Genomic DNA, 72,089 nt, shown 5'->3' with positions numbered 1-72,089 from the left:
ATGAAAAATATAAACTCACAGATCCAAGAGTTCAACAAACCCCAGTAAAAGAAATTTAGATAAAACCACACCAAGGCAGATCATAATCAAACTTGATAAACAGTGATAAACAGAGATTCTTAAAAGTAGCCAGAGGAAAAAAGGACACATGGGTACAGAGATACTTAGACATGAAATACTTATATTAAAAATATAGGAAACTTCACATCAGTAACTATGCAAGCCAGAAGAAAATGGAATGAATGGCACCTTTAAAATGTTGAACGAGGTCAGGTGTGGTGGCTCACGCCTGTAATCCCAGCACTTTGGGAGGCCGAGGCAGGTGGATCACGAGGTTAGGAGCTTGAGACCAGCCTGGCTAAATACAGTGAAACTCTGTCTCTACTAAAAATACAAAAATTAGCTGGGTGTGGTGGTGTGTGTCTGTAATTCCAGCTACTTGGGAGGCTGAGGCAGAAGAATCGCTTGAACCCAGGAGGTGGATGTTGCAGTGAGCCAAGATCGTGCCACTGTGCTCCAGCCTGGGCAACAGAGTGAGACTCCATTTAAAAAAAAAAAAAATGTTGAATGAGAAAAACTCTCAACTTAGAATTTATGCTCAGTGAAAATAACTTACAAAAATGAAGGTAAAATAAAAAAAACTTTCAGACACACAAAGCTGGAAGAATTCATCACCAACAGACCCATACACAAGAAATGTTAAAGTACTTTTAAAAAATATACTATAAAAAATGCAACTCCGTCAGGCAGAAGGAAAATGAAGCCAGATGGAACTATGCATTTACACAAAGGAATTATAAGACCAACATATGTGATTAAATATGAGATATTTTCTTATTTTTAAAATTACTTTAATAGATAGTTAACTGCTTAATGCAAAAATCCTGATACATTAGATTGTGTGGTATATATCAAATGTAAAATAAAATGTATGATAATAGCACTAGCAGAGAAGAAACATGTACTAACAGTCCTAGCAGAAGAAGGAAGAGCAGAGTCCTAGCAGAAGAAGAAACAGTATACTATTAGGAGGTCCTTATGACAGTAAGGTGGTATGACATTACTTGAAGGCAGCCTATGATAAGTTGAAGATATGTATTCTAATCTGTAAAGCAGTCAGTAAAAAAAAAAAAAAAAAAAAAAGAGGTATGCCTCATAAATCTACAAAAAACATAAAATGGAATCATTAAAAGTACACAATCCAAAATGAGGCAGAAAAGAGGGAAAAAAGGAAACTAAGAAGAGATGGAACTAACAGAAAGCCAATAGCAATATGGTAGATTTAAACTGAACTGTATCAATAGTCACATTAAATGTAAATTGTCTAAACACTTCAACTAAAAGGCAGAGATTGTCAGATTAGATTTAAAAATGCAAGACTCAATTAAAATGCAAGATTTAAAAATGCAAGACCCTGTGAAATTCATTGTAATTATAAAGATACACATAAGAGTAACAGGATGGAATAAATTATACCAGACCAACACCAATCAAAAGAGAGCTGGGACCCGGCACAGTGGCTAATGCCTGTAATCCCAGCACTTTGGGAAGCCAAGGTGGGCAGATCATTCGAGGCCAGGCATTCGAGACCAACCTGGCCAACATGGAGAAACCCTGTCTCTACTAAAAGTATAAAAATTACCCAGGCATGGTGGTGGGTATCTGTAATCCCAGCTACTCAGCAGGCTGAGGCAGGAAAATCACTTGAATCCGGGACGTGGAGACCGCTGTGAGCCAAGATCACACCACTGCACTCGAGCCTAGGCGGCAGAGCAAGATTCCATCCCTCCCCCACCCCCCAAAAAAAAGGGAGCTTAATTCTTCAAGAGGTCATAATAAACCCAAGTATTTATCATCTATTTAAAAACAGAGCTTCAAAATACATGAAGCAAAGACAGACAGAACTGAAAGGAGAAAAAGATAAACCCACACAACGCTCCTTCACAATAATCAATAGAATAGAAAAATCAGTAAGTATAGAGAAGATGTGAACAACAAGATGTGATCAAACAGCGTGACCTTTTTGACAATTATAGTACCTTCCACACAAAAATATCAAAACACATATTCTTTTAAAGGGCCCTTAGAATATTTACTAATAAAGACCATCTGCTTGGCCATAAAACAAGTCTCATAAAGTCAACATAATTTTAAGTCTTACCAAACATGTTATTTAACCACAATGGAATTTAATTAAAAACTTATAGCATGGAAATTTAGAAGATATAACTACAATAGCATGAAGGACAGGAGGGAGGAAAGTGACATGCATTGTTGTTAGATTCTTACACTATTCATAGATTGGTATGACTTTATTTCAAGGTAGACTGCAGTAATTTAAAGATGTATATTGTAAATCATAGAGCAACCACTAAAACACACATACGCACACACAAAGATATAGCTAATAAGCCAACAGTGAAGATAAAAAGGAATAATCGTAAATACTGAATTAATCCAAACCAAGGAAATAAATAAGGAAGAAGGAGACAAAAAGCAAATAAGATGTTAGTTTTAGTTCTTATGTTAATCTAGAAATAATTTTACAGATAAGGAAATTGAGACTGACAATGCTTTAAAATAACTTTCCCAAGATGACACACCCAGGAGGTACTGGGGCTGGAAGTTGAATTCAGGTTCCATATTCCATATGTCTTCCAAGTCTATGAACTTTATTTAAGGCCAAGGTAATGTACTCTGTGTGTGTGTGTGTGTGTGTGTGGGAGTGCGTGCACGCGTGCAAGCTAAACATGTCTTTATCAACTGTGCATATGATTCACACTTAAATTTCTATGTGCAGGTGTAATTAGAATATATTCTCACTTTTCAAATTACATTGAAGCTACGTTTTTTAAATGTTTTCCCATCTCTTTTCACTCTCCTTCACAGGCCAGGATATGCCTAATTCTCTACAAATGAGGGAGAAGAATGAGATGGTGTTAGCAACCAGAAAGTCTGCTGCACAGCAATGTCTTCCCACCACTGGGGCAGCCTGTCAATTTCCACAAATCTCTTCAAACCTTAACTTCTTGCTTGTGCTTATAATCTTTGTACACACACATATATAGGCAAAGTACACTTTGAAAATGTAAAAAAATATTTTGGAGCCCCATGCAAATATGCCAAGTATTGTGCCAGGCAAAAGATATGCGAAAGTAAAGAATTCATTATGTCCCTTAATACTGTACCACTTAAAATCTCATGGGGGATACAGACTTGATATAAAGAATCATACAAATATATAATTACATTGTCATATAAGTGCTATGAATAAAACAATACCATGACATAATAGGATAACCTATTGGAACAATTTGAAGATAAATACAAACTTCCCCTGCCCCCATACACACACGTAAGAAAATTGGTATCATGATTATGTTGCTTATTTTCCTTTTAAATTTCCAGAGTGTTCTTGCGGCTATTCATTGTTATCCACATATTCAATGAGAATAGCTGTTTTCTTATTTCATCAAGCATATTGAAGACTTTAAAACTATCACAGAGCCGCCAAGCCAGAAGCTGACAGTAAGTAATATAGTTTAGTAATTAAAAATCCCTAAAAGTTTAGCATCCTTGGACTCAAGTTATTATTTATTGCATGTATTTTTAAAAGCAGTTTTAGGTTCACAACAAAATTGAGAAGAAGATACAGAGATTACCCAGATACCCCCTCCCCCCGACCACAGGCATAGCCTCCTCCATCATCAACATCCCCCACCAGAGTGGCACATTTGTTACAACGGAAGAACCTATATTGTCATATCATTATGACCCAGACCACAGATTACATTAAGGTCCACTCTTGGTGTTGTACATTTTATAGGTTTAGCCAAATGTATAATGACATGTATCCATCGTTATAGTTTCATACAGAGTAGTTTCAGTGCCCTAAAAATCCTCTGTGCTCTGTCTTTTGATACCTCCTTACCCCTTAACCCCTGGCAACCACTGATCCTTTTCCTATCTCCGTAGTTTTCTTTTCCAAAATGTCAGAGTTGGAATCATACAGCCATTTCCAACTGGCTTCTTTCACATGTAATATGTATTTAAGTTTCCTCCATGTCTTTTCATGGCTTGATAGCTCATTTTAGTGATGAATAATATTCCATTTTCCGGATGTACCAGTTTATTTATCCGTTCACCTACTGAAGGACATCTTGGTTGCTTCCAAGTTTGGGCAATTATGAATAAAGCTACTATAAACGTTTGTGTGTAGGTTTTTGTGTGAATGTAAGTTTTCAATTCATTTGCATCAATACCAAGGAGCATGATCACTGGATCATATGGTAAGAGTATGTTTAATTTTGTAAGTACCTGCCAAACTGTCTTCCAAAATGCCTGTACCATTTTGCATTCTCACCAGCAATAAATGAGAGTTCTTATTAATGCACATGTTCACCAGCACTTGGTGTTTGTCATTCTGAATTACGGCCATTCTAATAGGTATGTAGTGATATATAATTGTTGTTTCAATTTGCAGTTTCCTAATGACATATGATGCAGAGCATCTTTCCATGTGCCTGTTTACATCTGTATATCTTCTTTGGTGAAGAGTCCGTTGAAGTCTTTGGCTTATTTTTTAATTGAGTGGTTTGTTTTCTTATAATTGTTTTAAGAGTTCTTTATATATTTTGGATAACACTCTTGCAATTATTTATCAGATGTCTTGCAAATATTTTCTCCCAGTCTGTGACTTATTTTTTTCACAGTTCCTTTCACAGAGCATAAAATTTTGATTTCAATGAAATCCAGCTTATCAGTTCTTTCTTTCAGGGATCGTGTCTTCAGTGTTATTGCCAAACTCAAGGGCATCTAGATTATCTTTTCTTGAGACAGAGTCTTGCTCTGTCACCCAGGCTGGAGTGCAGTGGTGCAATCTCGGCTCACTGCAAGCTCCGCCTCACGGGTTCACGCCATTCTCCTGCCTCAGCCTCCTGAGTAGCTGGGACTACAGGCACCCGCCACCACGCCCAGCTAATTTTTTGTATTTTTAGTAGAGATGGGGTTTCACTGTGTTAGCCAGGATGGTCTTGATCTCCTGACTTTGTGATCTACCCACTTCAGCCTCCCAACATGCTGGGATTACAGGCGTGAGCCACCGCGCCCAGCCAAGGTCATCTAGATTATCTTACATATTATCTTCTAGGGGTCTTACAGTTTTGTGTTTTGCATTTGGGTCTGTGATCTACTTTGAGCTAATTTTCATGAAGGATATAAGGTGTGTCTAGATTCATTTTTTTGTATGTGCATGTTCAGTTGTTCCAGCGCCATTTGTTGAAGAGATTTTTATTTTTTTACATTGTATTGCCTTTGTCCCTTTGTCAAGGATCAGTTGACTATATTTATGTGGGTCTATTTCTGGGCTCTCTATCCTGTTCTACTGATTTGCCTCTTTTCACTAATACTACACTATTTTGATTACTGTAGCTTTATAATAAGTACTGAAGTCAGAGAGTGTCATCCTGCAACTTTGTTCTTCTTCAATATTGTGTTGGCTATTTTGGGTATTTTGCCTCTCCATATAAACTTTAGACTCAGTTTGTCAATATCTAGGAAATAACTCGCTGGAATTTTAATTGGAATCTTGTTGAATCTATAGATCAAGTTTGGAAGAATTGACATCTTGACAATACTGAGTCTTCCTGTCCATGAACAAGAATTTAGTTCTTTGATGTCTTTCTTCAGAGTTTTAGTTTTTCTTATATTGATCTTGTACATATTTTGTTAGACTTATACCCAAGTATTCCATTTTGGGGGTGCTCATATAAATGGTATTGTGTTATTAATTGCAAATTCCATTTGTTAATTTCTAGTACAAGTGATTTTTTTTTACAAGCTATTTTAGTGTAGTCTCTTGAGTAGGAAGGGCTGCCACCTGCAATTATTTTGAAAGTTATTTATCCTTTCCTTTCCACACTGTTAAAAGAATAATGATTTTTAAGAATGAAGATTTACTGTGAACTTTTTGTTATAACACAGACTTTAGCCATAGAACTTCAGAAAACAAACAAACAAACAAACCAAAAACCTCTTCACTTTAGGTACTCTGTTTTAAAATGGGTATGTATACATTTTTTTTTTTTTTTACCAAGATAAGCTAAAAGCAATGTAACCTACAGTCTGTAAAGGGCACACTCAGATCCTCTTACATTCATCATGAGCTGTTCCTGGGAGAAGCTGAGCCAGGCCTGCTATCAGGTGGAGGAGGATCACTTCCCTGTCTCACCAAGACCTGGTCTTACAGGGGCTGTTCCCAATTCTTCCCAACCTGAGACTGCTGGTCTGAAGCTCAACTGCATCTGATGTAAAAGGTGACCCAGTGTTGTTCTGAAACAATCACACTACATTTCCTTTATGTCCTATATTTTCCCAGTGATGGGAACTGGGAACATGGAACCTGGGCCCAGGGCGGACCACTTACATAGTAAATAGGTTAAAAAAAAAAAGAAAAAAGAAAAGAAAGAAAAGAAAAAATATATAATAAAATAAGTGTCTGGCTTCAGATAGCTTTCTATGTAGTCAGTAAGTGCTATAAGAATAAATGAAAAATTGTAAGATAAAGGGAGATGGAACTGGTTTGTTTTTATTCATTGTTGGATAAGAACCTGAGCAGAAAGAGACAAGAAACAACGATTTAAAAGCTACTTTACAAATCATTGGATTGTTATATGGTTACTGGTTTGTAAAAATAGTTTTCTTTTAGGAACAAATTTAAGTGGACAGATTTTAAATATTCTCACCAAGTCTTTTCCTGGTTAGGCACCTATTGCCTAAGCAAGAGAGACATCTGCTCATTGAACAGATACCATTGCACAAGGTAAAGACACTCCAACAATTCCATTTGCTTTTCTGATAAGAACAAAAGGGAGGGAGTGGAGGGCAGGAACATGCAGGGAATGATGTCAGTAGCTGAGCCTGCAGTGTGTGCCTGTTTGCAATATAAATGGGCAAGCCTGTCTGGGTAACAAAATGGAAAGGATTGCTTCCGGTATGGAAAATCTGTCCTCAAAAACTATTTCCTTATGAATATATTAGCATACTGTTTTTAATATTAAAGAATTCACCAGACTAAGACTTGGCATAATTTTGAGAAGGTATGTGCATTAGTTTTTAGGGCATTTTGGTGGGGGGAATAAAACTGCTTTATTTCAGTAAGGATGGTAGCATAATGCTTTTTTTCTTCCATAGGTTATTGGGGTACAGGTGGTGTTTGGTTACACGAGTTCTTTAGTGGTGATTTGTGAGATTTTGGTGCATCCATCACCCAAGCAGTATACACTGCACCCAATTTGTAGTCTTTTATCCCTCACCCCCTTCCCATCTTTTCTCCAAGTCCCCAAAGTCCATTGTGTCATTCTTATGCCTTTACATCCTCCTATCTTAGCTCCCACTTATAAGTGAGAACATACAATGTTTGGTTTTCCATTCCTGAGTTACTTCATTTAGAATAAGTCTCCAATCTCATCCAGGTTGCTGCAAATGCCATTAATTCATTCCTTTTTATGACTTAGTAGTATTTCATTGTGTGTATATATATATATATATACTATGGTTTCTTTATCCACTCCATTGATGGACATTTATGTTGGTTCCACATTTTTGCAGTTGCAAATTGTACTGCTATAAACATGTATGTGCAAGTTTCGTAAAATGACTACTTTTTCTCTGGGTAGATACCCTGCAGTGGGGCTGCTGGATCAAATGGTAGTTCTACTTTTAGTTCTTTAAGGAATCTCCACACTGTTAAATTGTAGTTGTACTAGTTACATTCCACCAGCAGTGTAGAAGTGTTCCCTGTTGCACAATACTTTTTTGTTTTTTTGAGACAGAGTTTTGCTCTTGTTGCCCAGGCTGGAGTGCAGTGGCGTGATCTCGGCTCACCACAACCTCTGCCTCCCTGGTTCAAGCCATTCTCCTAACTCAGTCTCCCAAGTAGCTGGGGTTACAGGCATGCGTCACCATGCCCAGCTAATTTTGTATTTTTAGTAGAGACGGGGTTTCTCCATGTTGGTCAGGCTGGTCTCGAACTCCCGGCCTCAAGTGATCCGCCCGGCTCAACCTCTCAAAGTGCTGGGATTACAGGTGTGAGTCACCATGCCCGACCGCACAATGCTTTGCTAATACTAGAATTTTCATTTGTTTGAACAGGTTCTTCCATTTGTCTTTCTGATACCCTCTTTCTAGAATAATAATTTTGGCATTTCATTTTAACAGTTTAGAACAGTGTATCCTGCTACAATGCCTTTCTATGTAGTCAGTAAGTGCTATAAGAAGAAATGAAAAATTGTTAAGATAAACTGTCAAGGAAAAAGTGACTCTAAGCAGAGAAGAACTCTAGATTAGGAGTTCTTAACATGAGACCATGGATAAGTATCAGGACATTCAAGAATCCCTTGGAATTTCCTGTATGTTCTTCCGTGGAAAGGTTCCCTAGTTTTTGTCTTGACCCAAAAGGTTAGAATCATTCTTGTAACAAATTAACCCTGAAACCTCAGTAGCTTAAAACCAGTGATTTCTCACTCCCTACATTACTTCCCCTGCCAGCTCCTGTGAGTTAACAGACATTTGTTCAGACCCTGCTCTGCTCAAAGGCTCCCAGTTAGGACCCCAAGGAGGGAAGGATCAGGTGTCCTGGACTTCATATGTCCTCACCTCTCGCAAGTTCCCAGCTTTTGCTTATCCACAGGACTCTTTATCTTCATTACAACGAAGGGCCAGAACCCAGGTGGGAAAAAGATAGCATGGTTGAGAAGATAGATTCCAGATAGGTAAGTGGAAACAAATAATTTGAAATTCTTGTTAGTGTGTGTGTAACAGGAGTAGGTGGCAGGGAAAGGTGGGGGAGATGTCTTATTTCTGAAGTTAGCTTAGGAATTTGACTCCTACAATTTATGTTCCAGAAAGCATGATAATATGCTATTTTCTACACTTCACTGACTTCCAACGGGAAAACAGGCAGCTTATAATAAGAAAGCACTGCTATAGCAAACTTTTAACAATAAATGCAGAGACAAAAAAAGAAAAAGGTGGCCGACAGTGGTAGAGAATAAGTGTATCAGAAAAACTGAGCTAAGGGATGCAGCAGTTGACAATCAACTTGTATAACTTAACATTGGGCTTCCTAGCAGCCAAGGAAAAAAGGAAGACACCAATAAATTTGGGCAAAGGCTGTAAAAACCTTATGGTTCTGGGGGACTATATTATTTTGATATTCATTCAGGCACTGCTAGTTAATAGCTGCATAAACGTGAACAGGTTACTTAAATTTTCCATGCCTTACTTTCTTAAGTAATAGTAATTACTTGCTGAACTAGAAGATCTCTGAATTCCTTCTATCCGTAACTTCTCAATTACTGATAACTTCAAAGAAATGGCATCCTTTATACTTTTCACCAGTATTATAAATTCTTCATTAAACAAATGTTTGTAGTTCCCCACAGATTCATGAAGATTTTCCTCATTACGTATCCTTAAAGAAAAATGTGAAAGGATTAGGAAAAGCCCCAATCTTTACCTATTTTAAAGCTATCATAGACATTCTTCTGTAAAAAAAAGTCTATCCACTGGGTGCAGTGGCTGATACCTGTAATCCCAGTACTTCAGGAGGCCAAGGCAGGAAGACCACTTGAGGACAGGAGATTGAAACCAGCCTGGGTAACATAGTGAGACCTTGTCTCTATTAAAAGCAAAAAAACTAATCAGGCATAGTAGCACACACCTATAGTCTCAGCTCTTTCGGGCTGAGGTGAGAAGACCACTTAAGCCCAGGAGTTCGAGGCTGCAGTGAGCTATGATCATATCACTGCACTCTAGCCTGGGCAACAGAGCAAGACCCTGTCTCAAAACACATACACACACAAAGTCTATCCAAATATATACCAGAAAGTGAATGGGTAATTATTTAGCACAAAATGTTAATAGAAAACACAACTTAAACCACAATCAAATAGAATTATTATATTTTTATATTGAATTGAAAATGCTTCTGTGTTGCTAGGAAGGAGAAAGAATCAATGTCACTGGTACAAAAAAAAAAGACTAGAATACATGTTTATATCCCTTTCCTCATCTCTTGGCAGGGCCTGCGTTTCTCGCCAGCATCTGGTGGAGAGTGAAAAGTCACTATTTAAACCCTTATTTTGTCTGGAAGCAAACCGTGGGTTTAAAAAAAGCCTGTATCTCCAGTTACATTTGCTGGTCCCCCTGCTTCTATTCAATCACACAGCCTACTGTTTAGCAGTCGTGCGTTGCTCAATGATGAGGACAGGTTCTGAGAAATGTGTCATTAGGTGATTCTGCAGTTGTACAAATATCACAGGGAGCGCTGACACAAACCTGGATGGTATCGTCTACTGCATACTCAGACTCTATGTACAGCGTATTGCTCCTAGGCTGAAAACCTGTACAGCAAGCTTCGCTCCCGTGGCCCATGGGCCACATGTGGCCCAAGATGGCTTTGAATGTGGCCCAATACAAATTTGTAAACTTTCTTAAAACACTACGAGATTTTTTCTCTTCCTCTTTTTTTTTTTTTTTTTTTTTTAGCTCATCGGCTATCATTAGTGTATTTTATGTGTGGCCCAATACAATTATTCTTCTTCCAATGTGGCTCAAATAAGCCAAAGGATTGGACATCCCTGTCGTACCACATGTGACTGTCCTGAACAGTGTAGGGAACTGTAACACAGTGGTATTTATGTATCTCAACAAAGAACAAGTACAGTAAAAATACAGTATCAGAATCTTGTGAGACCACTGTCATATATACAGTCACTGAATAAAATGTCACCATGTGGTACATGACTATATTTCTTCTTTTTCTTTCTTCCTCTTCCTTTTTTTTTTTTTTTTTTTCTGAGGCAGAGTCTCTCTCTATTGCCCGGGCTGAAGTGCAGTGCCGTGATCATGCGCTACTGCAACCTCAAACTCCTGGGCTCAGGTGATCCTCCCACTTCAGCCTCCAGAGTAAACGGGCCTACAAGTGTGGGCCACCATGTCTGGATAATTTTCTTTCTCTTTCTGTTTTTTTTTTTATTTGGTAGAGACAGGGACCTCGCTATGTTGACCAGGCTGGTTTTGAACTCCAAGCCTCAATTGATCTATCCACCTCAGCTTCACAAAGTGCTGGGATTACAGGCATAAGCCACCATGCCCAGCCTGTATTTCATTTTTATTATGTTAAACATTCTTAAACAAGAATGTTCTTAAGTATTCTGATGCCTCGAGGCATTTTTAATACTAAAAAAGGTAAAAAAAAAAAATTGGGATCAATTTGGTCTATAAAATGTTTGTGAAATGACAATGAATGTTTATTGTAAAGCTGTATTTCAAAGCTATGGTTTGACCCAATTTGTGAAAAATATACAACTGACAAGTACAAGCACTAAGATATTCTACTTTAGATGTATTTTATTCTACCGCAGCTTTTTATTTAAAGCTGGAAGTGTATTTCTTTTCTTTCACATCAATTTTATATCTTTTTAAATTTACAGGTAAAACGCAGGCATGTTTCTTAAACATTAGGACCAATGATTACAGACACTGAAACCGTATCTCCAGAGACACTGAAACCGTATCTACAGAGCATTAGGACTGAATCAGAACCAAGAGATGGCCACATCTAACGCCACATCTAATAGCTGGCTTCAGTTAATAGACACACTGATTCACTGGTACGTATTTTTCTCTTGTTTTATGTCTGATTCTGCTTAAAAAAAAATTTTTTTTTTTTTTAGAGATTGAGTCTCACTGTGTTATCCAGGGCAATCTCAAACTCCTGGCTTCAAGCAGTCCTACCAGCTCAACCTCACTGGGATTATAGGCATGAGTCACCACAGCCGACCCGATTCACCTTCCTGAATACAGCTTTATATGGGGGAACAAGTCGCCCAGTGAAGCTTGGGATTTTCTCGTAATTAACAGCTCTTTTGTCATTTTTCTTCAAACAGTTGCCAAGCCATTGGCTGTATTACTTTGGTTCTTAGGCCATGGTGCCTGATAACAATGCCAGGCACATCAGGCTCCTGATATATTGTATGAATGTATAATAAATTTAGAAGTGATTATATACTATATTTGGTTCCTTCATTATGTAAACCATGCACTGAGCAGCACTCTCTAAAACTGCCTACATAGTAATTTGACTATTCTGGACTTTTCATATGAATGGAATCATACAATGCATGACTTTTTGTCTGGCTTCTTTTACTTACCATACATTTTCAAGGTTCATTCATGTTTTAGTGTGTATTAATACTTCATTGCTTTTTAATGGCAGAATAATATTCCATTGTTTGGATATGCATTTTGTTTATTCATTCCATTGATGGACACTTGGGTTATTTCCACTTTTTGACTATTATAAATAATGTTCCTATAAGCATTTGAGTACAACTTTTTGTGTAGACATTATTTTTAATTCTTTTGAGTATGAACCCATGAGAAGAACTGCTGGGTCCTATAATAACTCTATGACTAACTTGTTAAGGAACTGCCAATGTGTTTTCCAAAGTGACTGTGCCACTTTACATTCCTACCAGCAATGTCTGAGGGTTTCAACTTTCTCCACATCCTCAACATTGGTTACCGTCTTTTTCATTTTAGCCATCCTAGTGAAGTGGCATCTTACATATCCCTAGTGATTAGTAATGTTGAGTATTTTTTCTTGTGTGTATTGGCCATTTGCATATCTTCCTTGGAGCATACATACTCAGATCCTTTGCCTATTTCTAATGGGGCTTTTTGTTCTTATTGTTGAGTCGTAAGTTCTATATACTCTGGCATCAGTCTCTTATCAGGTATATAATCTGTAAGTATTTCCCTCCATTCTGTGGGTTGTCTTTTTCATTTTTCATGGTGTTCTTTGAAGCACAAAAGTTTTTCATTTTGTTGAAATCCAATTTATCTATGTTTTTCTTTTGTCACTAAAGCGTCTGGTGTCATACTGAAGAAACCTTGTCTGATCCAAGATGAAGACTTACTCCTGTGTCTTAAGAATTTTATAATTTTAGCTTAGAACAATGATCCATGCTGAGTTATTTTTTGAGGTTGAGGTAGGAATCTAACTTCTTTAGGATATCTTGTTGTCCCAGCACCATTTGTTGAAAAGACTATTCTTTCTCCATTGAACTGTCCTGGCACCCTTGATAAATATCAATTGATCGTAAATGTAAGGATTTATTTTTGTTGGCTATTGGAGTTCCTTACACTTCCATATAAATTTTAGGATCATCTTGTCAATTTCTGCAAAGAAGCCAGCTGAGATTTTGATAAAAATTGCATTGAATCTGTAAATCAATTTGGGGAATATTGCCATCTTAACAATATTAAGTCTTCCATTCCATTATCATGGGATGTCTTTCCATTATTTGGGTTAAAATTTTTTCCAATATTTTGTAGTTTTTCAGTATACAAGTTTGGCACTTATTTTGTTAAATTTATTCCTATTTTATTCTTTCTGATGTGGCTATAAATAGAATTATGTTCTTAATACCATTCAGATTGTGTATTACTAGCGTATAAAGGTACAAGCGATTTTCGCATATTGATTTTGTATTCTGCAGCTTAACTCATTTCCAAAACTTTTTTTTTTTTTTTTTGAAAGAGGGTCTCACTCTGTCCCCAGGCTGGAGTGCAGTGGTACCATCGCAGCTCACTGCAACCTCCACTGGCCCAGGCACAAGTGATCCTCCCACCTCAGCCTCCCAAGTAGCTGGGACTACAGGTGTGCACCACCATGCCTGGCTAACTTTTGTATTAATATTTTTAGTGGAGACGCAGTTTCACCATGTTGCCCACCCTGGCCTCAAACTCCTGGCCTCAAGGGATCCACCCGCCTCGGCCTCCCAAAGTGCTGGAATTACAGGTGTGAGCCACCGTGCCACGCCCATTTCTAATACTTTTTAGTTGGTAGCTTTAGCCTATGTGTGCTTTGCTACAAAATATCCAACAGCTCATATTACTTAACAATCCTCTTTTAATGCTTCAGAATAACTTTAATTTCTTTTTGATATTCTGATTCTAACAAAAATTATTTGGACTAACGTATTGCATTTCCATCCAAAACTACTGTCTAGGCTGGGCATGGTGGCTCATGCCTGTAATCCCAACACTTTGGGATGCTGAGGCGGGAGCCAGCAGTTCAAGACCAGCTCAGGCAACACAGTGAAACCCCGTAGCTACAAAAATGACAAAAACTAGCTGGGTGTGATGGTGTGCACCGGTGGTCCCAGCTACTTAGGAAGCTGAGGTGGGAGGATCACTTGAGCCCGGCAAGGTTGAGGATGAAGTGAGCCATGACTGAGCCACTGTGCTCCCACCTGGGCAACAGAGTGAAACCCTGTCTCAAAACAAAAAACCAAAACAAAGACTCCTGTCTTAAAGTTTGCATCTTCTAGGTTAAAAATAAAACACCTTCATGTTTTCCCTAAAATGAACCAGTGTGTTGTCTTAGCTTGTACTTAGTCTGACTTAACAGTTATTCAATTATGCTGTTTGATAATGATTATGTCAGATTTATATTTTATGTAATAACTAGAAGTGGGAAGTCACATCCATGTCCCCTTATTTAGCCATAGCTATTCTGCCTTTGTACGCAGAACACTGCTCAAAAACCATAAATAATCAGTATCTGTTTATTTTTTAAAGTCATGGGCAGCAGCTATAGGTTTTTTTCTTCCTGATTAAATGGTACCATGAACAGCAAGCATGTGTGCTTTATGTGTGAATGTATAAAATACTGTATAGAAATCCTCCTGGACTACATGTCACTCTGAGATCATCACTGGTTATGCCTTTCATTTACTAGATCAAATGAATTTCTGGATGATCTCTGGTCACTTTCCTGACAAAACTGAGCATCTTTTATTTGGATATTAAGCATATAACATTTTCCTGATGTTCAAAGACAAGCAGAGAACTCTTAGCTTCAGGGAGAGAAAAGTTATCTATTCAAAGAAACAGAAAAGTATTTACAATGAATTGGAAAGATGCAAAAAACAAGTTAAAACACTTAACAGAGACTTGACATTTATTGTGCAATTTTATCCCCAACAGAACACGTGGCATTCTAGAGGTATATGAGGTAATAAAATCAACACTCCAATTAGAACACCTGAAATAATTGGCTCTAGTAACAAATGTCTCTTATAATTAAAAATATTGAATGTTTAAAAAACTTTTATAACATTTTAAGTTCCCAAAAGAAATGAGCCTAACACTTAAAAAACAACTTACTCTTCTATATAAATTGTTCACAAAAAAATCTTGCTATTCTATATTACACTATGCATTTGTAGTTTTATTAACATACCCCTAGTGGGTATTAACTCTACACAGTACAATCAAATAGAAATTATTCATAGAGAATCAACAAGACTCCAACAATAAAAATATCAGGATCAATGGATTTGTCACAGTTTCTCCACAAGTATTCATCATAGAAAATAGAGTAAAGGCAAGTCGGCCCTGGTGTTAGGCTGCTACATGAAGTTCCAGAGAGGAGAGACATAAAGGCAATGCTTAAATTGGGCAGGGTCGGGCTGGACCAGTGACCTTGAAAGCTTCATGACCCAACGCTAGCATGCCCTGTTCCCAAGAAGCACAAGCCAGGACCCTCATGGCCTTGGCATGCTCTTGAACTTAAACACAGCCAAAGGGATGTGAAAGCCAAAACTACAGGGAAGAATCAACAGATTACTGTATTTTCTTACAAAATTTTCACAACAGTTCTCACAGTGACATCATAAATCAAAACTCTCTCTTCCAAACCAACCAGACTCATCAGCTCTAAAGCTACAAAGACGCAAACGTGAAAAGTGAATTGAACATTGGCTACCTGATGCCCTGGTGCTATTTCTAACATCTAGGAGTTCCCAAAGACTCTCACTTCACTGACTTCAAATGTTTGCTTTTATCTCTCCCTGCATTTTTGCACTAGGAACCTATGAGATAAATGTGAACAAACTCCTGATTTTAATTTGAATTCACCTACTTTTTAAAAAAGGTTTCTGCTCTTCGTCATAGGATCTTACATAGGTCAAGCCTTAAACAGAAACCTGGGCAGTTCCCAGAGGACATACAGTTTGTATGTTCCTACTTAAGTATCGACATACTTTAGAAGTAGTTTTTAGTAATACACAAATACCAACTCTCCCTTGATGGCATAAATAAAACAATAATCCATTCCAAAGTATTGATGTGCTTTGAGAACTATGTTGCAACTACTGAGGAAGACTGAACTCATCATTCTGCTTCCTATGCCCAGAGATCCTCTTCTTAGCTGAGTACCTTGGGCAGTTTCCTTATCAATACAATGGGAATAAGAACAGAAACAGCCTCAAAGGGTAGCTGTGAGGATTAAAATGAGGATGCATTAAAGTACTTATCAAAGTAACTGGCACACAAGCACTCAATAGATAGATATTAACTATAGTTACTACTGTTGTTGCAATTAAGTGGTTCTGAGTGGGCCCAGATAGTTTTCCAATGTGGCCAGGATACATCTGGCCACTTGTACTAGCCCGATTATTGCAAGAATAAACAGGTTTTCAAATGAGTCTTACTAGCAGATGTGCTCTCATTCTAATCGAGGATCTGTGATTCAATAAAAACACAGCCCTTATATCAGACAGCTATAGAGTTATGAGGAAAATTAATCTGGTCACCATTACTGCAAAGACTTGGTGATTCAGTGCCTTCAGAAGTCAAATTAACCAAGCTGGTCATTAGATGAGGGAAGTCTCGACCTCTCAGTGCTACCTGTAACTGAACATACTGTGGAGTGTGAAAGTGGCCTCTAATGTGTACACAAATCAGTTAAACTTTTACATTTTACATTTAGAAGACAAATATTGATGGGTTATTATTTTTGCACTCCATGTTGTCTGATGTTAATTCTTCACTCTCCAAAAAAAGAAAAAAAGAAAAAAACAACAACATAAATAAAAGAACCAGTGCCACTGGCTGACAATGTAACTTTGCAGAGGACTATCCATCCGCTGGGTGACATTTTCCTACATTATTCCAAGCGAAGTGGTTATTTTTATCCAGTACTTACATGACTGAAAGAAGCCATCACTATGTTTACAAAAATACATCATAATGATACACACTGCTGTTTAGACACATTTACATTAGAGTTCTGACTCAAGCACTCCATTTGACATGTTTTGCCAAACAGTTTTGGCACGTGTTGCCACACTAAACATACACCAGCAAGACTTGCACCATATGTGCAAAATCATTTTCTATTACATTTTTAAATATCTGTATATATGAGCTGTCAAAAATTAAGGCAGATATGTACTGTGAAATGACATAGCACTGAATGAGGAAAGTTATACGTTTAAATCTTTTCTAAAATTGAAGCTATTATCCATGGATGAGATTTTTTAAAATCATTGAAATCTAAGAAACTCAGGAGGTAGTCAATGGGTATTAGGTTTAGGTTCTAGAGCATGTAGTGAAGGATGGCATCTAAATGAGGGCAGTGGATGTCTGCTTTTCTGAACATAGTGCATGTTTCATCTTTACCTGATGCTCCATCCATTTTCTGAGAGCAACAGAAGGGAGGCAACAAGCCATTGAGAGTGGCAGGGGGATGTAGGAATCATAAACCCATAGATCCAAAGTCTGGATTATTGCCTAATTTGGGGTAAACATCTGATAGTGCAAGAATAGTTACTGGACTTAAAAAAATCCTATCAACATCAGTTACCACTAGTTGATGGGACATGGAGTAGTTGGATCAAATAAGAAATGTTAATAATTTATCTCTCCTTATAATGCTGAAGGAATCTCTTATGTCAATGTGTCTGTCACTGATGAAGGGATAAGGAACAATGCAGAATACACAATCACCCACTAACTCTATGCTGTGAAGTAGCTACATATATATCTTGATTCCCCCACCAAAGGAGATGATAGCAACTTTCTGCAAATGCTCTAATATCCTTACATTCCTAGTGAAGCTTAATGAAACATAAATGGTAACAGTCACCTAAATGCTGCGGTGGAATGAGGAAAACCAAAAAAGTGATGCCCGGGTTCAAGGGCTAGAGGAAATATTTTCAAGTAAATAGGGAAGGTACTTGTAAAATGTTCAAGTAAAATGAGAAAGCACTTGTAAAATTGAAATGGTTACAGTTTTTCTTGAAAGCATTTAACACTAAGGTTAAGCCATGTCATTTTGAACAGTGTACCATCAATAGTCAGTGAGAAAAGTGACTTCAGTAACGGCTTGCAAAATACTGGTACCCTCCACAGGCTCCCGGCCTACACTATCCAATACCGATCATTCGAGGGCCGTCCTGAGCCTGGCTGGAACTGAGCTTGGGGCTTCGGCTCACTGTGAAAAGCCGGCATGATCTTTGTAACAAGATTTTAATGTGGAAAACACAGGACACCGCCACTTTTGGTAGGTATGGCTCTTCTGATAGCTGGGCTTATGGACCACACGTAGTCACTGACAAAAAAGCCACATTTAGTCTTTGTTGTCACGCCAGCCCCGTGACCTCCTCCTCTCACCAGTGAAGCGGGGGCACGGCTGCATCCTGAGCTGTTCTAACTCCATCTATTTTACACCACCAATGCCAACATGACTCAAGAAGGACTCTAAAAGCTGACATGACTAAGTTTCTTCTCAGAGCAATCTGTCCATTTGCCAGATAAAGATGTAGAAAATCAAATCAAAATGATAAGCAACACTTTCAAGTCTCCAAGGATTTCAGTTGAAAGGCTCACAGAGCAATGGCAGCATCCTGTCTTAGTGGGCGAGCTTTTAACTTGGCTACACAGAGGCTCAATGGACCTTACCAAAAACAAATGAACATCCTTTGTAGGTCCTGATTTAAAGATCATGAGACCCTGCAGACAACCATCGTGAACTTAGGTACATACTAGCCTTAAAGGTGAAGCTGAAGTGGCAGTGTGGATACGTCCCAAGGAGAGGAGCCAGCAGTGTCCACATTGATGCTGCATCATAGCCTCAGTGGCTGCCAATGCCTGCATCAAACACCAGGCTTGGCTAAAGGAACCTAGCAGCTACACAAACGGTAGTAGTACAGCGGAACATCTCACTCAGGCAAAAGTCGTAGGAACATCTCACTCAGGCAGAAGTCCTAAGTCCTAGACCCAGGAATTAGAACTGGCTGTGTGATGCTGAGTATGGAGTGTGTCAGCCTTGTGCAAAAGAGATGTCCAACAATTGGTCTCAACATTTAGAATCTGTTGATGGAGAAACATCTGATAGAGAAATGATTAACCTGGTATGGGCACGAGGGAGGAAGAGACCAGGTGTAACTTTGGAACAAACGTGGTGGGCAAGCCTCGGACAGCAGCGTTCTCAGGAGTAACAGTGACAGCCAAACCACAGGCTGCTGTCCCCTGCTCTTGCAGCACTGGTGCAGGTGCGTCATCACGTACGGCCATGGAGCGGGAGTGCAGAAAGTGCTCTCAGCCTCAGCAAAGACCAGCACAACAGGGCTCCAAGATGGTATCTGGATATCAAGAAACGTTCAGGACCTCAAACTTCCAGGAAAACAAGAAGGGCTAGTCTGTTTTTCTTAAAAGCAGTGATCAAATATTGTTGCTACAGAAAAACAGAACAATGTACTCAGCAGCAGTAAGGACAACTTAAGGCCAGTGAAAAATTAAGGTAAGATGGAAAAACAGACGAGGCTATGGTGGTGTTTTTCTTCTAGCAAAGATGTCATGTTGTCAAAAAATCTTATAAGACAGACACTGACTTCTCGGACCTCTAAAAATGCTTTAAGAGATCTTTCTTCCTTGGAGAGCCAAAGATACTGGTCTCGTGGTTGCCATAAGAACATGGCATTTGCCCATATAATTTCTTTTACTTCCAAATTTTAGCTAATTTGCCCCAAATAGGATTGAATATTAGTTCCCCCTATACCACTGAGTAAATCTGACAAATTTTAATTCTCAAAACAGGATTGAAATATTAGTTCCCCCTACATCCCTGAAAAAAGACAGATGACCACCTCCATAAACATTAAACTCTTCAATGGATGAATTCTAGTAATACAAAAAAAGCTAATAAGCAAAAGCTACAGAAAGACCTATTTCTAGGACTTTGTATATAGTGAATGCAAACTAAGTATTAAATCTAAAGGATAATTTATGAGTTTATGTTGACAAAAATAGCCAAAAAACCCTTTATCAATGGATGCTCATCAACCTGAATCTCCATTCAATCTTCAAAACCCTTGGCCATGTCTGCAGATGATAGTAGCCTTCAATAAATGCTGTCCATTTAGCCCTTTGCTCTACAAAGAATTTAGTAATCTGGACTAGTTTGGTAAAGAAAGCCTGACTCCAAACAGGAAGCCCTCAGAAATGATGATTCTAGCACCTCTATAGCATTTGCCAATGTGGAAAGGTTCCAAAGATACCACTAATTTCACATATGGAACTCAACAAATTAACCAGGGGATAGTGAGTGGGAGCAGCACAGTGCTAACTTAGCCATAGCTATAGGGAACACTGGGGAAAAGGAGGCATGGTGGGGATGAAACATTTTCATCAAGGACAATGGGAAACAAGTTCCATACAAATTCTAAAGATCAAATCAGCAGAGAAAGACCCTCACATTTCAGAGCAATTACTGACAAGCCCATTGCATAGTTGTCAGAATGGCCTTGAAGCTGCGTGTATATACAATGCTGGAACATCTAGTCAATTCAGCGCATGCCAAAAGTCACACCACTTGTTTGGTCTTCAGTGCACCAAACAACTAATTGATTGAAATTTTCATTGTTCTACCCATCACTTTGGCATTGTGTCAACAAAGCCTGATTTAAGGCTATGGAAACTATGGATTTATTAACCTACAAAACTGAGCATCTGAAAATGGTTTTGGATCTTTGGATGCTTCTTGACTAACAATGAAAAAATGACTACTGTTTGTAAACTCCAGAGATCAAACAGTGCCTTCTTGATCAACACAGTCGTTTTTAAGTAACAGAAAAACAGCTGACCTGTAATTAATCACTGTCTGTAGATGTTGCCTCTGTTTTCTGGTTTCCTTTTAGTAATAGACATTATTAATGTCAAAATGGTGTATGATGTCATCTATCCTATGCCTTTGCCGAGAAATACGAAGTCAGGTCTTTGGAAAACATAAAGACAACTTACTTGAATTAAGAGAATGTTTGCTCCTTGTCCCTTAACACAACTCCATGTCTCCACCTTCTCCCATGGGCAGAAACACTACCCCAGCCTACCTTGGGGACTATCTCTGCCCAGGTAGCAGAGTTTGAAGATTTCAGAAAGGTAACTAGGAGCTCACGTATTTTTTCACCCTCACCATCTAGCCAGTAATCATTTAAAAATCATAGTTTTTTCTTTTTATAATATTCCAAAAGTCTGTTGTAGGCGCCACAGACTTCCCAAACAACCCTAAAATGGATTTCTATTTGGGTACTGTGGCGGCTGAGTATGTGCAGAGTATGGCAGAATGACATGCTTTGGACTGTCAGGTGACAGGAACAGGACATTCACAATTGGAACTCTTGAGAGGACCGGCTGCTACAACCGGAAGATTCTGTCCACTAATCCCCAGATCCATCCTGGGAACTTTTATTGAAGACTTCATCCTGAGAAGCCTGGTGATCGATCCCTTCATAAAACGAGCCACCGTTGTGCAGGAAAGTCCCCACCGCCCGCCCCTGTCGGGCGTGACCGACAGCGTCGCTGAACACTTTGTTTATCTGCTCCTCCGAGGGCATCCACCAATCGGGGTTGGAGGTACAATGCATCCTAATGAATTCTGTAGGAATATACACAACATCAAAGAGAGAGAGAGAAAAACAGCTGGTTTTTGCAGAAGATGATAGGACAGGCTGCTTAAACTTTAACAGAAGCTCTATAAGAAAAGCTTTATGGGAAATCCAATGCAATGCCATGATGATGTCACTCATTAGACCCAATTTATTCCATACAAATTTTCTTCTCATGTGCAAAAGTAAAAAAAAAAAAAAAAAAAAAAAAAAATTGCAAAAGTAAGAGGGTAATCCCTCTAAGAAACATTTGCTGTTGAAACAAAAGGTAGATTTGATTTGTATGGCATGGGATGCACCACGTCTGGTATAAGCAAGGAGTAGATTTCAAAACCCAAGTTGTTACCTGCTCACATTTTGAGAATGTTACTATCTCCAGAGGCACAACAAATATCATTAGCATGGTATTCTTTAACCAGTTACTAATTTGAAGATGGAGTACAATAAAATAACAGTCTTAATGACTGAGAAGGTGCCTAAGTGTTAGTTCAGAAAAGGTACCCATGTTCTTAGAATGTCACGTGATTAGCTATACTTATTTCCGAAAATGTCATTTCTATACATGGGCTGGCAAATATTTTTTACATGCTATCTCCTCCTAATATTTAATTTTACCACAAAGCAATTAACATGCCCAGAAGAGTGAACTGTTTCAGCTGCCTCCAACATGGACAATCACCGTATCTTGCCTATGTATTCCCCACCCAAAAGCTGGATGGAGATCCATGCATTGTGGCCCTAAGTGAAAAATGAGCTGGGGACGGCAGTCTCTGGTTAGGCAGCCTGGGCTGCATCAGGCATCAGTGTGACAGTGGCTCCTGCAGTATTTCCAGAGCAGCAGCACTAGTTCTCTGGGATGTATTTTAATCCATCACTTCTACTGACTTGCTATAGAAATATAAAATGTTGTGTAACAATTTCTGGAAAACAATACAGCGATGAGACCCCTTATTTGACTCCTTTGTAAGCCTAAAGGCAACTCCCTTGAGTACACACATACAGGGCACAGTCAAGCCCCCAAGCTCAACACTGCCTCTTGGTGAGTAACTCCATCATCTCTGATGATGTCAGGGAATACAGAAAACTGTAGCTAGTTTGGCAGGACAGACCCTGGAAATTTCAATCACCTAGTTGCTCTGAGTAAGTGGAATATTCAGACCGACTAATAGGAGGTGCGCTGGAGCACTTGTGCCTAGTAAACACAGGCATGTTCATCTCAGGTGGTTTGCTGAATCGTAGGCCATGTGTGCATCAATCCCTACGGTCGTCTTGATCTAGGAAACACGCATGCCTGCCCCATCCCTTCTGAATCAGAATCTCTGGGGGCAGGCCTAGGGCATCTCAGCTGCTAACCAATACTGCGTACGCATCCTAGGCACATAATGTCACTGTGGGCATCTCAGAAGGGAGTGCAGAAGTATTCTGTCATTAACCAGGGCCTTAGCAGTGATAATCCGGCTTTTTTTTTCTACTGTGATTTCCTCACCACGAAAAATTTTTATCCCTATTTAGAGTAAATCAATATTAAGTCTTTCCAGTCAATAAAACTGCCATTGAACTGTATAGGTTAATATTGAGCTTTTTGATATGGATTTTTCAGATGTGAACAATGTTTTGTTGGCACTATAACACTTCTATTTGTCTAGGTCTGTATTTGCACTTGCTGAATCAACTGCATACCTCCTGATTCCTCCTTCCCACCCCTCTGCCTGGCCTACAATAGTGCAGATCAACTGCAAAGTAATCAGCTATTAATACTGCTGAAGTCGTATTATCTCCGCAGTACATTTAATAGAAACTTTTTTTTTAACCAAAAGAAAAATGTTTTACTGGGCAAGGTATATTTTAGCATTAAGGAGAATTAATCCTAAACAAATTTAAGGAGTTGAGCCAAGTATTCTTGAGAAGGTACTAGAAGAGGACACAAACTAGAACTGGAAATGAGGTAACATTTTACCCATTAAAAAAAATTTCCACGCCTTCCCTTCCTCTGCGTGTTCCCCTATGCTCCAGTTTTGCTGGAGGTGGCCTTCTCTGGCAGCAAAGAAAATCTGAATTTGAAGCGTGAAACATGAGGTGTTATGCGATGCTTATGTACCACTAAGTGAGAACAACAATGCTAAGGCAAACGGAGGTTTTTAAAAGAGCTTCTCAATACTGAGTAGATGGGCCACATGAAGCCTAGACGTTCTCAGCAGAAAGAAATCAAAATACAGTAAGGCTGAACACTTGTACGGGGAGAGCCACAGCCAATGCGGTGAAATGAGATCACAGATGGTGACACTGAGCGGAAGGATGCAGTACCTCGGAGGCATGTTACTTTAACTGGATCCAGAGGGCGTCTTTCGGGACCTGTCTCTCCTGACTGCACTGACCTTTTCCTTTTCCCAAGGCCGCATGAGTACTTAAGCTCATCGGTTGTGAAAACAAATCTGATGAGGTATCGAAGGAGCCGTCTCCCATCTTTCTTTGAAGAATTTACAGCCTCATCCCACTGTTTGCTCGTTATGTAGACAGGATAGTTGTTCAACAGCTGCTTGCTTCCCTGGAAAAGCGAAATATTTTCTCATTACCCGCCGAGTCAGCCAGCCAGAAGCAGAAGTGATCTCCATTTCAAAGGCAAACACGCTTTTTAACCAAATGGCTATGCTGACAATGAACCAGGTATTGAAGTGCGCAAGTAATTGCTCAAACTCAGAAGGGGCACTTTTCAAATTACATTTGCATTTTCTGTAACAAGAGCCAATGAGGTATAATGAACACCTTTGAAAGGGGAGCTATTTATAACTTACATTTTAACAGGCAGGTTCAAATGTGTCAAGATCCAATGACAGGGAACACTATTTAAATCTAACCTGTAACTTTCCTTTTCAATCTATTAAAATATGCAAAACTTTGAAGAGTGTGATCAAACAGGTCCTTCATTTTTTGGTTACTTTTAAGTACTTTTCGAAATGATGCTGGTGATCTATTTTAATAAGGCATTACTTGTGTTTAACGCACCCAACACCTGGTAGTCACTGCATTACAATAGAAACAACATTAAAAAGCAAATTTTAAGAAGGGAGAATTGTGGAAACTGAAAAAAGAAATCACTAATAATCATGCAAAACAGGTTTCCTCAAATTATAGCTTCTGCAAATGCCACTATGTCAACTCAAAATTTTTCTTACTTTTCACCTTGATAATTTATGTCTGCTATAAAATTCCCGGGCTAAATAGCTGCAGTGGGACTAATTACAGGAATTTCTGTAACATTTATAAGCCATGTTTAATCAATTGCACCTACACAACCATTACTTTAGTTCTGGTTGTCCATAAAATTCTACAGTCCAGGACAAATTAATTAACCCATGATCTTAGTTTTAATGTACTCCTTCCCTAGTAATTAAGGTGTACAAAACAAAGAAGGGAAAACTCATTCATTTTTACAACTTGGCAAATTTACTACAGGTTATAAATTTGGCACCATTTGGATCTGACAGGGTTTTATTTCAAAAAGTGCCCTGCTTAGTTAAACACTGAGAATGGGAAATGGCATAGGAACCAACAAGAGGTAGGCAGCCCGATGCGGCTGGGAAACTGGCACTGAGTTCTGCGCGTGGAGACTCACCACGGCAGCACTCATACGCTCCTCAACGAGCAACAGTGTGATGTGGTCTCCTTTCCTAAGGCAGGCAGCTGAGGCACCTAGTTTGTGTTCCGAATTTACAGTCAGGCCGGGTTTGAATTGAATCTTGGTTCTGTGTCTTATTAGACTAACTTGAGCAAGTTACTTCAAGTTGTTGGATCAGTTTCCCCATCTATACAACTGAAAGGAACTGAATTATCATGAGTACAAGATGTGACTATTTGGGAGCATGAGCCAAGCCTTGGCTGGGTACAGTGGAGGACCCTGCGTATAAGAGACAATCAAAAGATGGGCAGGGGCCCAGAGCTCCCAAAAAGTCCTTCAGCCCCGGCTGCTGTTTCCTGGCAGGAGGTGAGAGACAGAGGTCTGAATCAAGTCTGTGCAAGGCAGAGAGACGTGGGAGTGAAAGCTGTCCAATCGAGGGGGCCAGCCAGCCAATTCCATGGGCCAGGGTATGTACGGGAGACTGAGGAAGCAAGATGATCCCCAGGTCAAACAGTGATGTCTTCCACAAAAATGAGGAACAGAGGCTACGGGTGGGAGGAAAGCCGCAGCAGGGAAAATAAATCCATTGCTTCCCAAGCACTGAGAGGAAAGGTCTCCTAAGGGCTCTGAATGGTTGACCCCTCGGCCCTCAGCGAGGCTGGGTGGGAGGTGGCGGGGGGGCATGAAATCTGGGGGCTGGCTGACTCAAAACCACTCACTGTGTCACCAGTACTTCTCATGGAGGAAGCTTAATAAACGTCCCCATTTATTGTGCAACAGATGACCCGCCCGAAGCACCTGGCCCAGGCACTCTGCATACTTCCCTCCTTTCTCCTCACAGGTGGAGGTACTAGGTCTATTCCACAGCTGGGCTCTGGGTTCAGCCTTGGGCAAGTGACTTGTCTAAACTTCGCTCCTTGCTGTTAAAATACAGATGATAATCCCAGCTTGGTGGTTTGTGGCGAGCAGTCCAGCCGTCTCCCACTAGAAGATAAGCTTACGAGAGCTGGAACTGTTACCTGTTTATTCTATGCCAGACTCTCAGGGCGGAGTACAGCGCCTGACCCAATGTAGGTGCAATAAACATTTGCTGAACGGCTGATGCAGTGGAGTACGGGCCTGTGTGGCTGGCACACAGCAAACACCCGGTAATGGTGGCTACAATGAAGAATTCTTACTTTTTTTTTAACCACTGAATATAAATTCGCAAAGGTAAAGAACTTTAAGGAGAGCAACACAGATGAGGAGCCACTAAAAAGGAGACTTCTACCATCCTTAATTTAAAAAACGAGACTTCCACCATCCTCTTAGTTATGGTCCCTATAAATACTCATCAGCCTTAGAAAAGACTGTCTAGCTGCTTTTTAAGCTGTTTATTTAACACCATATAATTTTGAAAAGCTGTTTTACTCAGGAGAGTGAGCTCACCTGGTAAGCCAGGATTACAGCTCTGTTTTACCAAGGAGGTCAAATCCCTTTCCAAGGCTTCACAACTCAAAGGGACGGGGCTGGGGATGCCATCCCCGAGTTCAGGGTTCACCCTGTACGCAATGCTTTTGCTGTGCCCCTGAAACTGGTCTATTTCAAGATGGGACAGACTAGTGATCTGGCAGCTGACAATCCAGGAAAGGAGCTTTCCCAAAACCTTTGAAAAAATCCACTGAATGCAGTAGCCCTGCATAAAATGTTGGTCTCATAAAATGTAGGAATACCATTTGGAGGTAATTTTTATCAAGAAAAAGGGAAAGAAAGAGAAAGTAATGTATAGCCCAAAGCACAATTCAGAATGCTCTCCAGGTTATGGATGAGATTTATAAACCTGTTTTAGCATAGTTAATAGAAGTAAAATGTGATAAATAATAAAAATGAGAAAATGCTCATGTGCCTGAAATGACAATAAAAATAGTACAGTCATAATGATGATGAGTCATAAAGTTTAAGTAGTCCTATCCAGAGTAAATGTAGATATTTCCCCTATCTTCTTATTTTTGTAGAATTCTGGCTGTATATTTTCTTCAATTAGCCACCCACAGGTTATTAAACATTGACCTATTGTTGAGTCACTGAAAAAAAACAAAATGAATCACCCTTAATGGGTTACTTGAGTCATCATCAAATGGAAGACATAGGTATACATTTACTATTAAGCAAGGTAACTAGCTCTGAATTACACTTCTGAACAGTGTGCCACACAGGCACAAAGCAGGGGTGTGGCAGTCAGGGAGAGCTTCCTGGAGGAAGTGGGCTTTTCAGTTGTGCTTTTTGTATGACAGTAATGTCAAGTTAGGAAATATGGATTTAATTCTAGGGAGCCAAGGATTTTAAGTATACATTTACTTTGGATCTGTAATTCAGGGGGGGGGAAAAAAAACTTTCCAGTGTGGAGAACGGAGAAGAAAGAAGCTACTGCAATAGTCGGGTGAGACAGTCAACCTAGGAAAAGAGACACAGCTCAACATAGCTGTAGAGTTCTTAGACATAGGAAATGAGGGGGTCAGTGATATGTCAAATCTTCTACCTGGGGTTGGTGGGGCCTTTATTAAAAACTGGAGGAACTGCAGATGGGTATTGAGAATAGGTGTGGTGAGATCAAGCGGTGTGTGGGCAAACCACTGTGGGCCAGGCAGTTGGCACGGTGGTCTACAATGAAGCCACCGGGACTGGTGCTCTAGGTGCGCATGTGGGACTTGTTAACACACATCTAGTGAATGTTATAATAAACACAACCGGACCCAGGCTCATGCCTGTAATCCCAACACTTTGGGAAGCTGAGGGAGGAGATTCACTTGAGCTCAGGAGTTCGAGACCAGCCTAGGCAACATAGTGAGACCCTGTCTCTATAAAAACTAAAAGTTAGCTGGGCGTGGTGGTGCACACCTGTAGCCTTGGCTATTTGCGGGGCTGAGGTGGGAGGATCACCTGAGCCTGGGAGGTCGAGGATGCAGTGAGTCATGATCATGCCACTGTACTCCAGCCTGGGCAAGAAAGCGAGACTCTGTCTCAAAAATAAATAAATAAGAAACATAGCTGATGAGAAAAGGCAGTAGAGAGTGCGAGAAAAAGACAAAGCATGAACTCTGGAGAACAGTGGATGGAAAACCTCACGAAGGCGTCGTAGGAAGAGGGGCAAGGAACCAGGAGAAAGTACTGACACTAAGGCTAAGGACAAGAGAGAGCACAGAGGAGGAGAGGTGAGGGCGTGGGGTGACCAGAGTGGAAAAAGGGTCACAGGACCAGACAACTGGAGAGTCACCAGGAGCCTCTTGCAGAAAACTCTGGTAGTGGTGGAAGTGAAGCCAGATTACAGGGGAGGAAGAGCACATGGAAATTAAGAGAGAGAAGATAAAGAATATAGACCAGCTTTTCAAATGTTTAATCCTTAGAAAAAAATGAGGTCACCAATCAGCAATCACGAATCGAGTGTCTTCTATGACACTAGAGATGAGACCCGGGCTGAACTTTCGAGGAGCAAGATGTGCTGTACTGCAGAATGAAGGTGCTGACCCAGGATGCCTCGGGAGCCTGGAAGGAGATGGAAGTAGAAAGGAGGGCAAAGAGGGCAGAAGAGAAGGAGAATCCAAGGAAGGCTTATTTTTAGGCTGGGGGAAACCTCAGAGCTTCCCCAGGGGATTCTTGTGGGGATTGTCCACGGTTCTCAAGTCTTGTATGAAAGTCATATATTCAAAACTGAGTCTTGAACATCTTATAAGTACGTACTATCTTTATTACTATTAAAACACATAATTTCTTCTACAGATTCGGAGAGACTGTGGTTTCTTCCACTGAAACCCAGATGAAAAAACTAACCCATATCCAGAGGCCCTGACCTCTGGAAAATGCCCATCTAAGCACTGGAGAATCGTGCCTGGTGTGTGAGGTGCCCAGAGTGAGGGGCATGTGGAACACAGGCTCTGTCTGAGGGAATGACAAGTTGGTGTCTCTCATTTCAGGCATCTCTGTGCAAACAGAATGGTGGAAAAACTGCCCATGCTATTTAAATTGTCATTACCTCTGTCTTTCCCCACTCAGTACGAAGCTGAATCTCTGTAGTTAAATACATGTGTCATCTTTCTCCACAAATTACATACTTACAGGTAACAGACCCGTAAACCTCAGTCAGAAACTGTTTTGCTAGCCAGTCTGTTCTGGTATACACCGGTAAATTATCAAGAGACTTCATCTTAAGGGAATCCCAAACAGAACATTTATCTTTCCCTAGAGACCTACCTCAGTTGGCTGGTCGGCTGGCTGTGGTATCAGGAGTTGGTTGTGGTGCTGCAGAACTGTCTTCAAGTAATCTAAAACGGTCTGGCAGGGCACTGGGTGGAAGAAATGGCAACAATTACACATTGGCTTTCCCGTAAAACAAACATAAATAAATATTTTTAAGTTTTATTTATTTATTTTTTTTAAACAGAGGTCTTACTGGCACCCACACTGGAGTGCAGTATGGTAATCTCAGCTCACTGCAACCTTGAACTCTTGGGCTTAAGTGATTCTCCCACTTCAGCCTCCCCAGTAGCTGGGACTACACAGGTGCTCACCACTGCACCCAGTTAATTATGTTAATTTTTTTGCAGAGACAGGGTCTTGCTATGTTGCCCAGGATGGTCTTGAGCTCCTGGCCTCAAGTGATCCTCCTGCTCTGGCCTCCCAAAGTGCTGGGTTTATAGGCGGGAGCCACCGCACCCGGCCTCTAAAAAGATTTTTGATGCAAACTTCTAAAAAAAAAATATTTTCTAAAGGAAATAGAATCTTCTTTCATTTGACATCCGTAGTTATTTCAGTTTGTAAATACAGAACAGATGCTATAGTTTGAAAAGAATTTTTAGGTTCAGCACAATTCACTGAGAACTTTCAAGTCAAACTTACTCCAAGATGAATTTGGGTCAACAATCATGATCACAAAGAACCCACAGAAGAGACAGGCCTTGACTTATTTGACTCAGGTAGTAGCAGTAGCATCCAATGATACTTTTTAAAATTAAAGTACCAAAAACTAAGGTTTTGCTAATGATTAATCAATAATACAAGTGTTTCTAATGACGGATTCATTCCTAGTTCTTCAGTAAGCAGAATTCCATACAGTTAGACGTGCTTCTCAACGCATACACACTTGGCCACACAGTTCTTCCCTAAGGGTCCCAAAGAAGCTCAGCTGATTTTATCCCTTTATATATTTCACTATTACGCTATTTTTTGAGGCTTAGTCTTACAAACTCCTTGAATAATCATAATAAAAGTGAATAGATATTAACCCAACATAGAGCATGACATTTTTTGTACCACTACATAAATAATGCCTACATCTTAAGATTTATATTAGAACCCTTTCAGGAGTAGTAACTAACTGCCTTTAAAGGTCTTGGCAGCTTAGTTAATAACCTAATTTATATGAATTGTTGCCACTGTATTTCTTAGCTGTGTGTTTTCTTAAGATGTTCTTGTCACATTCAAAAAAATAATAAATACTTAACCTAAGCCCTAATTTCAAAGTATCACCATCGAGCTTTCTAAATTTCGTTTTTCTCATGATTTTTTTAAGATAGCAAACAGGAATTATCATTTTATGCAGTGTAATATAACAGCCTTGGATTTTGTAGGTGACATCACAATGTAACATAATAAATCAAAAACTACTTCAACATCTTTTTGAAGATTTTGAGTAACAAGAAGTAGGGGTAGGTTAGAAACTTTTTCTTCTTGCCAAAAAAGCATTTTCTTAAAATAGTCATCATCCTTACAGACCTTGGCTGGGGCCACTTGTGAACAGTTACATGGATACATTCTCCAAATTGAAGAAGCACTTGCTGAACAACAAGAGATCAACCAAAATAAGTCATATGTGTATCAGTTAGAAGTGGGCCTGTTATTAAACCAAAGTTTAATAAAACCTGTCAAATGCCCCTAATTTCACCAGCTTCTTAAAAGTCCAGCCCTTTATACTGATGCCACAGTGGGGAAGAATGTGTCTCCTGACACTGAGCATTAATTGCTGGAAAAAACCCTAAGTTTCGAGAAACAAATGGAGACAGGTCTGCATTTTAGTTCCAGGTTTTTCACTGACTGTGTGACTTTGGGGACTTCATTTACTTTCTACGTATGAATCTCTTCTACACAGGGCTGAGTATGAGGCTCCAAAGCAGCATTCTGTTCTTCACAGTTTACGGTTAGAATAAAACACAAGGGTACATATGTCACTGCTTTGTCAAGCGACATGTGCAAGGCACTACCTTGGATTTTGCTTGGAAGTTTTAGAGAAACTGTAAAGACTCATTGATCAGGATTTGAATGAACTTTTTTTTGATCCCTCATCCATATTTTAGAGTCATTAAGATGTTGCCAGGCACGGTGGCTCACGCCTGTAATCCCAAAATTTGGGAGGCAAAGGTGGGAGGATCGCTTGCACCCACGAGACTGAGACCAGTCTGGAAAACATAGCAAGAACACATCTCTACAAAAAATTCAAACCAATAGCTGGGTGTGGTGACCTGTGCCTGTAACCCCAGCTACCCAGAGTAAGCTGGGAGGATCACTTGAGTCCAGCATTTCAGGGCTGCAACAAGCCATGACTGCGCCACTGCACTTCAGCCTGGGCAACAAAGCAACACTCGCTCTTTAAAACAAACAAAAAGATGTGTATGAAAAATTTTTTGTGAGAGTCATTCACGACAAATCCACAGCCAGTACCATATTGAATGTGCAAAAGCTGGAAGCATTCCCCTTGAAAACCGGCACGAAACAAGGATGTCCTCTCTCACCACTCCTATTCAACACAGTATTGAAAGTTCTGGGCCAGGTGTTGTGCCTCACGCCTGTAATCCCAGCACTCTGCGAGGCTGAGGCGGGCAGATCATGAGCTCAGATCAAGACCATCCTGGCTAACATGGTGAAACCACATCTCTACTAAAAAACACAAAAAATTAGCCGGGTGTGGTGGCGGGCGCCTGTAGTTCCAGCTACTCGGGAAGGTGAAGCAGGAGAATGGTGTTAACCCAGAAGGTGGAGCTTGCAGTGAGCTGAGATCGCACCACTGCACTCCAGCTTGGGCAACAGCGCAAGACTCCGTCTTAAAAAAAAAAAAAAAAAAGTAAGTTCTGGCCAGGGCAATCAGGCAAGAGAAACAAACAAAGGGTATTCGAGGCCTGGCACGGTGGCTCATGTCTGTATTTCCAGCACTTTGGGAGGCCAAGGCAAGCGGATCATGAGGTCAGGAGATTGAGACCATCCTGCCTAACACCGTGACACCCCGTCTCCACTAAAAATACAAAAAATTAGCCAGGCATGGTGCCGGGTGCCTGTAGTCCCAGCTACTCGGGAGGCTGAGGCAGGAGAATGGTGTGAACCCAGGAGGTGGCTTGCAGTGAGCCGAAATCCTACCACTGCACTCCAGCCTGGGCGACAAAGCAAAACACCATCTCCAAAAAAAAAAAGGTATTCAAATAGGAAGACAGGAAGCCAAACTGTCTCTGTTTGCAAATGACATGATCCTGTATCTAGAAAATTCCACTGTCTCAGCCCAAAAGCTTCTTAAGCTGATAAGAAACTTCGGCAAAGTCTCAGGACACAAAATCAACGTGCAAAAATCAAACAAGCATTCCTATACACCAACAAGAGGCAAGCAGAGAGCCAAATCATGAGTGAAATCCCATTCACAATTGCCACGAAGAGAATAAAATACCAAGGAATACGACTAACAAGGGAAGAGAAGGATCTCTTCAAGGAGAACTACAAACCACTGCTTAAGAAAATCAGAGAGGGGCCGGGCGCGGTGGCTCAAGCCTGTAATCCCAGCACTTTGGGAGGCCAAGACGGGAGGACCACGAGGTCAGGAGATCGAGACCATCCTGGCTAACACGGTGAAACCCCATCTCTACTAAAAACTACAAAGAAAAAACTAGCCGGGCCAGGTGGCGGCGCCTGTAGTCCCAGCTACTCGGGAGGCTGAGGCAGGAGAATGGAGAAAACCCGGGAGGCGGAGCTTGCAGTGAGCTGAGATCCGGCCACAGCACTCCAGCCTGGGTGACAGAGCGAGACTCCGTCTCAAAAAAAAAAAAGGAAAATCAGAGAGGACACAAACAACCGGAAAAACTATTCCATGCTCATGGATAGGAAGAATCAATATCATGAAAATGGCCATACTGCCCAAGGTAATTTATAGATTCAATACTATTCCCATTAACCTACCACTGACATTCTTCACAGAATTAGAAAAAACTACTTTCAAATTCTTACGGAACATAAAAACAAAAGACCATATAGCCAAGACAATCTAAGCAAGAAGAACACAGCTGGAGGCTACAGTAAGCAAAACAGCATGGTACTGGTACAAAAACAGACACACAGACCAATGAAAACAGAATAGAGAACTTAGAAATGAGACTGCACATCTACAACCATCTGATCTTCGACAAACCTGACAAAAATAAGCAATGGGGAAAGGATTCCCTATCCTTTCCCCACTCCTTGTTCCTGGGAGAACTGGCTAGCCATATGCAAAAAATTGAAACTATACCCCTTCTTCTTTATACCTTATACAAAAATTAACTCAAGGTGGATTAAATACTTAAATTAACTCAAGATGGATTAAAGACTTAAGTGTAAAACCCAAAACTATAAAAATCCTAGAAGAAAATCTAGGCAATACCATTCAGGACATAGGCACGAGCAAAGATTTCATGATGAAAATGTCAAAAGCAATTGCAACAAAAGCAAAAATTGACAAATAGGATCCAAGTAAAAGCTTCTGCACAGCAAAAGAAACTATCATCAGAAGGGGTGGAGCAAGATGGCTGAATAGGAACAGCTCCAGTCTCCAGCTCCCAGTGCAAGCAACACAGAATATGGGTGGATTTCTGCATTTTCAACTGAGGTACCGGGTTGATCTCACTAAGGATTAACCAAAGTTGAAATGAAGGAAAAACTCTTAAGGACAGCCAGAGAGAAAGGTCCGGTTACCCACAAAGGGAAGCCCATCAGACTAACAGCAGCTCTCTCGGCAGAAACTCTACAAGCCAGAAGAGGGTGCGGGCCCATACTCAACATTCTTAAAGAAAAGAATTTTCAACCCAGAATTTCATATCCAGCCAAACTAAGTTTCATAAGTGAAGGAGAAATAAAATCCTTTACAGATAAGCAAATGCTTAAGAGATTTTGTCACCACCAGGCCTGCCTTACAAGAGACCCTGAAAGAAGCACTAAACATGGAAAGGAACAGCCGGTACCAGCCAGTGCAAAAAACATGCCAAAACATAAAGACCATCAATGCTAGAAAGAAAGTGCATCAACTAATGAGCAAAATAAGTTAATATCATGACAGATTCAAGTTCACACATAACAATATTAACCTTAAATGTAAATGGACTAAATGGTCCAATTAAAAGACACAGCCTGGCAAACTGGATAAAGAATCAAGACCCATCACTTTGCTGTATTCAGGAGACCCATCTCACATGCAGAGACACACATAGGCTCAAAATAAAGGGATGGAGGAAGATCTACCAAGCAAATGGAGAACAAAAAAAAGCAGGGGTTGCCATCCTACTCTCTGATAAAACAGGCTTTAAACTATCAAAGATCAAAAGAGACAAAGAAAGCCATTACATAATGGTAAAGGGATCAATTCAACACGAAGAGCTAACTAACCTAAATATATATGCACCCAATACAGGAGCACCCAGATTCATAAAGCAAGTCCTTAGAGACTTACAAAGACACTGAGACTCCCATACAATAATAATGGGAGACTTCAACACCCCACTGTCAACATTAGACAGATCAATGAGACAGAAAGTTAACAAGGATATCCAGGAATTGAACTCATCTCTGCACCAAGCAGACCTAACAGACATCTACAGAACTCTCCACCCCAAATCAACAGAATATACATTCTTCTCAGCACCACATCTCACTTATTCCAAAACTGACCACATAATTGGAAGTAAAGCACTCCTCAGCAAATGTACAAGAACAGAAATTATAACAAACTATATCTCAGACCACAATGCAATCAAACTAGAACTCAGGACTAAGAAACTCAATCAAAACCACTCAACTACATGGAAACTGAACAACCTACTCCTGAATGACTACAGGGTACATAACGAAATGAAGGCAGAAATAAAGATGTTCTTTGAAACCAATGAGAACAAAGACACAACATACCAGAATCACTGGGACACACTGAAAGCAGTGTGTAGAGGGAAATTTATAGCAATAAATGCCCACAAGAGAAAGCTGGAAAGATCTAAAATGGACACCCTAACATCACAATTAAAAGACCTAGAGAAGCAAAAGCAAACACATTCAAAAGCTAGCAGAAGGCAAGAAATAACTAAGATCAGAGCAGAATTGAAGGAGATAGAGATACAAAAAACCCTCCAAAAAATCAATGAATCCAGGAGTTGGTTTTTTGAAAAGATCAACAAAATTGATAGACCTCTAGCAAGACTAATAAAGAAGAAAAGAGAGAAGAATCAAATAGACGCAATAAAAAATGATAAAGGGGATATCACCATCGACCCCACAGAAATACAAACTACCATCAGAGAATACTATAAACACCTCTACGCAAATAAACTAGAAAATCTAGAAGAAATAGATAATTTCCTGGACACTTACACTCTCCCAAGACTAAACCAGGAAGAAGCTGAATCCCTGAATATACCAATAGCAGGCTCTGAAATTGAGGCAATAATTAATAGCCTACCAACCAAAAAAAGTCCAGGACCAGATGGATTCACAGCTGAATTCTACTAGAGGTACAAAGAGGAGCTGGTACCATTCCTTCTGAAACTATTCCAATCAATAGAAAAAGAGGGAATCCTCCCTAACTCATTTTATGAGGCCAACATCATCCTGATACCAAAGCCTGGCAGAGACACAACAAAAAAAGAGAATTTTAGACCAATATCCCTGATGAACATCGATGCAAAAATCCTCAATAAAATACTGGCAAACCAGATCCAGCAGCACATCAAAAAGCTTATCCACCATGATCAAGTGGGCTTCATCCCTGGGATGCAAGGCTGGTTCAACATTCGCAAATCAATCAACGTAATCCAGCATATCAACAGAACCAAAGACAAAAACCACATGATTATCTCAATAGATGCAGAAAAGGCCTTTGACAAAATTCAACAGCCCTTCATGCTAAAAACGCTCAATAAATTCGGTATTGATGGAACGTACCTCAAAATAATAAGAGCTATTTATGACAAACCCACAGCCAATATCATACTGAATGGGCAAAAACTGGAAAAATTCCCTTTGAAAATTGGCACAAGACAGGGATGCCCTCTCTCACCACTCCTATTCAACATAAGTTCTGGCTAGGGCAATCAGGCAAGAGAAAGAAATAAAGGGTATTCAGTTAGGAAAAGAAGAAGTCAAATTGTCCCTGTTTGCAGATGACATGATTGTTTATTTAGAATGTCTCAGCCCAAAATCTCCTCAAGCTGATAAGCAACTTCAGCAAAGTCTCAGCATACAAAATTAATGTGCAAAAATCACAAGCATTCTTACACACCAGTAACAGACAGAGAGCCAAATCATGAATGAACTTCCATTCACAATTGTTTCAAAGAGAGTAAAATACCTAGGAATCCACCTTACAAGGGATGTAAAGGACCTCTTCAAGGAGAACTACAAACCACTGCTCAGTGAAATAAAAGAGGACACAAACAAATGGAAGAACATACCATGCTCATGGATAGGAAGAATCAATATCGTGAAAATGGCCATACTGCCCAAGGTTATTTATAGATTCAATGCCATCCCCATCAAGCTACCAATGAGTTTCTTCACAGAATTGGAAAAATCTGCTTTAAAGTTCATATGGAAACAAAAAAGAGCCCGCATTGCCAAGACAATCCTAAGTCAAAAGAACAAAGCTGGAGGCATCATGCTACCTGACTTCAAACTATACTACAAGGCTACAGTAACCAAAACAGCATAGTACTGGTACCAAAACAGAGATATAGACCAATGGAACAGAACAGAGTCCTCAGAAATAATACCATACATCTACAGCCATCTGATCTTTGACAAACCTGACAAAAACAAGAAATGGGGAAAGGATTCCCTATTTAATAAATGGTGCTGGGAAAATTGGCTAGCCCTAAGTAGAAAGCTGAATCTGGATCCTTTCCTTACTCCTTATATGAAAATTAATTCAAGATGGATTAGAGACTTAAATGTTAGACCTAATACCATAAAAACTCTACAAGAAAACCCAGGGAATGCCATTCAGGACACAGGCATGGGCAAGGACTTCACGTCTAAAACACCAAAAGCAACAGCAACAAAAAGCAAAATTGACAAATGGGATCTAATTAAACTAAAGAGCTTCTGCACAGCAAAAGAAACTACCATCAGAGTGAACAGGCAGCCTACAGAATGGGAGAAAATTTTTGCAATCGACTCATCAGACAAAGGGCTAATATCCAGAACCTACAAAGAACTCAAACAAATTTACATGAAAAAAACAAATGACCCCATCAAAAAGTGGGCAAAGGATATGAACAGACATTTCTGAAAAGAAGACATTCATACAGCCAACAGACACATGAAAAAATGCTCATCATCACTCGCCATCAGAGAAATGCAAATCAAAACCACAATGAGATACCATCTCACACCAGTTAGAATGGCAATCATTAAAAAGTCAGGAAACAACAGTTGCTGGAGAGGATGTAGAGAAATAGGAACACTTTTACACTGTTGGTGGGATTCTAAACCAGTTCAACCATTATGGAAACCAGTATGGCGATTCCTCAAGGATCTAGAACTAGAAGTACCATATGACCTAGCCATCCCATCACTGGGTATATACCCAAAGGATTATAAATCATGCTGCTATAAAGACACATGCACACATATGTTGATTGCGGCACTATTCACAATAGCAAAGACTTGGAATCAACCCAAATGTCCATCAGTGACAGACTGGATTAAGAAAATGTGGCACATATATACCATGGAATACTATGCAGCCATAAAAAAGGATGAGTTTGTGTCCTTTGTAGGGACATAGATGCAGCTGGAAACCATCATTCTCAACAAACTATCGAAAGAACAGAAAACCAAACACTGCATGTTCTCACTCATAGGTGAAAACTGAACAATGAGATCACTCGGACTCGGGAAGGGGAACATCACACACCGGGGCCTATAATGGGGAGGAGGGAGGGGGGAGGGACTGCATTGGGAGTTATACCTGATATAAATGACGAGTTGATGGGTGCTGACGAGATGATGGGTGCAGCACACCAACATGGCACAAGTATACATATGTAACAAACCTGCACGTTATGCACATGTACCCTAGAACTTAAAGTACAATAATAATAAAAAAATTTAAAAATAAAAATAGAACTGTGATGACCTACTGTATAGTTATTGTGAGGATTAATTAAAATAATAATGTAAAGCAAAAGGCACCCAATAAATAGTGCCTAATGTAAGCTACTGTCATTTTAAGATTGGGAGTCTAGTGAATTCTTCATTGAGAGCACTTCATTGACTCTGTTGACTGTGCTGTCTTGTATGAGCAGCTGGTAAATGAGACTAGTGAAATGGTCTTCCTAAATAGTTTTCCTTGGGGAAAACTGCTCAGATTTTGGTTTTGCCCATCTTAAGGGTGCTTGGGTCTCTAGTTCCTAATTTTCATTGCATTAAAATCTTGATCAGAGTTTCTCTCTTCACCCTTCAAGCAATATTTAATCTATCTTGCTATACAGTTGTTTTCAATGACTTAAAACATCTCAAAATACTCCACATACACTTTTATAGGGCAACTGAATTATTTACTGTCCTCTGACAACCATGGCCATCTGTGTGTTTCATCGTCTTTACGTGCCCTATTCACATCATCTCTGTAAAGTGTAAGCTCCTGAATTGTAAATATTTAGAAATAAACAATGAGCTGTAAGTATTAGTCAGCCTACAGATGCGCAGTTATATTTTTGTTCATGTCGGTATCCTCATTCCATTAATTCAATTCAATTAACATGTAGATGTTACAACATGCCTAACAGTGGGCTAGGAAAGAGGGGACACAAAGATGACTTTGAGCCTCTGTCCTCAAGGACCTCCACGGCCTGTCTCTCTTCATATTAGGACATCAGGAGACACAGACACATATAGAGTAACAACTTCTTATGATAACAATAACAGAATCTGCATGACGTGCTATGAAAAGTGATGAATTTTGCTTGGGAACTGTGGGAAGCATTTGTTACAGTGTCACCTGATACTAAAGGATGGATAGGAGTTTCTCAAGTGGAGAGAAAAGGAGTATGTTCTTAGGTTGAAAGGAATAGCAGGAGTAAAGGAAGGCCTGAAGTATGGAAGTGTTTGGCTGTTCAGGGATTCACAAACTGTCCAATGGGGTTGGAACACTTCATGTCTGGTGGGCATTGAGGGCTGAGTCTCCAAAGACAGACAGGAAAAGATCCAGGAATTGAAGAACCTTGTGTGTCACACTGAGGATGCTAGAATTTACTCCATAGACTATTTGAAGCCCTTAGAGGCTCTTTGGCAGTGGGGGACCTGGGGCTGTTTTGGGGAGAGACTAGAGTCTGGTGTGGGAAGGACTGGAGTCTGGGAGGGGAGCTTAGTGACTCTTGCAACAGCTCCAGTTATGAGATGAGCCTGGTTGACACCAGTGCAGAGAAAGGAGAGGTCCCACTGATGGGTGTGTAAGAGGTGGGACCCAGAAGAGTGGAGGCTGACTGGGAGTCAGAAGGAGAGATGAGCTCTGGATGGATCCGAGGTTCCCCATCTGGCCAACTAATTGAATGGCGACACCTTTGTAAGGTAAGAATACCACTTATCATAAGGAAAACAACATATGATTTCTGGAGCACTAGGCACAGAATAATTTCCTCTTTTTCTTCAAGTTTCCATTTATTGAGTACTTACTGGAAGACTAGTAGGCACCTAACCATGACTTCATTGCTTTTGGTACTTTCAACATCCCTACAGTATTACTAACCTCACTTTATAGAAAGGGAAACTGAGGTCTGGCATGATTAAAGCAATTTGCCAAAACAATCACAGATACCAAGTAGCAGGAGAGGAGATTCAAACATGGCTATGACTCCAAATCCATTCTCTTTACCTCCTGTTGGTCTGTCTCCCTCAGTGTCACTGATAGCTGTAACCAAAAGCCATGATGACATTCACCAAATTCTCAGTGAAAGAACTCAATTCTTTATTCCTCTGTCCCTATCATTCACTCTAATACTCAGAATGTACTAAGTTCATCTTACCTCAGAGCACCCATTTTACATATGATCCGTGAGTTTCTCAGGATCAGAAATCGACCTGAGCATTTTCCCTCCCACAGGTCCTTGTGGGTATATTCAAGTTTGGAGGGTGGTGAGGGCACCAGAGAACACTAGCACACGTCTACACTGCATCTACTCTGGGGTGTTCTGTTCTTGCAAAATTCCTGTTATTCAAAAACTGACATGACTGACCACTTTAAAACTTTCTTAATTAGAGAATGACAACAGTGGACTAACATGAACAGAACTGCAGAATCCAAGGTTAGTTCTCTAGTTTGTAGCCTCTGGAGTTGGTACAGTGGATCCTGATGAGGATTCATGGATTCGGTATGTGCAAATGTGCTTTACTTGCCAAAATGTATTTGTAACCCCCAAATCAGACCTTGTGGTGCTTTTGTAGTGACTCACAGGCATGTGCAGAGTACTGAAAACCTGATATGCACACATTCCCAGCTGAAGTGGAACAAGGCAATGTTCTGCCTTCTTGTTTCAGCTCTCATCACTGTAAACAAGTGTCCTCACCATGGTCTATTATTTAGTGCTACAGTTTTTGTATTTTTGTGACTTTTGTTGGTGATCGCACTGTTTCAAATGGCCCCAATTGTAGCACTGAAGTGCTGTCTACTGTTCCTAAGCACAAGAAGACTGTGATGCGTCTTAGGGAGAAAACAAGCATGTTAGATACACCTCATTCGGGCATGAACTATAGTGCCGTTACTCAACCAGCGATAATTATTACAAAAGTTCTCTTTAAATAAACACGCACATAAAACAAAGTTATATACTGATCAGCTGATGAAACTGTCGTGAACAGAGGCTCTTAAGAACCTAGCTCTGTATTTCCCCTAGGTGGAATGTTTTAATATTCTCAATGTGGTGCTCACAGTGACTTTATAGAACACAACGATGCTGAATAATGAGAATCAGCTGTTTTGAGGGTGGTGAGGGGTAACAAACTAGATCTGGAGTCAGAGGCTTGGATTGTAATCCTAGGTTTCCAACTGAGCTCAGTGTCCAACCTCTTTGTCTGTAAAATAGGAATGATATTAATATTTGCTGTGGCCCCATGGAGTTATGAGGATAAAATGAGATAATTAAAAAAAGTATTTTTCAGAAAGTAGAGAGTCCTACAAAAACATTAACAATGCTCTTCAACTAAGGGTGTGGGAAAACTGGACTTCTACACGCAAAAGAATGAAATTAGATCCTTGCCTTATAGTATACACAAAAATAAACTCAAAATGGATAAAAGACCCAAATACAAGACCAGAAACTGTAAAAGTCCTGGAAGACAAAGAACACAGGGAGAATGCTCTGGACACTGGCCTTGGAAATAATTTTTTAGGTACCATAAAAGCTCAGGCCACAAAAGCAAGAATAAATAACCCAATGTAACAAATTTGTACTGTACTTGAGATTAAGGATATTGAGTAGATTTTAGCAGCTCTTACTACATAGAACAACAACAGAATTTTCAGGCCACAAAAGCAAAAATTTTAAAAATGGAACTGCATCACACTAAAAAGTTTCTGCATAGCAATCAACAAAATGAAACAGCAATCTATGGTCTGAAAAAAAATTTTTGCAAACCATGGGATTGATATCTAAAATATATAAGGAATTCATACCCCTCCACAGTAGAAAAACAAAAAACCCAATTACAAAATGGGCAAAATACCTGAACAGATACTTCTCCAAAGAATACCAACACATATATAAAAACGTACTCAACATCATTAATCATCAGGGAAATGCAAGTCAAAACCACTATGAGACACACCTGATACCAGTTAGGATGGCTGTTAGCAAAAGGTCAAAAGATAACAAGTGTTGGTGAGTGTATGGGAAAAAGGGAACTCTTGTACACCATTGGTGGAAATGTAGAATGGTATAGACATGGGAAACAGTGTTGGAATTTTCCTAGAAAATTAAAAATATGACCCAGCAAACCTTCTCCTGGACATATGCCCAAAAGAAATGAAATCAACATCTTGTCAAGACGTCTGCACTCCCAAGTTCATTGCAGCATTATTCCCAACAGCCAAGACATGGAAACTGTGGTGTATTATTGGATAGAATATTATCCAATAATATTAAAGAAACTGTGGTGTATTATTGGATAGAATATTATTCTGACCTAAAAAAGAACAAGATTTTGCCACTGCCACAACATGGGTGAGTCTGGAGGGCATTATGTTAAGCCAGACCCAGAAAGAAAAATATTGTAAGATCTCACCTACATATGGAATCTAAAATAAAGAAAAATTCAAATACACAGAGCTAGAAAACAAAACAGTAGCCACAAGGGGTGGGGAGTTGGAGTGGAAATGGGGGGATATAGCTCAGACGTTACAAAGTAGCACATATGTATGATGAATAGGTCTAGAGATCCAACACAACATGAGGAGTACAGGTGACAGATTTGTACCGTACTTGAGAGTAAGGCTACTGAGTAGATTTTAGCAGCTCTTACTACAAGAACAGCAAAAAGGGTAACTATGTGAGATGATAGACACAGCTTCACTACAGTAACTTTTAACTATCTATACATCCTATAACTTCATTTTGTATACAAAACTTTACAAAAGTTTTGTATACAAAACTTTAATTAACTTTACAAAACAAAGTTTAATTAAAATATCAACAATAGACAGCTCCTTCCTATATTTGGCACACAGAAAATTTCAAGGTATTCTTAATGTGTTATAATTATTTTACTTTGGACTTTTCTTAGCAAAAATTACCACACTTTATGATTCTAAGACCCACAGTTTTTCATATTTAAAATCTATGGACTTTGTGTTCAAAGGTAATTAAAATGTACAATTATGATTTCTTCTTTCTTAGTGGAACATAAAGATTGGTGTAGCTTACATCCACTGGCATCTTAAATTAGATGAAATATGGTTATTTTATATTTGTCCTCCTTTACGAGTTCTCCTTAGTGTTCACTAAGCTTCCTAAGCAAACGTGACTACTCTAAACTGACACTCTCTCCAATGAGAGTTCTATGCACCATTTTCCTTCTTTTAAAAACCTCTCATCCCTTCATGCTCCTGATTCAAAAGTCTTCTGCTTTTGTGGCTTTTTTCTTTTAACATAATTTCACTTTCTTTTCAAAAAATTTTACTTCTAAACACTTTCTAATTTTCTAGTGTGGTGATCCAATACAGAAGAAAATGTGCTAATGCTATTTCATTGGGATAAAATTTGAATTCCCTACACCTGCAACTAACTCTGAAAAGTTAGAGAGAATTTTCCAGAAGCCCCTGCCTTGCCGCATGTAGCTGATCATCAAAAGACTGCAAATAATACCATAACACTGCCCCTCTCAGAGGAGTGCCAGAAATAGTGCCTGCCCACAACTTCTTTGTTTTGGTATGGTTTCTTACCTTTTCCCTTGAGAGATGCCCAAGTGAAATCATTTTTTCTTGTAGACTGATAAGCTTGTTTATTTTTAACTCTCACTTCAAGAACTGCTCCCAGGTATAAAGGCTTTATTTCAGGGGGAAAAAAAAAAATCCTCAACGGCACTCCTCCAGAAAGGCAGAGAAATGACCGAGGAACGCTGCCTGGGCTCTGACCTGCAGCAGCTGACCCATCTCCTTTTCAACCTTACTTTCTGTGCTAACTGCTGAGCGGTGCCTTCTCCTTTGTATTCATCCATCCTGCTTGGCTGTAAAGAAGTGATTCCCACAAAACAGGTAGATTCTACTCGAAGAAAGCCCCAGGTCCTTCCACAGAAATGTATTGGCCTCTAGAATGATGGGGTACTGTTGAGACCGCTGCTTAGGGAAAATCCATCCCAAATTATGTAGGAGAGTTACTGTAGGACAAAACATTTTTATTCTATGCAAAACCAGTGTACCACATAGCACGCTTTTCTTCAAATGATAACAGATACCCCTCCACCCAAAATGCACAGCTAATCAAGTAAAAAGTGGATTCCTGGGTGTCACTCACAGACTGGTTTATTGTTTAGGTAAAAATGGGCACTGAGAGGTAAGGGCAAGAGGGCAGTGACTTCTCCCTTTGATCAAATTTTCATCTCCAGGTGACACTTTAACCTGTTTTCCAATATTAAGGGGTCCCTCAGTCACAAACATGTGATAAGTAATCACAAATAAACTAATATTTTCTTCACTGCATACTATTTTACTATGCATAATTAATAAACTGGCTTTTCATCCATATTGTTGGATGTATTACTTAAAGTAAACACAGTTATCCATGTGAAATGGTTGCTGGTTCAAGTTCAGGGAGGGGACTGTCAACAGGGTTGAATGTTTACAGTAATAGGACTGATCATTAGCCTAATTTCAACAAGTGTCAATTCAATGTCTGATCATCAAGAAGGTTCAAGAAATGGCAGCATTTCTATCTTGCTGTGAAGTACAAAACACAATGATTAGTGGCAAGCCAACAGAGTGAACCCCTACCACAAAGCACCTGACCTGCTATGGGTTCGGTAAGTGAGAGTGGGACTGAACCCCAAGTTTGCTTAGGACACATCAAGGACATACAGCTTGCCAAATATTTAGGACCAGGAATTAGACAATACTACTTGGGACATTTGTGTCACCTGTCCTTGCACTCTGAAACTCTTTCCCAAGAGGAGATCAAGGAGTGCCACTAAGCACTTCAAAAGCTAAGAAGGCTCCTTTGGTTACGGTTCTGAGTGGCTGACGAAAGTCTCTGTAGCTGGATGACCTCTAGGACACTATTTCCTGCCCCAGTTAAAGAGGGGCAGTGGGGGTGACAAGAAAAACACCCATGAGATAAACCCAGAGTGAACATGGATTACATAGCTGTGAGACTTGTAAAATCCCACAGCGTGCTAGCTGCAACCATGTCTCGGACTTGGGGAAACCAGGAGTGATCTGGTTCCATTACATTCTTCTGTGTTCTACCCAGTGTCCCTCTTGTAGTTGGTGCCTGCCTGGCGTGGGAAAACACTACGTGTCTGCATCTAACTCCAGGTCTCCAATGCAAAAGGAGAAAATGGATTTGCTGCACCTCTTACTTCCCCACCTCCCCAAGACAACTGCACTTAATCTAATTCCAAAATGTTCTGAACCAAACCTCAGCTCTATTTGGAGAATTATTTTAAATAATAAAACCTTCTTTTTGCTTCCTTTGTCTACTAATAAACAAGTGGGCAGCTTTCTTTAACATTTCCTTCTTTCTAGATCAGCTGCCAAATTGAGTGATACAAAGATACTGTATCAGGAAAAGAATATAGCTTATATTGGCTGGGTGCAGTGGCTCGCGCCAGTAGTCCCAGCACTTTGGTGGGCCAAGGCAGGCGGATCACCTGAAGTCAGGAGTTCGAGACCAGCCGAGCCAACATGGCGAAACCCTGTCTCTACTAAATATACAAAAAAAAAAAAAAAGAAAGAAAGAAAGAAAAAAAGTAGCCAGGCATGGTGATGCGTGCCTGTAGTCCTAGCTACTCATGAGGCTGAGGCAGGAAAATCGCTCGAACTCAGGCAGCAGAGGCTGCAGTGAACCAAGATCACGCCACTGCACTCCAGCCTGTGTGACAGAGTGAGACTCCGTCTCAATTAAAAAAAAAAAAAAGAATATAACTTATATTTATACATATGTATTGGCATTAAAATTTTAAAATTTCCTATGTATGATTTATTTTGAACCCCAATATATTAGAATAGTAGTACATGTACGCAATTAACCAATAAATGTGTAGATTGGTGGGCACAAGCTTCAACACTTTTTAGCAACGACTGCACAATTAAAAAGGTTTGAAGAGATTGTTCTTGTTAATGGTCTTGTCTTCTGTAAGCCACAGACAAACAGGAATGAATTCAAAGATAAAAGTAAAATCAGGGCCGGCGCAGTGGCTCACTCCTGTAGTCCCAGCACTTTGGAAGGTCGAGGTGGGTGGATCACCTGAGGTCAGGAGTTCAAGACCAGCCTGGCCAACATGGTGAAACCCCATCTATACTAAAAAAAATATATATGTATATATATAAACTAGCCAGGCGAGGTGGTGGGCCCCTGTAATCTCAGTTACTCAGGAGACTAAGGCACGAGAATCGCTTGAACCCAGGAGACGGAGGTTGCAGTAAGCCGACACGGTGCCACTCTACTCCAGTCTCAGTAACACAGTGAGACTCCCTCTCAAAAAATAAAAAATAAAAAAGACTTTGCAACCCAGAGAGAATGTCTTGCCAGAAAGATGATTTTACTACTCTGAAAATCTAGTGTCTCTAAGAGGCAGGAAATGCCTCATATTTAGCCAAGGCCAGCCACAAATAGTTTGGGGCCAGTTGAATTACTGGTCTATCTTTGACCTATTAGTTTTATAGTTTCTTAATAACAGTAAAGGACAATGTACATGCTAAAGAGATTATGCTTGTTGAAACTTAAAAGAAAAGGCAGGGAAAGTTAATGAAATAGAAAAAGTCATTTCATTTGTTCAGTGCTACTTGAGTTCTGCCTCTCAAAGTATTTCATTTTAATTTCTATCATTGACTAACAAAATGCATAGGATCAAAGTTTTTAAAAATTCAAAACCCATTTTAAAGGAACAGGACCACTTTTTAAGAAAATAGGCTTATAGCACTTGACCTATTTCATTGTCAAAGCAGCACATCTAGAAATTATTTTTGTATTGATAGAGACACCTTTTAATAGGACTATGGCGTTCTATACACAAGAACACGGTAGCTGGAAGTAAACAGGCTAGTGGCTCATCCTACAGTTTCAGTCTGGCACTGGATGGGCTAAGAAGCCCTTGAGCATGTCTGTTTTTTCCAACTTTTCTACATCACTGGCCAAAAAACAAAAAAAGCCCACACATACATAACACATACACACACATGAGTACAGAAATACAGACAGACGGATGAGACAAGTGAAATAAAGAAGGGTTGCAGTTGTCTTGCAAGGAATACGGCAGGATACCTGGGATGCTCTCTAATTTCCTTCTGAGCTCTTCATTTTCTTGTTGCAGTGAAATAACCTCCTGCTCCAGCTCCTGGCATCGAGGACAATAGCCTTCCTCTTCCTCCTCCTCCTCCTCTTCTGGCAGCGTAGATGAAGATGGGTGGCCATGGGATTCGGACGTTGCTGGGGAAGTCCAACCACCTAACGTATGCACAGGAGAGGTTGACAGAGGATCCACATCGGCCAGGTGGCCGTATTCACTGGCTGACGAGGGGTTTGGAGTCGGAAAGCTCCCCGAGAGCAGGTAATTTTGTAGAGAATCAGTGAAAACCCTCAAAAAGGCAGAAGTTTGTTGTTTCCTTTGCATATATTGCATCTCTATGTCTACATTGTCTGAGGTCTGACTGTGGACCCCTTTCCCAACGTGACAGTGCTCCTGTCTTTCGTTGTAACTTGAGCCTTCCTGCTTTACACAAGAAATCATGGACTGAGAATGGTTGGAGTCCAGGAGTTTTCCTCCACAATTTAAGAGGCTAAGAACTCGACTGCACTGTTGGGCAAAGGCATCCAAGATCATTCGACTCTCTGAAACAAATGAAAAGACACATCAGTGACCAACAGCCAACAGCAAAATATAAATAAAGTCCTCAATTTTGAGCTCAACATTCAAACATGTTAAAAATATGTATTTTACTCTCTGTCATAAGCCAAGACGACACAGTAAATCCACTATGAATAGAATGCATAGCTTCCTGTTGTTCTGCGACTGCGGGATGCTAGATGAGTCACACCCAGTCTCTTGCTCTAGGAAACGGCTGGACTGTGTTGGGCACCACATAAGAGATTTTCCTCTCTGTGGCATTAACTGGCTACACAGGTCTGAACTCATACCTTTGGTTTCATTAATATCCTTACTCTAACAAATCAAGTCAGCCACTGCAGACTCAATTCCTCATTGATAGGAGGGCTTAAAGCAATCATTACTTCTATTTCTGGAGTGCCCTCATGCCCTTGTGATTAATCAGTTGCTACAATCCCTGCCGAGAGTACATAGCTCCCAGATGCAAACTGGAAAAGAAAGATAAGTCTTTTTGAAGAGCTCACTAGAAATCTAAGGTAAAGCAAAGAGTGGGCCTATGGGCACAGGATGAACACAAAACTGTATGTGTCTTCTAACATCTGTGTTCACTATTCCTTCCTTTCATTTATTTGCTAACTTGGATTTCTCGTCAAGGCCAACGTTTAGGCTAACCTGATCATTTGAAAATCAGTAGTATCACTTCTTAGAATCTCTTCCAGTAGACTGCCAAATATTCTAAAATGGCACAAGGCATGGGTGCCTCTTAGCCCATGTACATGAATTCTAAAGCATACTGTCAACCATTGAAAGCAAAAAGCAAACAAAAGCAATCAACTCACTGCAAAAACAAAAGGGGGAAAAACCCAAATTGTGAAAACATAATTTAATGATATCGAAAGGTCTTGAAAATTTACCCTAAATATAAATGTCACAAGGTAGATTCACTTCTTTCCTGATTGCCACCTAGAATGGGCTATTATAAATACAGAGAGGGGCACTTTTCAGAGCTGACACAGAAGCCTGAGGATGTCTCTTATTTCCTCTCCCCTTTCCCAGAATAATGGCAACAAACAAAATATTCGAGATTTTAGATGCCTATAACTATTGTTTAAGATAAAAATGAAACTAGCACTAGCTCTCCCTGAAAATGTTGTCTAGCTGTATTTTTTTTCGGGAGGAAAAAAACTTTCAGAACAAAAAATGGTGAGATGTTCAAGGGCTGCTATGGGAAAAATGAGCTAGAACAGCTTCAATAAGAAATCCCTTAGAACACACCCAGGATGTAAGACCAAGGAAACCACACTTCAGGAGAACTCCATGCAGTGCTCAATATTCCACTGTGTTCTTTTTTCTTGCTATTCTCTCATGAAATAACTAAGATAATCAGAGGAGAGGGGTCCAAGCGCTCTTTTCCAACTTTTTAATAAGAATATATATGTAAAGCAGCTGGGTATGGTGGCTCACACCTGTAATCTCAGCACTTTGGGAGGCCAAGGTGGGCAGATCACAAAGTGGGAGATCAAGACCATCCTAGCCAACACGGGAAAACCCTGTCTCTACTAAAAATACAAAAATTAGCTGGGCATGGTGGCGCGTGCCTGTAGTCCCAGCTACTCAGGAGGCTGAGGCAGAAGAATCGCTTGAACCCAGGAGGCAGAGGTTGCAGTGAGCTGAGATGGTGCCACTGCACTCCAGCCTGGAGACAGAGTGAGACTCCATCTCAGGAAAAAAAAAAAAAGAATATATATGTAAAGCCCATATAGCACAGTGTTTGGCACATAAGAAGCATCCCTTACATCTCCCAAATCCTGAATCCCGCTGAAAAACTGCAAGTCAGAACAGAAGCCTGATCTCTTCTACTCAGTAGAGGATCATAAACTGCACTGGAGTGTGAGAGGCCAGCACAACGCCTTGAGAAATAGTTACTGAACACACAGCAAGTACTCTTGTACATACATAGAGCATCTCAGTTTATAGCATTATCAGATTTACTTGACAGGGGTAGGGGTAGCAAGTCCACCCTAGGCTGGTTTAGAGTCCACAGGACTATTTTCTTCTTAGGATAGTACTTTCTTATTCTTAGGAATTTCCATTCTAGACCCTCAGACCTTGGCAGCAGAAGTGCCACCTGCCCCTCCTTCTCCAGCCAATCCTGTACCCATGGCCAAGTACCCCAAGATGCAGGAATTCCCCACTAAAACTGCTTTAAGGATCTATGCTGCCATCTTCTCTTTAGCCATCAATCCGAAGACAGTGACCATGGTGTCAAACCCTGGAAGTGTGGACTGGGACCTCCACATATGTGTATATGAGGTCCCTCCTGGTGGAAGATAAAGCTGGGAGTAGGGAGAGAAAGACATGGGTTGGCTGTAAATTCCAAACCTGGTTACCATGAAGGTGTATTTGTCAAGGTAGGTGGACAGAACATATTTTGTTAAACAATTTGTTAGTTTGATTTATACTTTGTAACTATCTGATACGTGCTCTGTGACGCACCATCTGTACTCTTATCTGGTGTCTCACAAAAATATCTGGGTGCCATTTATTTACAATGGCCAAAACCAAATAATAAGAAAACCAACAGTTGAACTATACAAGTAAGAGGTTTAAGATGTTACACTCATTGTTTTTACTTCCTGGTTTCTGTTCTTTTATTAGTAAAATCAAAGGATGATATTGATTAGGAATTTTCAATTCTAGCACAACAGCAGTTTTCATTCATTTTAATCCTATAATCCCATTCTAGACCTGAAGTTGTATTTACTGTTTGCATTTTAATCAGCATAGTCCAACATAACCTTGATGAAAGGGACAAAATATGAAAGTCTAACACAGAATTGCCTGGTAAGAACTGCTTGAATGTATTTGTTCGGTGTCCTACAATACACTCAGTAATTTTAATCATATTGATAAATCACATTAGAGTATAGATTTTAAGAGAAAAAAATCTGACTTAGGGACAAGCGTGATTTGTTTTCTTAATTGAAGGATAAACTTGTAACATGCTGAGAAAAAATCATTAGGTGATATACTACATTATGAAGATAATCTATTAAAGTGCACTCAGAATATGAGAGAATAGCTACAATCATAAAGTAGTTCTTGCCTACAGTTTTTTAAATGCTTCAATCTGAATTTGCTTTCAGAAATGATATGTACAAAAAGGGCTACTGTCACCCTTAAAGTTGAATTTTTTCTCTTCTCGATACCTTGAATTATTTGAATATTATTTTAACATTGATACATGGAAGAGTGTGATGAAAAATACTACCATTACATTTGATGGAAAATAGCAAATCTTTCCACCTAATACACATTGCATGCAGCAATAGTTTAGCCTTCTAGACAGAATATAATTACAACTTCAAGTACTGTGTGATGCCCATTATCATTAAGAAATGGACAAAAGTTCTATTTTCATACGAGCACAATTGAATGGCTACTGATCTATGATTCTCAATTGAGCAAACTGTGAACATGTATTATGATTTTAATGTTCTTTTTTTTTTTTTTAGTCATAGAATGCTCCACTCAAGTGATGGCAGGGAAAGAGAAAATCAACAGTTTACAGAAGGACTACTTTATCCCTAACTTCCCTAAAATTAAACGCCATAAAATGTTAATAAATCACAATCACAAAGCCCTCCAAAATGCCCATTTCTTATTTATTTTGCTTTATTGTGCAACCTATTGGGAGACAACATCATGCTGCAAATTGTGCCTTGTCCGATTCCAAAATCTGAACCCATGATTATTTTTTTAATTAAAAAATTCATTTCGAGAAATTCGTCTGAATTTAAGTTGTTTAATCCATCCTAAATCTGATAAGTGAGTAAGAAGAGGGATGGGAAGTGGGCAATCAAACACAGTCTCCCTACTTTACTGCCCTTCTTTGTAAGTAAAGCCTTGAATGGAATTTGCCCATCACAGCAGATTCCCAAGAGAATTCTGTTTCTATGAAAGAGATCACAGTAGTCAAGATTAGTGGTAACCTTTTGATTTTAGCCCAGCGAAGGGTGAAATACATTAATATTAAAAATGCAGAAGCAGAAATTTTTTTTAGTGACCTACTATCATGTATTACTATCATGTATTCATATATCTACCCAAGGATTTCTAACTAGTTCAAAATAGATGATTTCCTTAAAACATTAATTTAACTTATTTTTAAGAGACGACTTCATGGCATAGAAAATATAAGTTAGAAAACGAAAGCATCTTTGGAAACACCACCCTTGTCTTAAATCAATGAACTATGTCTTTTTTAAAAAATGCCATCCAATTTTTTTTCATAATGGCAAACATCAACACAGCAAAACAGGATGCAATTTTTCTAAATAAATAAATCAATGATGTGTCAAAAATTAACAGATGAGTTAATATACTCGGTGCTATCAAAACCAGATGGTGCTTCCTAATATTCATCCTGCTCAGTCAATCCCTGAATATTTTCTGGACCATCGGTATATAAAATAGGATGCTGCTATTTGTGATGGCAAACAAAAGCAATCATGCCTGCCAAGCACATACTATAACAGGCAGCATTTCAGCTCTGCTAGACAGAAAGTAATTAGAATGCTTTTAATGTCCAAAAGAATGATGCTGATAGGCTGCCACAGATGTGTAGATTTATGAATATTTATATGGTGGTTTATAGCTGACACTTTTATCAGTTGAAGAAGATAAAATATCTGCCTGACTCAAAAGCTTGACAGTCAGGTTAATAAAATCTCATTAAAGAGAATGACCTATGCAATTATATAGGATTTATTGTAATTCATTTTTGATTGTACTCTGCTTAAAGATGCAATTTCCCATTTCCTGATGCCAAATTTAGGCTGCATATCAAGATCTACGTGGGTTTTAACTCTAAGCCTCCCACAGAGGAAAAATATGCTTTTAAAACCATGGTGTATTACCCCTTTTAAGGAAAATTATACTCTTCATGAGATTTTATAAAAATGTTGAAAAAAATCTATTTTTAATTACATATTTCTCTTCTCAGTTATGGCCTTTAATGGCAACTAAGATTCACTTCAACCCTTTCATCTTTTCACTGCATTTACTCTGGACACTCAGTTGTCTAGTTGTCTCTTCTTCTGTCCTTGACTCATTTCATCACATGAATGTTTTGACTATTTTCAGTTTACCAGGTAGCCTCAGACACTGCAATTACACTTTTGCGAAGGAGCAACAGGCAAAGCACCACTCCCCTCCCCACCCCACCCTGTATGCTTAAAAGGCCATGGGTCTGTGCACACAAGCTCATTGGTTCAAAGTGGAACGACTAATTTCTCAAAGAACCAATCAGCTCTTCAAGTGGTTGTTCCCCTGATGGCCACTCACAACACTGTGCCTGTTAAGAGATGGCTTTGTCCATCAGTGATTAATATTATGACTACAATTCATGATGTCTAATTCAATGGCTTTTTCCCCCCCAGACTATTTTCCTCACTGCATGGAAGAAACCTACCACCCAATTCCCATCTTTCCAGCAAGCACGAGGCATCCAGCCTTTGGTGCTATAAGCTTACCCCTCTCGATGACCTCCCTTAAAAACAACAAAAGCAGCCGTGAGAATAAAAGAAAATACAGAGAAGTTTGAAGGGCATCAAAAAAAACCCCTCTTCACTCCTTTAGATTTAGTGATGTTATAATTTCCATCTGGGAACAGAGACAAAATAAACTAAACAGGACATTAGAGGGAATACTGAAAGAGAACATTGAGAACAAGGTGAGAAAAGGGAAGAAAAAAATAAAACACTCCACATGAATGAAGGACAGCAAGGAAACTGCCAGGGTAGAAGTGACCAAGGAAAGAACAGCAAGTGACTGGTGCAGAAAAAAAGAAGCAATGCAGGAAATATATAGCCAGCTAAAACTATGGATGAAAAATGGAAATGAGACGGGGGTAAATTTACAATGTATAACAGGAAGTAAAATATGGAAAGACAGTCAGCAAAGGCTGGAAAGAGAAAGCAAGAGGAGATGAAAGACTGACTTGGGCAGATAATGATGGGAAAACCTCAATGAAAATGATGAAACTGAGGCTATGCGAAAGAGTAAAAGCAAAACACACAAAATGGGAAAAGGACTCAAATGGCTGGAAAACAACATAAAAATACAGGATGGTAAAGCTGAGCCTAGAAATAAACATAGGCCTGAACAAGTAGTAGTTTAGGAGAAAATAGGATCCCAAACCAGAAAGAAAAAGAACCTCCTTAAGAAAGGGGGAAAAAAGAAGAAAAGTAAGGAGGAAAATCAAGTAAGCCAATTGCCTACCGAAGAATATAAAAACACAACGGAATACTGGGGCAAGAGCAACTGAAAAAAATATACCCCACAAACAATAAGGAAGCCCACCTAAGAATCCCACTGAAAGCAATCAACCATCTTCATATCAGTGAGAGATGTGACAGATCAAGTCTTCACTATAACCTGTAATTAGGTTTTTTTTCAAAACCAATCCTTCATGTGTCAAAATATTGACAAACAACAGATTTATTAGTGGAGACATCTATAACTCATTTAGACACAACACACTATTTCCCACAGGGGGAAAAAAAAAAGAGTCTCAGATTCACTGACATGCAGGATTTGGGGGGCTCCAAAGTGTCATAAAAGGCCTTGGCAGTAACTTTTAGCTCTAATGAGCGGATAAACGTGGCTGCACCCACTGGGAGCTGGTGGAGAGGTCCCTTGGGCTCAGGCCTCAGGCTGTGGCCTCGCAACCAGCCCATCTCGCTCCCTGCAGGCAGGCAGTGGGCTGCTTTGCCCTGGCAGCGCCCGCGGACTCGGGATAAAGGAGAGGAGTCGCGGACCCCAGGGTGGGTGCTTCCCACGAGGCGTTTCTGTAGGGCTCAGGCGAGATGCTCGGGAGAGGCAGGGCCCCGCGGCGGGCAGGGACCAGGGGATGGCGGGGACGACGACGTGGGCGGTGGGAGCAGAGTTGCCTGCGGCTCCCGGGCAGGGAGGAGGGACGGGATGGTTCCCCGCGCCTTGCCGAAGTCCACGGCGTGGCAGACGCGGGGCCCCGAGTCTCACAACCAGAGAGTGGGAGGGGAAAGGGACAGAGCAAGACAGAGAGCACGCGAGAAACACAGGCGCACATAAAAAGACAGAAGGAAAAACGCAGCTGAGAGTCAACCAGCGTGGACTACGATAGTGTGAGAGTGCATCAAAGAGGTGGCGAAGAAAGCACCAGAAAGCAAAGAAGAAGTGGAGAGGAGAAAGAAATGGAGTAAGGAGAAGAAAGGGAAGAAGCGGACGGAAAAAGTGAAGCAGTACTAGAGCGTCCCAGCGGGGCGGCCCGAGAAGCTCTAGCTTTTCCCGGAGCGGCCGCCGCTATCCCCCTGGGGCGTCCGGCCCCACTCCGGCCCACGCCCAAGCAATCCCGGCCGCCGACCGCCACAGCCGTGCTTCCCGGCGCCACATCCAAGCAGCGGAGCCACCTGTTAAGCGCGCGCCGTCGGAAGCCCAGCCGTGGCGGCGCTGGAGAATCCTCCCGAAGTTTCCGGGCGCGCGGGGAGGCCTCAGGGTGCGCCCCGACGTCCCAACTCGGCCCAGCACGGAAGAGTGTCGGCGGGCCCCCGCTTCTCCTTCCCGGGCCCCCTCCCGCTGCCCCCGGCCGTGGCGGGAAGGAAAGTTGTGCCGAGAGTTGGTACCTGCGCTGAGCTCCAGGCTGGCGCCGTCGCTACCCGTGCCGCCGGTGCCGGCGGCCGCCGCCGCGCCTGGGCCATACCTGACGACGGCGGCGAACGAGGACGACGACGAGGCGGCGGGGGACGCGGGCGGCGGCTGCGCCGGAGTCCTCAGGTGGCCCTGGGATGTGGCGGGCGTGCAGGACGGCGATGACGACGAAGCGGCGGCGGCGGCCCGGCCGGGCCCGGGGGGGTAGGAGCTCTGCGCCTGGAACTGCTGCGGCGGCGGCTCGCTGCTGCTGATGGAGACGGCGGCGTGCGGCGCGAAGGGCGGCGGGGGCGGCGGGGGCGGCGGGGGCGCCCGCACGTGCGGCAGCTCCACCAGGGTGGGTCGCTCGTAGCGCTTGGCCAGCGCCGGTCTCTTGCTGGGGAACGTCTTGAGGACGCTGTAAGGGCTGCGCTGCTTGTAGATTTTGGGGACGCTGGGCCCCTCCTCTGCAGGCTGCATCTCCTCCTCCATCCGGCGCCTCGGGGCCGGTCCCCCGGAGCACGTCCCCTCCCCGCCGGGCGCCGGGCTCCGAGGGTGCCTCCGCCGCCTGCACGCCGGCTCTGCCCTGGTGCGCGCGTGTGGGAGGGTGTGTGTTTGTGCCGTGGCCGCCGCCGCCGTCGCCTGTCGCTGAGGCTGGCATCGCCGAGCCCCCGCGCGGGGGGCTGCCGCCCGAGCTCCTGATTGACAGGCCGCCTCGCCAATGCCTGGAGGGAGAAAGGAGGTAAAGAGCAAGTGTTTAGGGTAATATCTGCTAATGATAATGGGGGCGGGGCGGGGCCTGGCGCCGCAGCCGCCCGCGGGGTCTGCCCGCTGGCTCCGCGCCTCCGACGGGGAGGGGGGGAAGGGGGAAAGCGAGGACCTGGAGGGCGCCCGGGAACTGGTGAAGAAGGTGGGGATCCTGGATCTGGCTACGGCGAGACTTTAGAGACCCAGATGTGGACTCGTGGCTTCTGCGGCTGCGGGCGGGGTCCGGCTTCCTAAATGAGCTCCTGGCGCCCCCTGCATGACCCCAAACTCTCGGGGTTGCACAGAGGAGGGGCTAGTCGTTGGGGCGGGGTCGTCAGAGTACGTGTATATTACCGCAAGTTCTTCTACCAATCGGGAATTGGTCTCCGATCTTTCTGAAAAGAACCTCTTGAAGATCCTGGCCCAGGTGGTCGCGCGGTGTTTACAGGGCTCTGGGGTCCTGCTTTCCGGAGCCTCGCGGCCTCTGAGCTCATGCGCAACGTGAAAGCGCGCAGGGCGTAGAACTTTTTCACGTTTTCATTTGTTTCCCGTAGGGGCCCTGAGAATGTGCATGACACCATCATTTCCCCCACCCCCCATTATAAAGGTGAGAAAACCGAGGCGCAGAGAGGCCGAAGGGAATTGTCCAAAGTCAGATACTCGGGAGTGTGTGGCTGTGTTGCACTGATGCATCCGGGTTGTTTGAATTCAGCTCCTGACTTCTCATATCCAGTAGACTCTGTGCAATTGAGTGGGGAAATGACCTGACACTTCCCTTTGAGGTGATTACTTTCAACAGTGTCATTTTTAATATGTGTATATGTACTTGCAAGACCAAGGTAACCCGAGAACTCACTCCTTGCATTGTCTTACTGCAACTGGCGTCATCCGGCGAGGGTCTGGAGGGTGCCCAATTTCAGTAGCCGTTTGAATGAGAGATCTCTGGTTTGGAGGAAGATCCTCCATGAGGCGCAGATGTCCTGTCTCTCCCAGCCACTTTTTGGAGCAGAGGGTCCATTGCTGCCTATCTCAGAGCACGCCTCCTCTAGGCCAACCAGCATACCCTGCCGCAGGGTTGCTTTTCAGCCTTCCTTTTTCGTTCTCCAGGTCAGAGTTCTGGGTGCTCCTTGGTGTAGGACCCTCATCTCTGCACTCTGGAGTTTGTTTCCTTTTCAGAGCCTTCCTTTTATTCTTTGGAAGGTGACCCATTTTCTTCTGGAGGTTCACATCTTTTCGGCCTCTTCTTTCCCTGGTCTCCTTTCCTTTGGAAGCTTTTTTCTCTCTCCCTTGCTGGTTCAGCTTCTGTATTATTCTCCCCTAGATTGTCTCCCTCTCTCCTGCAGCTTCCTCAGATGGTGCTGTGCTTCTACCCCCCCCATCCATTTATTAGAGATGAAATAAATAATGCCATAAATAAAAGTATTTGGGAGTCCAGGAACTGTCAGGGCTGATTAGGGCATAGAGGACATTTTCTTTCTCATTATGCAAAAGCATTTCATGGGGAAATAAAAGAGGTTTCATTGTAACTCATGCATGTCATATTTCAAGGAATTCAAGATATTAATCATATTTAACATTATTTGCAATGTTTCTCCCTGGCTTCTGAAAACTGCTAAATGAGGACACGTGGATCACTAGGAAAAGGAGACAAGCATGAGAGGGACAGTTAAGAAATAATGAAATGCTAGTGAAAGACAGAGAAAGAGAATGAGATGCCAGAGAGATGTTTCTTAGGCACGTAAGTGAGAAATGGGGGAGCTACTTCTGAGACGTGAGACAGCTGAAATTGAATGATATACTGGAGGAAATAAATGATAACAAACCTCCCCACACTTTCCTTTCTATAAAGCAGTTCTGAATTTTGCATTGAAATGTTTTCCTCCCACTTTAGTCCCAGATAATTTGCCAATAAATCCTGGCTTTTGAAAAGAAATTGGGGTGGTGGCAGTGTGGGGCGTTTAGAGGGGGGAAATCGTTTAGTTCTTCTGAAGAAGTAATTTCCTGTACCTGGGGGCTTTCTCGTCTACGTAGTTTTAAATGTATATCCTCCTCACCACTTAAAACACCTGAAGAGACTGGGAACAATACTTCTATTGTATATTTTCTGTTGAAAAGGACCTGCTGTCCTTTACATCAAAAAGTGATCATTTCTATAAAACTGAAATAATCAAATTAGTCATTTAGCTTTTTAAAAGTTGGAGGAGGGGAAGGTTCCCAGAGGAAAAATATTTAAAAGTTTTAAATGATCAGCTTTCAGATTTTCATGTGGGCAGTCGCCTATATCTGGGTCCTAGGTTCATAGAAAAATGAGGTACTTAAGAATCGCTCTTTAAAAAGTAAAGTGAGTATTTATTCTAAGTGTGGAGTTGAAGGCAATTTTAAAATTATAACTGACCACTAATCCCTGCCTGAGATTGTGTTTAACTGAATATTGTACATCAATGTAATGTATTTAAGTGTTTATAAAATTACTAGTAGCACTCTGTGAGCATCTTGCTCTAAATTGTGGCCTAGATTATCAGATAGTGACTTTGCTGATGTCTTGGGGGTCTCATAGGAGCCGATAGAGTAGTAATTACACCCATGCTTTAAATCTTTTTAGATATTTACTCTTATCTCAGAAAAAAAAAAAAGAGAGAGTGAACTTTTAAAAGCCAAGTGGCTATTTATGGACAGGGTAATTTTTTGATTGGCAGCATGTCAATTCCTTGAGCCATCCAGAATGTAGCTTTTAAATAATAACTCAGCCATGGGAAATGCTTTTTATTGCACCAATTTCAATGATATTTAATGAGCTTCTGATTGACTGTTTGATCTCCCAATATTTTGTGCTACTTTTAATTCATTTCGTATAATAGAAAAAAAAGTAATTGGAATAAAATTTTGTGACAAGATAATGACCTTCCACTTTGAAATTAAATGTCTGATTAGCTTCAACATTTTAATGCCAAGATGATATTGCAGCAGGAACAGGACTATGCATGCTATCATTTGGTACAAAATGACTGAGGAATACTCCTTTGCTTTTCCCATTGCATAGCAAAAAAGGTGTGGTGGCTATGTAATCGTAGGTACACAGGACTAGAAGGGACCTTTGCAGTCTTTTATTCTTGTGACTGAGCCTCTGCCCATAGTTTTTGATGGCCCTGGCAAGTGGTTGTGCAAACCATGTTTAAATGCCTCCACTGATGGGGATCTTGCTACCTTCAGGGACCTTATTTCCCCGGGTATTTATTCCACAAATATTTACTGAGTGTCTACCATGTGCTAGGTATATTTCTAAGCACTGGAAGATATAATGCTAACCCAGATCACAAGGTCCTACTATTATGGATTTAGGGGGAACAGGTAAACAAACTAGTAACTAACTGAAAAATATTATTTCAAATAGAAATAACTATGATTAGGGACAGGCGCAGTGATTCATGCTGGTTATCTCAGTACTCTGGGCGGCTGAGTGGGGAGGATCACTTGAGCCCAGGAGTTTGAGACCAGCCTGAACAATATAGTGAGATCTCATCTCTACAAAAAAATAATAATTACTGGGCAGGGTGGTGTGCATCTGTGGTTCTAGCTGCTTGGGAGGCTAAGGCAGGAGGATCACTTGAGCCCAGGAGTCCAAGGCTGTAGTGGACTATGATTGTGCCATTGTACTCCAGCCTGGAGGACAGAGCTACGCCTGTCTCTAAACAAACAAACAATGATGAAAAACCAGGATGGGAGACTGGGCTTGGTGGCTCATGCCTGTAATCCCTGCACTTTGGAAGTCCAGGGAGACTGCACTTTGGAAGTCCAGTCCCACTTTGTGGGAGAATCGCTTGCTTCCAGGAGTTTGAGACCAGCCTGGGCAGCATAGTGACACCCTATCTCCACAGAAATAAAAAATTAGCCAGGTATGGTGGCTAATAGCACCTGTAGTCTCAGCTCCTCAGGAGGCTGAGGCCGGAAGATCACTTGAGCCTAGGAAGTTGAGGCTGCAGTGAGCCAAGATCGTGCCACTGCACTCAGCCTGGGCAACAAAGAGAGACCCTTTCTAAAAAAAAAAAAAAAATAGGGCAAGGGTGTTACTTTTGATAGAGTGTGACTGAGATGATCTCTCTGTGGTGGAACAAGAGTTCACTCATGAGGAAAAGCCGCCCATGAGAAGAGCAGTCCAGGCTAAGGGACTATAGGTGCAAGAGCCATAAGAGCCATAAGATGGGAACAAGCTTGATGTTCTCAGGGAGCTGAAAGAGGGCAAGCCATGGGAATTGCCCTGGCAAGGGGCAGAGCAAGGAGGAGAGGAGAGAGGCGGGCTGGGCCCAGGCTGTGCAGGGCCTTGTACATCATGGGACACTTAGGGGATTTATTCTAAAGGCAGTGGGAAGTCTTGAAGGTAGTTACACGGAGGTAATGACATGACCAGATTTATGTTCTTAAAAAATGATGTTTTCAGAAAAGTTAAAATCATGACTCTCATACAGACATAAAAATGAACACATGTTAAAGATTTTATTAAACATAATTATTCAGGGCCCTTATAGTGTTCAAAGGGAAGCACAGGTTGGTGTGGAATAAAGGAATGTTGAATTGAATGTGCAAATAATTTTTCCATGGGGACATGCAGGTGAGGAAAAGGGAATCTCTGCCAGATGGGACAGTTTGCGTGTCTATCAGTTACCTAAACTTGCAGAGTTTAGAACTTGTAAAAATAATTCAAAGACAATGAAAGAGTAGAATCAGATAACTGAGAAAGGGTTGCATGTAGGCAGTGCATAGTTTTCCATTGAAACACAATTTATTTTCTGCAGTGCTTTCTTTAAACCAACTTTCTATTTTGAAGTAAGTACAGATTCATAGGAAGTTGCAGAGAGGTCCAAGGTACCCTTCATCCGTATCCTCCGATGGGTACATCTTATGTCACTAGAGTTATGTGAATGGAATCGTGTAATATGTGATCCTTTGAAATTTTTCACTTAATTGAATGCCCTTGAGATACACCTGTGTTGTTGTGTGCATCGGTAGTTTGTTCGTTTTAATTAGTAGATTCCATGGTATGGATGTACCACAGGCTCTTTATTCACCTGTTGGAGGACATTTTGGTTGTTTTCAGTGTTGAACTGTTACAACTATTGCTGCTCTGAACAAACACAGGTTTTTATGTGGACATGAGTTTTATTTTTGGGGATTAAACGTCTGGGAGTGGATTGCTGGGTAATTTCATAGTATTTTAAAAGATTCATTCTGCTTTGTGGACAATTAACTTTACAGGATCAGATTGGCAGCAGGGAGACAATTTATTTTCAAAACAGCAGCTGAGTGATCCTTTTAAAATATAATCATGTGGGTCAGGCGTGGTGGCTCATGCCTGTAATCCCAGCACTTTGGGAGGCCAAGGTGGGCAGATCACGAGGTCAGGAGTTCGAGACCAGCCTGGCCAATATGGTGAAACCCCATCTCTACTAAAAATACAAAAATTAGCCAGGTGTGGTGGCATGCACCTGTGGTCCCAGCTGCTGGGCAAGCTGAGACAGAAGAATCGCTAGAATCCGGGAGGCGAAGCTTGCAGTGAACCGAGATCACTCCACTGTACTCCACCCTGGGTGACACAGCAAGATTCGTCTCAAAAAAGATACACACACACACACACACACACGTAAAATGTGGTCTGTGCCTTCTCTGATCTTCCTCCTTAGAGTAAAACGCAGAGTCCTTAAAATTGACAGCTTAAAGCCTCTCATGATCTGTCACTACCCCTTGCCTCTGGGACCTCATTTCTTATACTCCTAGTATGGTGGTGGGGGGAGGGGCTCCTTGCTCCCAGAGCTCCCAAGATGGTGGCTGGCCGCTTCCAAAATGGCGGCGGCCTGTTTCCAAGATGGTGGCAAGCCTTGTGTTCTCTGACCTAGGGTTCTTGGCCTCAATGGATTACAAGGAATGGAATCTTGGGCCATGTGGTGAGTGTTATAGCTCTATTAGAAGCCATGGGTCACGGAAGAGAATGGTGGAACCCAGTGACTAGTGTTCAGCTTGATTAGGACGAACCCAGGCACTTAGCTGTGCAGGAACAATGGCAAGCCTTTAGCCTGATCAGGAGTGGCAGTGGGCACCTCGCTGGATCAGGAGCACAGCAGACACCTTGCCGGATCTGGAGAGATGGAAGTCAGCGGCAGGTCTGTGACTGCGGCAAACAGCAGTGGTGGACAGGGAGCGAGAGCTCAGCTCGAGCCGTAACAAACATGGACCAGAAGACAGTGCAGTTGCAAGAGTTAATAGAGTGAAAACAGAGCTCCCATACAAAGGGAGGGGATCAAAGAGGGTAGACGTTGCCAGCTCGAATGCCTGGGTTTATATCCTGATCATTGGCCCTCCTGCTGTGCTCTCAGGTGATAGATGATTGGCTGTTTCTTTACCTCCTGTTTTTGCCTAATTAGCATTTTAGTGAGCTCTCTTTACTATCTGATTGGTCAGGTGTGAGCTAAGTTGCAAGCCCCGTGTTTAAAGGTGGAAGCGGTCTCCTTCCCAGCTAGGCTTAGGGATTCTTAGTTGGCCTAGGAAATCCGGCTAGTCCTGTCTCTCACTCCTTCCCTCCCTCACTTCTCTCCAGCCCCACTGGTCTTGAACTGGCTAAAAATATCCTGTCTCATGCAGGATTCTTGCTGTCACTACTCCTTCTGCTTGAAATACTGTTTCCCCAGATACCTGTATAGCTCTCGCCCTCATCTCCTTTGGGTCTTTGCTCTTGTATCCCTTTCACAGTGAGGCCTGCACTGATCACCTATTTACAGCTGATTTACCTGCCCGTCCCTACCCCCCATATCCTTTCCCGTCTGACACCTATCACCATCTGTTACTCTGTATATTTACTTGTTTATTATTTGCTTCCATTGACTAGAATGCAAACTCCCTCAGGGCAGAGATTTTATCTGTTTTGTTCTCTACAGAGTCCACAGCATCTAAAATAATGCTTAGCACATAGAAGAGGCTCAATAAATATTTGCTGACTGAGTGACATGATGAAGCCCTGGCAGCAGTCTAAATAAGAGCCAAGACTGCTTGGACCAGTGTAGCGGCAGTGACGATGGAAGGAAGTGGGCAGATCCGGAATGCATTCAAGAGCAACCTGTTCTGCTTTATATAGCTCTCAACAGTGGAAATTTTTTCCTTGTGTTGAACACAAATTTACGTCTTTGCTTCTCAGAACTGTTGGCCCTTGCGGCTATTCAGAGGAAGCTTAATCCCCTCCTTCCTCGCTTTGGAATGAAATCTACAACAGTTTTATCTTTCCTTCTGGGTTAGGAAAAACTCTAACTGCATTTTTCCTCTGCTGTCACACCACAACACTCATCAACATAGAAGACTTCCGTGACCAAAAGTGTGTGGAGGGTTTTGTCTATCACCAAGCACCGGACACCAGCTGGTGTCAATTCAGTTCTGACACCATCTACCTGGAGATAGCATCAGATCACACAGGATGAAGGGTCAGTCCCCAGGACTGCCCCCTCCACAGATACCAGTCGCAAGTCCGGGCCTCCGGAACTTCAGACCTACTGGCTTCATGTTGCGGTTCCTATGACCCCCTCTTTGGGTTCAATTAATTTGCTGGAGCCGCTCACAGAACTCAGGGGAACAGTTACTTACGTTTGCCAGTTTACTATAAAGGATATTCCAAAGGGTACAGATGAAGAGACGTGTAGGGTGAGATATGAGGGAAGAGGCTCAGGGCTTCCATGCCCTGCCTGGGCACACCACCCTCCAGGAACCTCCACGTGCTCAGCTATCCAGAAGATTTTGGAAACCAGTTCCTTTTGGGTTTTTATAGAAGCTTCATGATGTCAGCATTCCTTTTCCCAGTGTATAGAGTGGGGCCCTCTCTGGCAAGGGTATTAAGACCCACGCTCATGCTTCTCAGAATAGGGGATTTGGAAAAAAAAAAGACCCACAGTCGGAAAGGTGGAGAGAAGATTAAAGTTCGGCCTTGGGGCAGGTGATAGGAGGGCAGGTCAGAGTTTGCATTTCCTGAGGTCTGCCCCTGAGGCCTAACATACTCAACACTGTAACAAAAGATTGTAACAAGGGCTATGAGAGTTATGAGCCAGGAACAGTGGATGAAAACCAATATATATCTTACCACTATACTTTCCTATGATGGTTTCTAAGACGTTTTTGGAATCCTTTTAAAGAGTAGACGAGGACAGTCATCTTTGATCTAATTACTATTTTTTTCACTAATAGAATCCTAGAATCATTAGGACTCTTTTAGTAGCAAGTGACAGAAGTCCACTCAAATGGACTTAAGCAAACATGTTTATGGCTTGAATACCCATGAAGACGAGAGATATATCTGCAGACGTGGGTGCTCACATGCTGTTATTAGTAATCTACCCCTGTCCATTCTTGCCTCCAATTTTCTTTGTGCTGATTCATTCTCTGGCAGGTCTTTCCTTTACAGTGTCTATCTGGCCACCAGCAGTTGTCAACTGGGTGCAAGAGATTATCTCTTTCCCGTCAACTCCAGAATTAACTCTTGGCTAGTTGGGTCTTGATAATGGATTAGTTTATTTGTCCATTGACCCTTCCAATATTATGATGTTGTGGCTATTTCCCTTCAGAGAACTGAAGAAATTTCCCCAAAGTCATCAAGCAAATCATTGAAGAAGTTAGCTCAATATTCTTCTCTTTATCAGTGTAGCAAATATACCTTGTCAAGTTTCGTAACTTTAACCTTTTATTCTCTATTCCTCACTTTCTTCCAACTCCTAAAGCAACATTCCTCCCAAAGAGCTGAAAGCACCATGGACATAAGTATGAGCTTTAGATATTTAATTTTGTTTTTTTATTTCATTATTATCATTATTATTATTATTGGAGACAGGGTCTCACTCTGTCATCCAGGCTGGAGTGCAGTAGTGTAAATCTGGCTCACTGAAGCCTTGACCTCCTGGGCTCAGGCAGTCCTCCTGCTTCAGCCTTACATATAGCTGGGATCACTGGTTTGAGCCACCATGCTCAAGGTTTTTTTTTGTTTTTTGGAGAGATAGGGTCTCACTTCATTGCCCAGCATGGTCTTGAACTCCTGGACTCAAGTGATCTTCCTGCCTCGGCCTCCCAAAATGCTGGGATTACAGACATGAGCCTCTGTACCCAGGCACTTGAAATATTTAAGAGAATAAAATTGGGTACTAAAACTAGGAGGAAAAAAGGAGAAAAGAGGAAGAGAAAGTTTAGAAGATACGACAATAGCAAGTAAAACTGTTGGGGATTTAATTCCTAAAAAGAGTTTGCAGTCTTTTCCATCAAGATCCATTTCCATCCTGGCCACTCTTTTTTTTTTTTTTTTTTTTTTTTTGGAGACGGAGTCTCGCTCTGTCACCCAGGCTGGAGTGCCGTGGCGAGATCTGGGCTCACTACAAGCTCTGCCTCCCGGGTTCACGCCATTCTCCTGCCTCAGCCTCCCGAGTAGCTGGGACTACAGGCGCCCGCCACCTTGCCCAGCTAGTTTTTTGTATTTTTTTAGTAGAGACGGGGTTTCACTGTGTTAGCCAGGATGGTCTCGATCTCCTGACCTCGTGATCCGCCCGTCTCAGCCTCCCAAAGTGCTAGGATTACAGGCTTGAGCCACCGCACCCGGCCTCCTGGCCACTCTTAACTTTCTCTGGGTACTGTGCTGCAACAGGAAATGATCAGTTCATAATGGTAATTGGTGTTTAAGCCAAGGTTTTATTCCATACCATCACAGGAGGACCACTTCCATAGAGAAGCTTCTGAAATGAGCCGCTGAAATGTAATCTTAAATATTGGCAACTTGAGGTTTTGTAACATCACACATTATATGCTTTATTAGAATTTTTATAAATTAATGCATGCCATTTGCTCCCAACCAAGAAAACAACTGGATTTGTCTGGTGTTCTGGTTGCCTGGAGTATTTCACAGTTTACTAACAAAACTTCTGTAAGCACCAGTTTTTGGAAACCAATAGAAATGTGATTTTGCTTCTAAAATTGTGATAAGAATCTAACTGACTTATATAAGAAATGTCCAGGCAGCTGAACTTTTTGGATCTGTTTTCTAGGCTAGGAAAGAACAAGGACTTTTTTTTTTTTTTTTTAACCTCTTCTTTGGTCTCCAAAAAGTAGCTGGTAACAGACTTTATATATTGCATGAAGACCAACAGTGATCCTTTGATTTATTGTTTTCAGGTAATTCAAACTTGTGGGTCTTTCTCGCCACCACTCCAGCATCAAAGTGAATGATTGCAAAGTCATAGATTTTTATTTTCCATAAGGGAAAAGAAAAGGCTGCCATACACAAACGGAATAGCTTACCCAGAAATTTGTTGTCTCAAAGTTCTAGAGGCTACAAATCCGAGATCCAACCAAGATTCAACCAAATGGTGTCAGCAGGAGTGATTCCTTCCGAGGGCCATGCGAAAGAATCCATTCCATGACTCTTTCTTACCCTCTGGTGTTGGTTGTCTAGCAATCTCTGGTGTTCCTCAATTTGTAGAAATACTACCTCAATCTCCATCTTCATGTTCCATTACATTCTCCCTATGTGCCTGTCTCTGTCCAAATTTCTATTGTTTCAGCCACCCAGTTTGTGGTACTTCTTCTTTTTTTTTAGTTGGAGTTTCACTCTTGCTGCCGAGGCTGGAGTGCAGTGGCATGATCTCGGCTCACTACAACCTTCACCTCCTGGGTTCAAGTGATTCTTCTGCATCAGCCTCCCGAGTAGCTGGGATTACAAGTGTCCGCCACTGTGCCTGGCTAATTTTTGTGTTTTTAGTAGAGATGGGTTTCACCATGTTGGCCAGGCTGGCCTCGAACTCCTGGACCTCAGGTGATCCACCTGCCTCGGCCTCCCATAGTGCTGGGATTACAGCACTTTGGGCATGAGCCACCATGCCCAGTGTGGTACTTACTGCAGCATTAGCAAACTAACACATATACCATATATATAGGTGTATGGTATATATACATATATGATAATCATGTACCATGTATAGGTTATATGATAATCTCTGTTTATCAGAATGAGTTATGCCAAAAAGGTCAAGTATTTGATTTTTTTGCAAGTCTATCAGAACTCGTATGATTTCATATATATTGACAGAAGACTTAAATATACACAACAGGTATGTACACTTGGGCATGAAGAGTGGGTTCTTAGGAGGCCGCAGAACAAAGGGCCAATGTGTGGCTATTAAGAACAGTCTGCACTTTGGGAGGCTGAGGTGGGCAGATCGCTTGAGCTCAGGAGTGCAACTAGCCTAGGCAACATGGCAAAACACTGCCTCTACAAAAAATAAAAAAAAAATTAGCTGGGCATGGTGACATGCACTTGTGGTCCTGGCTACTCGCAGGCTGAGATGGGAGAATCACTTGAGCCTAGGAGTTTGAGGCTACAGTGACCCGTGATCGCGCCACTGCACATCAGCCTGGTAGAGTGAGACCCTGTCTCAGAAAAAAAGAACACGGTCCCTTGCTCATTTCCATCACATCTCTAGAAATGTCCAATACTCTTTAATGAATTCAAGCACATCCCAGAAAATGGTGAAGGACAGTTACATAGGGCTAATGCCTCCAAGCTTTTTCTGACACTACCACCAAAAGCGTGGACAGAGAATAAGCTATTCTAGTTGAATCACTCATAAAAATTATTAAAGACATATATGAACATATTTTTAGTCAGCCATTCTTTTTTTTTTTTTTTTTTTTTGAGGCAGAGTCTTGCTCTGTCGCCAGGACTGGAGTGCAGTGGCCGGATCTCAGCTCACTGCAAGCTCTGCCTCCCGGGTTTACGCCATTCTCCTGCCTCAGCTTCCCGAGTAGCTGAGACTACAGGCGCCTGCCACCTCGCCCAGCTAGTTTTTGTATTTTTTTTAGTAGAGACGGGGTTTCACCGTGTTAGCCAGGATGGTCTCGATCTCCTGACCTCGTGATCCGCCCGTCTCGGCCTCCCAAAGTGCTGGGATTACAGGCTTGAGCCACCGCGCCCGGCCTAGTCAGCCATTCTTAACCTTGGCTTATTTAACCTTAGCTGGAGGTATTTTGAAAAATACTGATACTTGGGCAATTATCACAGAATTTCTGAGGTGAGACTTTGATATTGGTGTTTTAAGTATCTCTTCAGGTGATTTTAATATACAACTATCTTGAAAACAATTGCTTGAAGCACTGGCAATGTCACTAGAATAAACTCATCATGGTATGAAGGTTACCAAGTGGAAAGCAAGTACACATTGGGATGCTTGAGCATTTTGCTATTTATGAGCAAACTGAGTATCTTCCTGTCTCCCCAAAGACAAAGTAAGTTACTGCAGTTAGAAAGCAATCACATCTGCTTGAAGTCTGGGCTAAGTGAGAAGTGGAAATGAAAGAAATGGATTTAATGCGAAGAGGACTGAGGCTAGCAAGACGACAGGTTTACTGGGTATAAAAGAAACTCAGTCCTTTTTAAGAGAGGGAAATACATTTAACTTACACAGGTACCTTCTGTGAGAGGTTAAGGAAGAGATTTAAACTTTTAGTGTTTTAGTTGATTTACTTAATCCAACTCAAACTAGATTAAGTACAAAGGGAAATTTATTGGCTCATTCAGCTTGGAAGAATGCTAAGGTTTCTCACGGGAAAGGAGGACTGCAGGAATTAGAGTCTTTGGGATGAAAAATGGGCTCACTGATTCCCAAATTTTCTCTCTCTCCATCCAAGTCTCACCTCTCTGTGTTGCAGAAAAGATGGCCTCCAGCAGCCATAAAGTGTGTCATCTTCCCAGCTTAAAACTCACAAAAGAAAGATGATTGTCCCATGGTATCCTTGGACCAGGCATCATTGCCTGGGAGAGCAGGTCCTGTTATGAGCTACGCTTGGGCCATAAGACACCTCCAGAACTGCATATGGGAGGAAATGGTTTTCTAAGGAAGGGAAGCTGAGTAGACAAGAGCAACTGCTCTCTATTGCATCTTTGAGACTGAGTGAACTAATAGCTCTTCTTTCAACCTTTTAATAAAAGCCATTTTGTGGGATAAAAATATTTCTAAGTCAACTATAAAACCTGCTGTGAAATTGGAAGGGAAAAATGAAAGGACAGAGTCAGACAGACAATCTTGAATGTCAAAAGTGACAGATGACTTTATGCTTTGCTATCTCTCTTTTCTAGTTGGCAAAATTTAGAAGGATTGCTCTGGACAGATATACCTGCAACAAACAGTGACTTGAGGCACACCATGCCCTATGATTCCAGTCATGTATTTTCTATAATATGCATGACAATAGCTTTACTTAGCTTACTTTCCCTTTAATGAAAGATCTAGTTTTTATTTTTTTCCCGAGTGGATTCCAGGCTTTCCAAGGATGGCCATCCATGAATTCAGGAGATAAGGACAGACCCATGGGTATGACCCTTGCCATGGGGAGCCCACCCCTTGAACCTGTGAGGGCTTGCATTTTCAGCCTGTTGAAATTATCACAACCATTCTGGATGTCTAAGAACACAGATCTGGTTTCAAATATAAATTGTTTTTTCAATTGAGTAAAGTTGAGAGAGAGATTTTTTTTTTTTTTTTTTTTTTTTAGAAACTTGTAAGCTGCTTGTGTCCCAAGTGTCTCGTTATTGCCAGTAGGAGGGTAACATGAATGTTGTTCTGAATGGAAGTCCAGGTCATGCAATCTAGAATTACAAGGTTGTGGACTGTGTTAATCACTCATTATAGATGTGCCTGAGAAACAGGAACACTTAGAGGTTGAGGGCATGGGCTCTGGAGCCAGTTGCTTGGATTTTTGATTTTTTTGTTTGTTTGTTTTTGTTTTTTGAGGCAGAGTCTCATTCTGTCACCCCAGCTGGAGTGCAGTGGTGCGATCATCGCTCACAGCAGCCTTGACCCCTGGTCTCAAGCAATTCTCCTGCCCCAGCCTCCGGGGTAGCTAGAACTAGAGGCACATGCTGCTATGTCCAGCTAATTTTTTAAAATTTTTATAGAGATGGTGTTTCTCCTATGTTATACAGTCCAGGCTAGTCTCAAACTCCTAGGCTCAAGTGATTTTCCCACCTCAGTTCTAACCAAAGCGCTGGAATTACAACCTAGTTGTTGGGTTTTACATTGACTCTTTCACCTACCATTTGTGTATCCCTGTGTCAGTAAGTAGGCTTCCCCATCTAAAGAATGGGGATAATAATAGTGCCCACTTAGCAGCATTGCTCTGAGAAATAAAAGGATTAATGTGTGTATGCAAACCATGCCTGGCACACAGGAAACACTTGGTAAAGATTGGCTTTTACCATCTTTATTAGATAGAATTAGATTACGTCCTCTGTGTATATCTTTCTTTTTCTTTTTCTTTTTGAGATAGAGTCTTGCTGTGTGACCCAGGCTGGAGTGCAGTGGCGCGATCTCGGCTCACTGCAACCTCCACCTCCCTGGTTCAAGCGATTCTCATGTGTCAGCCTCCCAAGAAGCTGGGATTACAGACGCGTGCCATCATGCCCAACTAATTTTTGTATTTTTAGTAGAGACAGGGTTTCGCCACATTGGCCAGGCTGGTCTGGAACTCCTGACCTCAAGTGATTCACCCAGCTCAGCCCCCCAAAATGCTGGGATTACAGGCATGAGCCACCGCACCTGGCTCCTCTGTATATATCTTAATCCAAAATGAGCAACTACCTGCCAGAGGGATCTTCAAAGCTTAGTGTTCTCTACTGGCCTCTCCCCAAGCCACATGAAGAGCACAGACCTTGGAACTTTTTTTTTTTTGAGACAGAGTCTTGCTCTGTTGCCCAGGCTGGATTGCGGTGGCACAATCTTGGCTCACTACAAGCTCCACCTCCCGGGTTCACGCCATTCTCCTGCCTCACTTCCCAAGTAACTGGGACTACAGGAGCCTGCCACCACGCCCGGCTAAGTTTTTGTATTTTTAGTAGAGACAGGGTTTCACTGTGTTAGCCAGGATAGTCTCGATCTCCTGACCTCGTGATCCGCCCACCTCGGCCTCCCAAAGTGCTGGGATTACAGGCGTGAGCCACTGCACCCGGCTCCCTGAATCCAAATTTTTGTTCCACTGTTATGTGTGAGACCCTAGGCAAGCTGTGTTACTCTGGGCCAATTAAGGACACCTCTGAGTCCCATTTTCCCCAGCTGTAAAAACAGGATAATCACGACGAACTCACTCCTCTGCCAGGTGGGCAGATCAAGCAGGCCAGGTTTGCCAGCTACCCCAGGCCCGAGCTTGGCATTGATGGGGAAGCACAGGGAAGGTGAACTAGCCGAGGAGTGGCTCGGGTACACCCCGGTCTCTCTTTCCCACTACTGACAATGATTCAGTAAATTCACTGTGACTTATTCTTAACTTTATTGTTTTTTTCCCTCATTCTCAGGTTTTTGCTATTCCAGATTTCAGAAATAGTTTGGTTGCCAAAACTGGTTGAATGAGCTACTTTTAAAATTAATCAACTGATACGAAGTACTGCTTTGCACAGTGGTTCTAGCAATTTCCCTCGTCAGAAC

The 72,089-nt window shown here is 41.4% G+C and overlaps 1 protein-coding gene across 2 annotated transcripts; it reads right to left on the bottom strand.

Annotated features, from left to right (window-relative positions):
- Nucleotides 1–14,928: 14,928 nt before the first annotated feature.
- On the bottom strand, nt 14,929–57,089 carry BEND4 (BEN domain containing 4). Of its 2 annotated transcripts, none has more exons than XM_023224660.1 (6): nt 56,744–57,089; nt 55,860–56,588; nt 47,634–48,200; nt 29,644–29,735; nt 24,105–24,345; nt 14,929–21,790 (listed from the first exon to the last, which is right to left on the bottom strand). In XM_023224660.1, the coding sequence occupies exons 2-6, from the start codon at nt 56,353–56,355 to the stop codon at nt 21,573–21,575; spliced, it is 1,614 nt and encodes a 537-aa protein (XP_023080428.1). In that variant the 5' UTR covers nt 56,356–56,588; nt 56,744–57,089; the 3' UTR covers nt 14,929–21,572. The 2 variants fall into 2 exon arrangements, with proteins under 2 accessions (XP_023080428.1, XP_023080429.1); XM_023224661.1 differs by having other exon boundaries at nt 24,176–24,345.
- Between the last annotated feature and the right edge of the window lie 15,000 nt (nt 57,090–72,089).

Source organism: Piliocolobus tephrosceles, chromosome 3, assembly GCF_002776525.5.
Source record: "Piliocolobus tephrosceles isolate RC106 chromosome 3, ASM277652v3, whole genome shotgun sequence".
Taxonomy (NCBI): Eukaryota; Metazoa; Chordata; class Mammalia; order Primates; family Cercopithecidae; genus Piliocolobus; species Piliocolobus tephrosceles.
The sequence above is the reverse complement of the archived record's forward strand: the minus strand, read 5'-3'. Positions and strand labels throughout refer to the sequence as shown.

Bases quoted from the DNA above. Each gene is read 5' to 3' on its own strand.
- BEND4 (XM_023224660.1), bottom strand. From the start codon at position 56,355: ATGGAGGAGGAGATGCAGCCTGCAGAGGAGGGGCCCAGCGTCCCCAAA. The intron at 48,201-55,859 runs GTACCAACTCTC...CATTTGTTTCAG, and splicing joins CAGCCTGGAGCTCAGCGCAG to AGAGTCGAATGATCTTGGAT. The intron at 24,346-29,643 runs GTAGGTCTCTAG...TCGCTTTTCCAG, and splicing joins CAGCCGACCAGCCAACTGAG to GGAAGCAAGCAGCTGTTGAA.